Source organism: Phacochoerus africanus, chromosome 14 (genome assembly GCF_016906955.1).
Source record: "Phacochoerus africanus isolate WHEZ1 chromosome 14, ROS_Pafr_v1, whole genome shotgun sequence".
Classification (NCBI taxonomy): Eukaryota; Metazoa; Chordata; class Mammalia; order Artiodactyla; family Suidae; genus Phacochoerus; species Phacochoerus africanus.
This window is the reverse complement of record NC_062557.1, coordinates 22026805-22097323: the sequence shown is the minus strand read 5'-3', so window position 1 is coordinate 22097323 and position 70519 is coordinate 22026805. Positions and strand designations below refer to the sequence as shown.

Sequence of the window (70519 nt, the reverse complement as noted above, 5' to 3'; positions counted from 1 at the left end):
GGCTGTTATTCTCCCTTCCAGATGAGGAGACTGAGGAAAGTAAAGGGACTCACCTAGGGTAGCAGGTACAGAGGGAAGGGGCTGGGCAGAGGCTGGGCAGCCATCCCTGAGGGCTGTGTCCTTTCCACGTCACGTCCCTGGTCCCTGACTTGGTCCTCAGACGTGTTTCTTGGGGCGGACTCCCCCTCAACATCCTAGCATATTTGAGCTGGAATGGACCTGGTTCGAGTTGCCATTTCATAGATGGGGAAACTGAGGCCCAGGGAGGGAAAGCGACTTGTTCAGTCACCTATCAGACAGCAAATCTCTCCCCAGATGCTCACTGGCCATTTGGCCTGCGGGGATAGAGCCCCGTGCCCCGAAGCCAAGGCTGTCTGCAGTGCCCAGGGCGCCAGGACCTCCTTGCTCTGCCCAGGTTCAAAGCCTGTCTGTTAGTCTGACTCTGAGGGAGTGTGGATGGCTTGGTGCCTCCTGTCCTCCTATCATGACCTCAACTCCAGGTCCTGCTCACTTCAGCTCTGCTGGTGAAGGGGCTGCTGCTTCGTCTTTATTTATTTATTTATTTTTTGTCTTTTTGCTATTTATTTGGGCCGCTCCCACGGCATATGGAGGTTCCCAGGCTAGGATCTGCCTACGCCAGAGCCACAGCAACACGGGATCCGAGCCGTGTCTGCAACCTACACCACAGCTCACGGCAACGCTGGATCCTTAACCCACTGAGCAAGGGCAGGGATCGAACCCGCCACCTCATGGTTCCTAGTCGGATTTGTTAACCACCGCACCATGATGGGAACTCCTGCTGCTTCGTCCTAACAGGTATGTGTCACCTGTGTTGACACGAGGGTGGGAAAAAGTCCAGTTTCCCATTTCAGCTCTGCCTCTGTCCAGCAATATTACCTGAGCCTGGTCACTTCAGTGGTTCGCCAACACATTATTTTTATTTATTTGTTTGTTTGTTTTTGGCCACACCCATGGCACGTAGAGGTTCCCGGGCCACGGGTCAAACCTGTGCCACAGCAGCAACCTGAACCCCAGCAGTGACAACCCCAGATCATTAACCCACTAGGCCACCGGGGAACTCCCTGGTTGGCCAATATTTATGGAGGGTTTTCTGGGAGCAGTCTGCCTGCTAGGTGCTGGGGAAAACAAAGATCAAATAATGCCCTGACCCTAAGGAGCTCCTGGGGGAAGCGGATTGGCAGTGAAATAATGGCTGTTTCACTATTTGATATCCTTGCTCTGAAGGTAGGCGTAGAAGGTACAGTGCGAGTATGGGGGAAACCAAGGTGGGCTTTCCAGAGGAGGCGGAGTTGCATTGAGGTCAAAAGGATTATTTGCCAGATGGACAAAGCAGAGGATACTGAGTTTAGAGAGTGGGTTTAGCAAATGCAAAGGAATGGATATGTGTAAGGAGAATTAAGAATGATTTCGAATAGTTGGAGCCCATGAGATGGGATGGGAGTAATGATGGCGTGTGGGGGGTCAGGTTGGCTAGGAGCTGATGCCAGAAGGGAAAGGTGTTTTCACCACAGAGGTGTCGACTTCATTCATTCATTTGATGGGGGAGGCATCAAGGATTTTGATCAGGGGACCCGACCACATTTTTTTTTCCCCTGCACCTGTGATTTGTAAACATTCCAGGCCAGGAAGCAAACCCTCCCCACAGCAGTGAGGCCTGATCCTTAACCTGGTAGGCTCCTGGGGAACTCCTAGATCTATGTTTTGGAAGGTTCATCTGGGCTGCTGCTGGGGTGGCCTGATGGGGATGGGAGGGTGGCCAGGGCACCAATGTGGCCCTTCTGTGTGAAGGGGCGAGGCACCCACAGGCTGGGAGGGATGGAGAGGACCAAGGGGTGATGGGATTGAGGGACTTGGGGTGGGCAGTGGGGAGAGGGAGCTGATTTCTGGCTCGGGTGACTGGGTAGTTGGGATCCCATCCAATAGGAAGACTGGAGGTGCAGGTGTGATGGTGGGGGATGGGGAGTCACATGAGTTACGCTGAGGACCTGGGGATCTGAGGCACTCGGGGGACCGCCAAAGGGACAGGTCCGGGGGATGGTTGGTTGACATAAGGATCTGGAGGCCAGAGGAGAAGTTAAAACTGGAGTTAGAGATTTTGAGGTCATTGCCCTAAATCAAATGCAGATGAAGTGGGGGACCACAGAATGCTCTGGAAAGCAGTACAGGTTGATATTGGCAGAAACAGTCTGTGCCTTGTCCATATTCCCTTGGCACTGCCGCCCTGCGGCTCTTCCAGATGGCTTTCTCTGCAGCAGGAAGAGGGGACAGGCCTCCCCCTGTGCGAGGGACAGGCCAGGAGTGTCCCTGGGAGCAGCCCCAGCCAGGGGCAGACGAGACCCGGATGATGAAAACCACAGCTGTCTCCCTTAGGTGTGGTTCGCCAGTGGGCGGGGCTCTGTGGGCTCCTCCCCTTCTCTGTGTCACTTTCCCCTCTTCCTACCAGTCTTCCGGGGATCACACACTCCCCGCCAAGTGACTGACACCCACACCCTTGTTGTAGGGTCTGCTCCTGAGGGCACCCCGCCCAAGATACCAATTTGCTCAATTGGGATGAGGGTCTGCCTTGACCACTTCCTGCAGGTCTTGATGCCCAGCTGGCCCGGAAGTGGCTTCCAGGTGTGGTACCTTTGTGTCGCCAGCACCGGGACAGCCAGGTCGAGGGGATAACAGAGGAATGAATAAATCCATCGGTGGCTTCCTGTGGCCTTGTGGATTGAGGCCAGGCTCTTCACCAAGGCTGCTTCCTACCTCTCTGTCCTGTATCACACCTCCCACCCCTTGGCTCTCAGAACTTCGGGCCCCTTCTCTCCTTCCTCCCACGTGGTTCTGCCAGTCTCTCCTCTCAAGATAGGCCCATTTAACAGCTCCTCCTCCTCCTCCTCTTCCCTCCAGAAGGTTTCTCTGACCGTCCCTCTCCAGCCTGGACCGGATGCGGTTGTTCTGTCCTGTTCTCCATAAGCACTCTGTCCCTGCGTGCTTCCTATGGGCTGATGGAATTATTCACATGATGTTTATTTGACTTCTATTTTATTTTTATGGCTGCATCCGTGGCATATGAAAGCTCCCCAGCCAGGGATTGAATTCGAGCCCCAGCTGCAGCCCACGCCAGATCCTTTAACCCACTGTGCTGGGCTGGAGAAGGAACCCCAGCCTCTGCAGCCACCTCAGTTGGATTCTTTTTTTCTTTTCTTTTCTTTTTTTTTTAGGGACGCCTGTGCGGCACATGCAAGGTCCCAGGCTAGGGGTCAAATCAGAGCTACAGCTACTGCCAGCCTATGCCTCAGCAACAGCAACACGGGATCCAAGCCACGTCTGCGACCTCCACCACATCTCACAGCAATGTGGGATCCTTAATCCACTGAGCGAGGCTGGCGATCGAACCTCGTCCCCATGGATACGAGTTGGGTTCATTACCACTGAGCCACTACAGGAACTCCTCGAGTCGGATTCTTAACCCATTGCACCACAGGGAAAACTCCCTAAATTATGCTTTTTTCTTTCTTTCTTTTTTTGGCCACCTGCATGGCTTGGGGAACTTCCTGGGCCAGGGATCAAATTCTAGCCACAAGCTGCAACCTACGCCATAGCTGTGGTAATACTGAATCCTTAACCCACTGCTCTGGGCTGGGGATCGAACCAGCTCCTCCAGAGACAAGCCGGATCATTAACCCACTGCGGCACAGCGGGAACGCCCATGTTAATTTTAGACTGGTATTTCTCAAACCTTTTTGATTGGACCCCCTAGTAAGAAATACAGTTTTATGCTGGCAGCCAGTTCATATAACACATAATATACAATTGAAACAGTGCTTTTCCAGTAAGGTGGGGTACAGTGATATTTCCCATTCCATTCCATCCCATCCCATTCCATTCTGTATGTTATTTTATTTATTTATTTATTTATTTATTTATTTATTTATTTATTTATTTATTTTTTTGTCTTTTTGCCTTTTCAAGGGCTGCTCCTGTGGCATATGGAAGTTCCCAGGCTAGGGGTCCAATCGGAGGCGTAGCCGCTGGCCTACGCCACAGCCACAGCAACTCAGGATGTGAGCCATGTCTGCGACCTACACCACAGCTCACGGCAATGCCAGATCCTTAACCCACTGAGCAAGGCCAGGGATTGAACCTGCACCCTCGTGGATGCTAGTAAGCTTCGTTTCCACTGAGCCACGACAGGAACTCCTGCATTTTATTTTTAAAAATGCTGGCTATGATTCACTAAATGGGCTGCAAGCTGGTAGTTTGAAAACTGGTCTGGACACTAAGCAAGACACCTGTACCTTCAGGAGAACAGGGGTCGGATCCACTTTCATTCATCACTGCAGCCCCAGGACATTGCACGGTGCCTGGTGCCGAGAAAGGTGCTCCATCGATATTTGTTGAATGACCTAAGATAATACGTGAATACTCGAGTATGTATGAATAAGTGAATGAATTGCCTACCCCACCCAGACAGGAAAGTGTGGCTTTGATCTGATTCTTCCGTTACTGAAAAAACCAGCCCACTTCCTGTGGCTTTGATCTGCAACCTTCATTCTAAACTGCTCTGCCTCAAGCCAACAGCACTCCCCCCACACCTCCCCAGCTCATTTCCTGCTTTTTGGCCACCTTATCTCCCTCTCTAAATATTCCCCAGCTTTCCCTTTCGGATTAAGTATGTTAGCCTCGCCCCCACCCGCCCAGCCCTCCAGTTCCTCCTCCCCGCACCTTTGGCACAGGGTGCGGCTGACCTCTTGGGTCAAGTACTTCCCAAATCTCACCCCCCTGGGGTGTAGACCATTTCTAAGTCAAGTGTGTCCCCCAGTGGGGGCTGGGCAGCGGTCTACATCCTGCTGATGGACTTTGGGGCAGGAGGGGGATAGACATTGATGAAATAACCATGCGTAGGGGTTCCCATCCTGGCTCAGGGGAAACAAATCTAATATCTGTGAGGATGCAGGTTCAATGCCCTGGCTTCACGCAGTGGGTTAAGGATCCAGCGTGGCTGTGAGCTGTGTTGTAGGTCGCAGACACGGCTCAGATCTGTCACTGATGTGGCTGTGGCAGCTTAGGCCGGTGGCTACAGCTCCGATTGGACCCCTAGCCTGGGAACTTCCATATGCCACGGGTGCAGCCTCAAAAAGACAAAAAAAAAAAGGAAAGAAAAAGAAATAACCATGCATATGCATAATTGCAAAGCTGTGAAAGCTGGTATGGAGGAAAGGCTGCGGTTGCTTTGGGACTATGTAATGGGGCACCCATCTTTGGGAGATCGGAGAGGGCTTCTCGAAGGAGGAGGCAATTAATCTGATACCCCAAAACAGTAGGAATTAGGCAGGCAAAGACAGTGGAGGCCGAGAGGAAGAGCTAGTTAGGTGGAGGAAACTAAATGCAAAGGTCCTGACGTGGGAGCTATAGCAGCGCTCTGGATGGGAAAGAAAATCAGTGCAGCTGCTACTCAAAGAATGCGGGGTAGCCAGGGGCCAGCCCTTGCCGACTGGCTTAGAGATTTTAGATTTACCGCAAGCCCTGGGAAGCAACAGTGTATGAAGAAGCATTGCATGGAGTTCCCGTTGTGGCGCAGTGGAAAAGAATCTGACTAGGCACCATGAGGTTGTGGGTTCGATCCCTGGCCTCGCTCAGTGGGTTCAGGATCCCGCGTTGCTGTGAACTGTGGTGTGGGTCAAAGTCTCGGTTCGGATCCTGAGTTGCCGTGGCTGTGGCGTAGGCTGGCAGCTGTAGCTCCAATTGGACCCCTAATCTGGGAACCTCCATATGCTGTGGGTGTGGCCTTAAAAAGCAGCAAAAAAGAGAAGCATTTCATGATGACACTATTTTGAAAGATCCTTTGGCTGTGGTAGTGTTTCTGAAACTCGGCTTCTGTCCACCGTGGCTGCATAGAAACTCTGAAACAAGAGTTTTGGGTGAAGGAGAAAAAGATAGCTTTATTGCTTTGCCAGGCAAAGACTGGGGGGCACAGTAGGCTAATGCCTAGAGTCCCCCCCCTTTGGAAGGGATTAGGAGGTGGTTCTATAGTTTGGGGAGTGGAAATTAGGGCGGCAGATGAGGATGAAGGTAGAGGCAAGCTTGCACTGTCTTTCAAAGTTGGTGTTCAGTGGCCCCCAGGACTGGTTCTGGTGGTCCTCCTTCTTCCTGGAATGAATAAGGACTGCTTTAGCAAGTAGTTCTTCCCTTGGGTGGGAGTTTTAATTCTGCAGAAAGGCTCAAAAACATTGTTAGCATATATTCCTTGAGGAGGGACCAGGACTGTGCCCCCAGGGCTGCACTACTGTCTCTGGACTGCTCCTCCCTGCTCTCTGCATCCCCTCCCTTCCCTGATTAGCGACTGCCCTTTGGAACTCAGGGAAGGTCTTGGAGGCTGAGGCTTATTCCCTAAAAACAAGAAATGGAGGATGAGTGCCTAGGAGCCCCACAGGGCTCGCTTACAGTATGGCTGAAGGATGGGAGGCGTGGACAAGTGAGGAAGGAGGTGGAAGACCTAGGCTGTGGCAAGTCTGAGACGGTACAGGCTTTAGGGTGGTGGAGATGAGGGCTGGGGGCTGGCCTTAAGAAATATTGTACCTAGTAGGTCATTTGTTCCTTCAATGCTTTCGAACACCTGCCGGGAGTCTGCTCTGGGCAAAGTGCCCTGGGAGCTGGAGCCAGACTGGGCTGTGCCTTCAGGCAGCTCACTGTCTGGGAGGACAGGCTGGAGGCAGACCAGCCAGGTTGAAGTGCAAGGTGCTCTGGGAGAGTCAGCTGGCAGGTGGCCAAGGCGCATGCGCAGAGGGCAACGTGGCGCCTGCCGCGAGGGCGCTGCTGCTGTTTGAGCTCTGAGCTCCAGGGGAGGAATTCATTACCGGCTCCTCCGGACCCCGCCAACATTTACCGGACTCTAGGCTCGAGGAAGCCTCCCTGTGCCCCACGGGGACCTCTGTCCTCCGCAAAGGCCCTTTACTGGGAGCAGCGGAGCCGGGGGGGTGGGGGAAGGCACGGGGGTTACCGGCAGGTGCCCGGGCCGCTGAGCGCACTAGGCCAGGTGGGGGTTTCTCCTTCTGCTCTTCCTGCTTCTGAGTCACTTTCTTTGGATTGCGGTCCTCGGCAACCCTGCTTAGTCATGATCTCCACCCTCCGCAGCCTGGCTCTGCCCTGGGGGAGTCGAGGAGGAGACCCTGGGTGTCTCAGGGAGCAGGAGCGAGCCTGACCCCATCCCCATCCAAGTGAGGCCTGGGTCCTCCCTTTGGAGTGGGAGCTTCTTGAGGGCAGGGCTATTTCTTGAAATAGTCTTGAAACTGGGGCAAGGTCTGGAGGAGGCTCTGAGGGGCCCCGCTGCAGTGTGGGATGGTGAGCGGTGGAGGGGCTTTTGCAGCTGCTGCTGAGGATTGTCCGTAGTTGCAGCGGGTTCAGCCCTGTGCTGGGGGCGGGGTGGTCGCCAGGCTTCGAGGTGCTTCTTCGCGCCACCCATTCATCCATACAGCCCCAGGGCCCACTCCCCCAGGGGGTTGGGGTCTGGATTTTGGGGGATGCTGGGGACACGTGGAGTGTAATCCTCTGAGGTCAGACTGGTTTTCCCACTGCTTCCTTGGCCTCCTCCTGGCCCTACGGGTCTGCTTTACAGACCAGTCAACAGACTTGCCTAAAGGGGGCAAGAACATCCTTTCGGAAGGGAAGGTCGGAGGGAAAAGAGACTCTGCTCACCAGCATCTGGAGCTCTGGGGGCAGCCCCACCCTTGATCCTTGGGACCGCGGACCCAAAGGATCCCATCCAGCCCCTGCCTTCATGCTGGGGAAGGATTCTCCAGTGTGAGCCGTGAAGGGGGAAGCCTCCCATCTTACTACCTTTGGGTGTTCACCCAAACCCCTCAGATGGGGGGAGGGTGCCTTTGGGGATGAGGACCTGCCTCCCCCAGCACTCTTGGTTTCTGGATGAAGTATCATGGAGCTGGAGGACTTCAAAAAAGGCAGTGGGGAGTTCTCATTGTGGCTCGGTGGGTTGAGAAGCCAACATAGTGCCCATGAGAATGCAGGTTCCATCCCTGGCCTCACTAGTGTGTTAAGGATCCTAAGTTGCCTCCAGCTGTGGAGTAGGTCGCAGGTGTGTCTCAGAGCCATGGTGTCGTGGCTGTGGCCTCAGCTGCAGCTCCGATTCAACCCCTAGCCCAGGAACATCCATATGCTGCAAGTGTGGCCCTAAAAAGAAAACAAAAAAGTAAGAAAGAAAATAGGGCAGAACCCTCTGCCACACCAGCCTCGTCTTGTTGAAGACAGAAACCTCCCTTTCTGTAGTAAGATGCCCAGGAGTGAACTGTGCTCCCAGCCTGGCCCCCAGGAGCGCCCTGGCCCACTCTGCCCCCCATTGAGAGTCCCTGCCTGTCCCCCTCAGTGTCGGAGGCATCCTCACCGTCCTCCCTGGACCTCCCGGGGCTGAGTGGCTCCGTGTGGAATGTCATCCCACACTGGGAGCTGTGGGCAGTGGGCTGTGGCTCAGAGGAACTCCCTGTGGTCGCCTCACCGACTCCCCAGACGCACACAGACACAAACGTATCCTGAGGTATGGAAGAAAAATTCGCCACACCCTGGAGACGACGTTCCAGAAAGCAGTCCCTCAAAGCCATGAGTCAGCCGACTACTCCTTCGCTCTGGGCGCCCCGCTAACTGCTATTTGTCCTCTCAGTGACCATATCTCCCCAAGCACAGGAGCTGGAAGCCGTGGCTTCAAGTCCCCCTGCTCGCACTGGGCGGTAGCATGCCGCTGGCCACGTGTTACTTGCTAAACTCCCTTTTCTCAGCTGTAGCGCAGGGACAATAGGGTGAACCTTTTCTGTAGGACGGGACGGATGTCATTGGTGCCTGTTGGAGAAAATTCTGCTTGGCTTACTCGTGTCTTTGCCTCCCTTGGCTCTAAGGAGGGTGCTGATTTGTCGACTAACCCCTAGGCAAGTGTGGGGTAGGGTTGGGAGGGTAGCGAGAAGGAGGGGCAGGGTCAAGACTAAGGGAGGAGGGCACTCTGAGGGCAGCCGCAGCGTGTGAAGGAGGACGGTGCGTGGGAGCGAGACGATTGAAGAAGCATCGCTGTGATCTCTGAAATTCAAGATTCAGAAATTCAAGGCAGCCCACTGAGTTGTTTTGCAATTACCGTGCTTGGGTTTCACCATCTTGGATGCTAACACAGCTTGGAGACGGGACCATTCGGGTGACGATCCATCAAACGCTTGGCACACAGGAGGGACATAGAAGGCGCCGGGACCGGGGCTGTATCTGCTCAATGATGTTTGTGTGCACATGTGCTGTCCCTCACACTGGACCGGGTGGTTCCTGAGTGTGGGTGTGACCGCATCGCCCCAGGAGCGAGTCAAGGGCTGGGGCTGTACTCTGTCTCCCTATCCCACCCGCCATTAAGCCGGGGGCTCCTTGAGGACAGAGACTGCGTGTTTCAGGACACTGGTGACCCCCAATACGGGGGGAGGGGTGTCTGCGTGAGGCCCCAGAACAGGGTCCTGCCCCCATGTTGTGTCATATCTATCTTTTGCTTGATTACTGCCCCGATCCTGCCTGCCTAATGGGAGGAAGAAGGGAGAGGTCAAGACCTAAGATGTTTTCTTGGGTCAGGTGCTGCCCTAGAAGGCGAAGAATCACAGCGAAATCATCCTGCCCCAGCCCAGCCCCAGAGCTAAACATGTCATTCTTGAGAAGGAAAAAATCTTGTCCCCACCCCGTGGGTTCCCATAAATCCAGGTGAGAGCTGCCTGGTCCTCCTGACTCTGTCTCATGGGGTGGAGATAGGGCTGAGCCAAACCAAAGTTCCGTCTCCCCGGAGTTAAATGTGTTTACTTGTGTTTGGCCAAGTGGCAGGACTGGGAGCGGAGGTCATTATGACAACAGCTCAGAAACTCCTGCGAGAAAGGAACAAGGTGTTTGCGTTGTGGACAAGTTAGAATCTGTCTGTCTGGACCATGGCTCGGTGTTTGAATCTCAGCCTGGCAGTTGTTTCAGGTGTTCCACGATTCAGTTTAGTTTGTGGCAATTTAATGAGATGCCAACATTTCTTTCTTTTTTTTTTTTTTCTTTTTAGCTTTTTAGGACCACACCCACAACACATGGAAGTTCCCAGGCTAGGAGTCGAATCGGAGCTAAAGCTGCTGGCCTACACCAGAGCTCACGGCAATGCCAGATGTTTCACCTGCTGAGCAAGGACAGGGATCAAACCCGCGTCCTCATGGATACTAGTCGGGTTCGTTTCTGCGGCACACAACAGGAACTCCCAGATTCCAACATTTTTGTGGTGCCTACTATGGGCCAGTTGCTGTAGCGGGGGCCAGGGGAATCTGAGAAAGAAGATCAGGATGCTGCCTTTCGGGAGTTTCCTGGTGGCTCAGCTGGTTAAGAATCCTGTGCTGTCACTGTGGTGGTGCCAGTTCGATCCCTGGCCTGGGAACTTCCCTGTGCCCTGGGCATGGCAAAAAAAAAAAAAAAAAAAGACGATGCCTTTAGGGAGTCCTTCTTCACTGGAGGAACAGATGTGTACAGAGCTCTCTCTGTTGCAGAGGGACTACAACTGAAGCATGAACAAGTGTGGGAAAAGGGGGGGTCACAGAAGACAGGTCACCTTGGAGGGTGAGAGAAGACTTAGTAAATGTGGGCCTGTCTGAGCTGAACATCAAAGACTGTTCAAAGAGGTGGAGAAGGAGGACGGTGGAGGAGTTCCTGTCGTGGCTCAGCAGAAACAAGTCTGACTAGCATCCAAGAGGACGCAGGTTCGATCCCTGGCCTCGCCTCAGTGGGTTCAGGATCTGGTGTTGCGGTGAGCTGTGGTGTAGTCCAGTAGCTGCAGCTCCGGTTGGATCCCTAGTCTGGGAACCTTCATATGCTTTGGGTGCAGCACTAAAAAGACCAAAAAAAAAAAAAAAAGTGGGAGGTGGAAATGGCGTGATCAAAAGTGTAGCATGGTGAGAGCTCTGCATGGAATGGGGAAGAGGGATAGTCCCCAGCATTTATTGAGCACTTACTGATCACTAGGTTCTGCCAGGTGCTTTGCAGGTATAGTGTCTCATTTAATGCTCCCAGGAATCTAAGGGGGTAGGTACTGATGAGGGCAGAAATATTTGGGGAGAACCAATAATTGAGCTAGGATCTGAATCAGGTTTGTTTGGCTCCAGATTCCATGCTCTCTTTCCCAAGGCCAGTGGTTTCTTGAGTATATTTTATGAAATGTTTAGGATTCTGAGGAGGTGCTTCAGGGACATGTCTGACTTTAGTTTCATATTTAAAGTATATTTTAATCAACACACACTGAAACGTGTTATGTAACAAGAAAAGTATTCCTTCCATCTCTGTGCATATTTTTGAATTTCTTGTGAGTGTGTCATTGATTAGAAAGACTTCAGACTCTGCTTGGGTCTATCTTGTAAAATTGTAAAAATTTAAGTTTGTGAAAGAGAGCATAGTCTCGTACCATCACCCACAGCCCTCCATAGCAAGGCAGGTGGACTGTTGGTGGGAATGTAAGTGGGCACAGCCACTAAGGAAAATATCACAGAGGTTCCTTTAAAAACTAAAATTAGGAGTTCCCAAGGTGGCGCAGGGGAAATGAATCCGCTAGGAACCATGAGGTTGTGGGTTCGATCCCTGACCTCACTCAGTGGGTTAAGGATCCACTCAGTGGGTTGCCATGAGCTGTGGTGTGTCAAAGACATGGCTTGGATCTGGCATTGCTGTGGCTCTGGTGTAGGCTGGTGGCTGCAGCTCTGATTAGACCCCTAGCCTGGGAACTTCCGTATGCTGTGGGTGCCTTAAAAAGCCAAAAAAATAAAAATAAAAAATAAAAATAGAGTTACCATATGATCCAGAAATCCCACTCCTGGGCATATATCCAGAGAAAACTCTAATTCATAAAATACATGCACCCCAGTGGTCATAGCAGCACTATTTACAATAGCCAAAATATGAAAGCAATTTCAATGTCCATCGCCAGAAGAATGGATAAAGAAGATGTGGGGTGTGTGTGTGTGTGTGTGTATAAAGAAGATGTGGGGTGTGTGTGTGTGTGTGTGTGTATGTGTATAAAGAAGATGTGGGGGGTGTGTGTGCATATATATAAAGATGTGTTATGTATATAAAGAAGATGTGGAATATATAATTCATTATATATAATATATTTATTCCATATATACAATGGAATACTACTTAACCTATAAAAAAGGCTGAATCATTCCATTTCCAGCAACATGGATGGACCTAGACATTAGCATGCTGAGTGAAATAAGTCAGACAGAGAAAGACAAATGCCATACATTATCACTTATATGTGGAATCTAAACATGATACAAATGAACTTATTTACAAAACAGAAACAGACTCAGAGACATAGAAAACAAGCTTATGGTAACCAAAGGGAAAAGGCAGTTGGAGAAGGATAAATTGGGAGTTTGGGATTAGTGGCTACAAACTACTATATATAAAATAGATAGGAGTTCCCATCATGGCTCAGTGGTTAACGAATCTGACTAGGAACCATGAGGTTGCAGATTCGATCCCTGGCCCTGCTCAGTGGGTAAAGGATCTGGTGTTGCCATGAGCTGTGGCGTAGGTCGAAGACGAGGCTCAGGTTCCGAATTGCTGTGGCTGTGGCGTAGGTCGACAGCTACAGCTCCAGTTAGACCCCTAGCCTGGAATCTCCATATGCCATGAGTATGGCCCTAGAAAAGACCAAAAAATAAATAAATAAAAATAGGTAAACAACAATGTCCTACTGTATAGCACAGGGAACTAGATCCAAAATCTTGTAACAAATCATAATAGAAAAGAAATATATATATATAAATAAATATATATATACCTAGATATGCTGGGTGCAATGGGGGGGGGTGTGTGTGTGGAATATGTGGCTGAAAATAGGGCCTAATTGAAAATCTATAAGAGGAACAGTAAACTTTTCTGGTTTTTGTTTTTTGTTTTGTCTTTTCTAGGGCCCCACCTGCAGCACATGGAGGTTCCCAGGCTCGGGGTCTAATCAGAGCTGTAGCCACTGGCCTACACCAGAGCCACAGCAACGCAGGATCTGAGCCTCGTCTGGGACCTACACCACAGCTCATGGCAACACTGTGTCCTTAACCCACTGATCGAGGCCAGGGATCAAACCTGCACCCTCACGGTTCCTAGTCAAATTCGTTAACCACTGAGCCACGAGGGGAACGCCCAGTAAACTTTTCTGCATTGTATGCAGAGTACTCAGCTCTGCCTCACTCCTCCCCACTAACACGGAGGGCCTTCTTCAAAGAAATGAAACTGGGGTTCCCGTCATGGCTCAGTGGAAATGAATCTGACTAGTACCCATGAGGATGCAGGTTTGATCCCTGGCCTCGATTAGTGGGTCGGAGATCAGGCGTTGCTGTGAGCTGTGATGTAGTTTGCAGATGTGGCTCGGGTCCCAAGTTGCTGTGGCTGTGGTGTAGGCAGGCAGCTGTAGCTCCCATTCACCCCTAGCCTGGGAACTTCCATATGCCACAAGTGCGGCCCTAAAAAAGAAAAAAGAAAGAAAGAAAGAAAAAAGAAATGAAACTGTCTGAGGAAGACTAGGAGAACCGATTTGAAAGTAGTATCCTAGGAAATTCCCTTGTGGCATAGTGGGTTAAAGATCTGGCATTGCTGCAGCTGTTCACAGGTTGCAACTCTGGTGTGGGTTCGATCCCTGGCCTGGGAACTTCCACATGCTGAGGGTGCAGCAGCAAAAAAAAAAAAAAAAAAAAAAAAAAAGTGGTATCCTGGCATAAAGCACTCTGCAGGCTGACATTTAAAATCCCAAGACATAAAGAGCAGCTTACTCTGAAACAAAGTCTGCCATTCATCTCCTCTTATCTGAACACAGAAAACTTCCAGGAAACTTTTCTTGAATGGGCAACTATAAGCCAGAAGCTATTTGAGGAAACCTGAAATGTGAACTAGAAAAACAAAGAAAAACAAACTGAAAAAGAGACCTCTGAGGAAACAGAAACAATTCGTAGGTAGAAGAGAACTTAAAAAGAGAATTCAAGAAACACTACAACACATGAGTAGTGTAATGAAAAAGGAACAATTAGAGAACAAGAGCCCTTGAATGTAAAAAATATAACTAAAACTCAGCGGAAAGATGGACCTTAAGGTCAAATAAAGAAAATAAAGCAAAATGGTAAAGAAACAGAATTGTACTAGAGGAAAGTTAAGAGACAAAAGAATGCAGAAGGTCCAGGTTTTCTTTTTTCTTTTCTTCTTTTTGGGCTGCCCAGTGGCATATGGACTCTCTGAGCCAGGGGTCAGATGTGAGCCTCAGTTGTGACCGATGCCACAACTGCAGCAATGCCGGCTCCTTTAACCCACTGTGCTGGGCTGGGGATCGAACCTGTGTCCAAGCACTCCAGAGACCCTGCCAGTCCCACTGCACCACAGTGGAAACTCTGGTCCAGGTTTGATTAATAAGTATTTTAGGTAAAAGAGAGGCAGCAGGAGATAATATTCAAATAAATAATTGAACAGACATCCCAGATGAAAAAGACCCAAGTCTTCAGACTTACAGAGCTCATTAAGTCCCCAGCATAAAGAATGCACAAGATTTTGACATTTCAGAATACCCAGGAACATAAGATGTCTCTTGAAAGTTTCCAGAGAGAGAAAAAAAAAATCACCTATAAAGGAATGAAAACTAGAAATTCCCCAGATTTCTCACCAGCAGTTCTGGATGCCAAAACACAGTGGAACCAAGTCAGCTACACTCCAATAAAATTTATATTAAAAAGGATAAAAGTTTAGAAAAAGACAATGGAGCATTAACTTCTGAGAGAAATTCTGAGGGAAAATGACTTTCAATTTAAAATTCATCACCCAGCTAAACTATCCATTTTGAACCAGGGCAGATCAAACACATTTGTAGACACAGAAAGATTAAGAGAGTTTCCTTCCCACATATTCTTTCTTAGGAAGTCATTTGAGGATGTGCTTCATTAAAACAAGGGAGAGGAGTTCCCATCCTGGCACAGTGGTTAATGAATTCGACTAGGAATTATGAGGTTGTGGGCTTGATCCCGGGCCTTGCTCAGTGGGTTAAGGATCCAGCATTGCCGTGAGCTGTGGTGTGGGTCACAGACGTGGCTTGGATCTGGCGTTGCTATGGCTCTGGCGTAGGCCGGCGGCTACAGCTCTGATTTGATCCCTAGCCTGGGAACCTCCATATGCTGAGGGAGCAGCCCAAGATATGGCAAAAAGACCCCCCCCCCCAAAAAAAAAATAAAAATAAAAAATAAAAAGCAAGGGAGAAATCAAGAGAGAGGGGGAACATGGAATTTTTGTCAGCTTGTAATTTAGCTTGGTGTGTAACCACGTAAGTAAGTTTAATCAGCCAGTTCATTTGTCTTATTAGTATGTGTTTTCTTTGCTAGGTTTAGGAGTCAGAGTTATGTAAGATGAACTACGTTTTCTGTCTTTTTTTTTTTTTTTTCTTTTTTGGCTACCCCACGACACAAGGAATTCCCAGGCCAGGGATCAGATATGAGCCAAAGTTGGGACCTACACTGCAGCTGCAGCAGTGCCAGATCCTTAACCCACTGTGCCATGCCAGGGATCACACCTGCGTCCCTGAGCTCCAGAGAAGGTGCTGATCCTGTTGTGCCACAGCGGGAACTCCTGTTTTCTGTCTTTTTATGCTCTGAAAGTATTTGCACAGGGAATAATCTTTTTCTTGAATGTTTGCCAAAAAATAAAAATAAAACACACACACACACACACACACACACACACACACCCCGACCTAATTCATTTAGTCTCTTTTTAAAAAAACAATTCTTTGACAATATTTTCTATGCTTTCATCACTGTTTCATGACCTTCACGGCAGGTCATTCTGTCATCCAAGATTTATTCTTATTCTTCCTTTATTTGAAAGAATGGAATTTTGCTGTGTTAGAAATTCAATTAATAGGCCCCCTTGCAGAGAGGTGGAGCAAGTGACACAGTTCTGGCCAGTGAGATGAAAACATACATGCCCTGAATGGAGTTGCCAGAAAAGCTATTATTTTCCTGATAAAAGGGACAGACTTAGCTGTCCCTTTCCCCTTAAGCTTTCCTCCCACCTGGAATGGAAATGGAACGCCTAGAAGTAGAGAGGAAATTTGGTTAGCACGAGGGCAAAATCCACTTGGTAAAGATGGTGCAGGAAAAAGACAGAAGGAGGAGGTCCTCCTACGGCACAGCGGGATTGGTGACATCTTTACAGCATCTGGATGCAGGTTCCATCTGCGGCCTGGCACAGTGGCTAAAGATCCGGCATTGCCACAGCTGCAGCGTAGGTCACAACTTCGGCTTGGATCTGACCCAGGCCAGGAAACGCCATAGGATGCAGGGCAGCCAAAAAAAAAAAAAAAAAAAAGAGGAAGAGCCCTGATCCTGGGTAGCATCTTGGAGCTTCTCACAGACCCAGGACTGCCTGTCTCTGCATTTCCTGTTAAGATAAATGTATCTCTTACCGGTTTAAATTACCAATTGCATAATTTCCTGTTTTGTTTATTTTGTTTTTCAGCCCAAATTCACCTTCGGTGACGCAACCTTTAACTTCAGAGCTGCTTCTTGGAACACAGAGGTATGTATGTATGTATTTTTACAAACCCAAAATGTTAAGGTTTTCTTTTTTTCTTTGTCTTTTGTTGTCTTTTTAGGGCTACACTTGCGGCATATGGAGATTCCCAGTCTAAGGGTCAAATCGGAGCTGTAGCGGCCGGCCTACACCTCAGCCCCAGCAACACCAGATCCGAGCCGCATCTGTGACCTACACCACAGCTCATGGCAACGCCGGATCCTGAACCCATGGAGCGAGGCCAGGGATCGAACCCGAGTCCTCATGGATCCTAGCTGGCTTTGTTACTGCTGAGCCACGACGGGAACGCCAAGACTTTTTAGATTCTAGGAAAAGGTATTGAATGACTCGAAGGCTGCCCCTTGGGGGACAGTTTTCTCCCCTCCCCATTCTCCCATAAAACAGGCATTTACACCCTCTCGGAAGAAACGTTCTGACTCTCTTGGTCCCCTGTTCCTGGTTCCTCACCGTGAGAAGAGGCGGAACCTCTGAGCTTGGCGGGGTTGAGAAAAGGTGTCAGGTGTGCTTTGCTCAGCCTGTTCTTGGCTCTCTCTTTGGGACTGATCGAACTACAAGCAACATGTGCCTCCTCCCCTGCTCGGAAGGCCTTCAATAGTCCAGCTGCTCTGTGGTGAGTGGGTGGGTAAGGTCAAATCAGGAGAGAAGGAAAGGAAGCCCATTTGGGCCTTGGGTCGCAGCCACATCCTCCAACCCATCTGGACCAGCAAAAAAGATGACATGTTAATCCCTCCGTGTCTCCTGTGACTCTTTCTCAATTAGATCAGATTTTGGAGAAGAGAGGGGTATGATTAACTAGCACCCACAAACCCCAACATCTGTTGAAGTCTTAGCCCCAGTGGGAAAAGGCACAGTTAGATGAAAACGATGGCTTAAGTTTGTGATTATTATTAGCCAGCACTTCTCTGTGCTTCACTGGTTACATGTCTTTTCATCGCGTTACGAAACATGCATCGCGGAATTATTGCTTTTTTAAGGTACGAGTCTGGATGGGAATTGATAAGGCTCTTCTGGGCTTGGCTGCCCCTAACTTGCTCTATGGCTTGACTTTCCTGGGCTTTGGTTTTATCAATTATGAAATGAGTGGATTAGACTAGATGATGGAAAGGAGCCAACCCAAGGTTTGATGTTCTTGCATTCATTCAACACACGTTTATTATTGCGTATCTAGAATGTGTTGGCTACCGTGCTGGGGGCTGGTTATATAATGCCGTGCAAAACAAACACGGCCCCATCATCTTGGAGTTCAGAGTCTAGGAGGAGAGAGAGAGAGATATCAAATAAACATCTTTATAAATGCACAATGACAAGTTCAATAAAATGTTAATCTATGAGCAATTGGATTGTATAGAACATTCCTACTAGTTCTTACTGCTATGCCTTGCTGTTTGTTCCAACAGCCACAGGCACATGGCGGTCCCGCCACCAGTGCAGCTGTGTCAGAATTACTGTGCTGCTCACGAAGAAGCTTCCAAAGGGCTAGGCTTTAGGATTCAAAAAAGGTTAATCAGGGAGTTCCTGTTGTCACTCAGCAGTAACGAATCCAACTAGTATCCATGAGGATGCGGGTTTGATCTCCGGCCCTGCTCAGTGGGTTGAGGATCTAGCATTGCTGTGGCATCGGTCAGCAGCTGTAGCTCCTGTGGTGCAGTGGGATTGGTGGCATCTCTGGAGTGCTGGGATGCAGGTTCAATCCCACTGCCTGGCACAGTGGGTTAAGAAGGACCCGGTGTTGCCACAGCTGTGGTGTAGGCCACAACTGAGGCTTGGGTCTGATCCCTCACCCCAGGAATTCCATATGCTGAGAGGCAGCAAAAAAAAAAAAAAAAAAAGATGCTATAAATGGTTACGTGTGTGGTGGGCATACCCCATGTCCTGAATGATCCCCCCACCCTCTTGAGTGTGGGCTGGACTCAGGGGCTTGCTATTAACGACTAGAACATGGCCAGAGAGAGAGGATGCCACGCTTGAGGTTGGGCCACTGAAGACTCTGACTTCCGTCTTGCTCTCGCTCACTCTCCATGATCTCCTCTCACGCGTGCTGACCAAGCCGGCTACCATGTTGGCACTGCCCAACGGAGAGGGCCGTGTGCCAAGGAACTGAGGATGCCTTCCAGCCAGCACGTGGCAAGGAAGTCGAGGCCTTTAGCCCAACAACCCATGAGGAGCTGGCTCCCACCAATGGCCACGTGGGTGAGTTTGGAAGCGGACCCCGCCCCCCCAGGGGAGACTTGAGATGACAGCAGCCCAGATAACAGCCTGATTACAGCCTGGGAGGGAACGGAGGACTCGGCTAAGCCACAGCTGGATTCACGACCTTCATGCAGCACTTCAAGCATTAGGATAATTTGTAGCAAGAGGGAACGTATGCTAAGTTTCTTTTGGAAGAGGCCAACCATACCTGTTACCATCCTAATATAGATATAGTCACATGGGTTGATATCGAGGTGGGCGAGCTCCTTTGGCAGTTTTCTTTTTTTCTTATCCAAGTGGGGAAGGTAGTGTAACCAGGGGCCATGGACTTGTGTATGTGTCCATCAGGGTTTGGTCAGAAAACAAAAACCACATCAGTTATCCTTACAGAATTTAGTATGAAGAATTGCAGCACAGGGCAGCGTGAAAGGCCAAAGCCATCAGTAACCAATCATGAAAATCGCTCTCAGAAAACCCTGTGCAGGAGTTCCCATTGTGGCTCCGTGGGTTAAGAACCTGACTAGTATCCTCGAGGATGTGGGTTTGATCCCTGACCTCACTCAGTGGGTTAAGGATCCGGCTATGGTCTAGGTTGCAGATGTGGCTCAGATCTGTCGTGGCTGCGGCTGTGGCATCAGTCAGCAATTGCAGCTCTAATTCGACCCCTGAGCCTGGGAACTTCCATATGCTAAAGGTGTGGTCCTGAAAAGAAAAAAGAAAGAAAGCAAACCCTGTACATTGTTGGGACCTGGAGACTTGGCAACTGGAAAGCCAAGGGTTGTTTTGTTTGCTGTTGGTTTTGTTGTTGCATTTTGGCTTCTCTTCCACTTCTTTGGGGGCAGGCGAAGAATCTGTTTCAAACAAGAACCCAGATTTCTTCCTTTCTCCTCTCTGATAAGCATGCCTGGTTGAAGTAGCCGGTCAGGGGGGAGTAGGATGGTGACGCATCGCAGAGTAGAAGCATTTTCCCTGTTCCCGACACCGTCATCCAGCTGTGGTTTTCCAGACCTGATTGCCCATTGTCTGGATGTCCCAGTTTACTAAACCACTTCCCCAGTCCGGTTCCCAGTTTTTGACCTTTAAAGAAAGACCCCAGAGCACGTATTTCTGCAGATAACACTTAGCTTCCGTCTGAATTATTTCCTTGGAATAAATTCCCAGGAATGAGATTATTGGGTCCAAGGCAGAAGAACAGCTTTTATGAGTATTGCTAGGAATTGCTTTATTGCTTTCCAAGGAGTTATGCCAAGCCGACATCAACAGTCTAAACCGTATGAGGGGGTAGCTTCAGGGTAACAAGTTACTCACTCCTGCGAAATCAGCTTCCCGGCCCTTCAGAAACTACCAGAAAGGGCTCAAAGGAAGAAGTCCAGGGAGGAATCCTGGGCGAGAAGTAGGAGGGCTGAAGTTTCAAGGGCACAGAGTGAGCAGTCAGCAGCATCAACTACACAGCGGGTCCTGAGTTCAAACTCTGTGTTACTTGATCTGAGTCATTTGTTTTGTCATCTATAAAACAGGGGTCATGGGAATACTGAACCTTGCAGAGGTGAGAGGGGATGAAAGGAGTTGTTACATATTAAACGATTAGACCTGCACGTGGGGACAGCGGGTGGTAAACACTGAATAAGTATCAAGAGAAATCTTTTATTTTCTTTTTCTTTTTTCTTTTTTGCTTTTTAGGGCCACACCCTGTGGCACATGGACGTTCTAAGGCTAGGGGTTGAATTGGAGCTGCGGCTGCACGCCTACACCACACAGCCCCAGCAACACAGGATCCGAGCCTCATCTGTGACCTGCACCACAGCTCACAGCAATGCTGGATCCTTACCCCACTGAGCGAGGCCAGGGATCGAACCTGTGTCCTCATGGATGCTAGTCAGATTCGTTTCTGCCGAGCCAAGACGGGAACTCCAAAGAGCAATAATTATTACTGTTTCTATTATTTAGTGATGGAGTCTCTGTCTCCATCTCTCTGTCCTGTTACTCCAGTTGACCATCTCTTCCTCTGGGCTTCTGAACGAGACCCCAGCCAGGCTCCTCTGTGTCTTCCGCAGATCTCTGAGGCTAATAACCTTGGCTCTGAAACCTTGAGTCCATGGTCTCTGGACGCCCCCTTGTGGACAGATGGCTTTCTTTTTCTCTGCCCAGCTAAAGGGTAAAACTGGCCCTACACTTGGAAAGGACCAGATTGTAGAGTGTGTGTGTGTGTGTGTGTGTGTGCGCGCGCGCTGGGGTCAGGGAGGCCTCTATCTCTGCAGATAAAACAGGACATGGCAAGTCATGGCACCCGCCTCGCTAGCTAAGCAGTGGATGAGTCTACGTGTCTCTATCTACTTACAGGAGTACACGGGTGGGAGCTGGGAGCTGCATGTGCCAGTTTACGTGCATACACTCGATGGCTGTTGAGACTATACGGTTTGAGAAATGAAAGCACGGGACAGACGTGAGGCCATTTTTTTTTTTTTTGGTACTTTTTGTCTTTTTAAGGCCGCATCCTCGGCATATCGAGGTTCCCAGGCTAAGGGTCCAATTAGAACTTTCGCCACCAGCCTACTCCACAGCCAGGAAGGCTGCCCAGAGGAGGCGACCCCTGAACTGACCCTGTAACTGTGGGTGCTCCTCCCTGCTTTGGGGCAGAGGGGATGTTGCAAAGAACATTGGTGGGTTTTTTGTTTTTTTTTTCTTTTTTTGGCCGTGCATCTCCATATGGAAATTCCCAAGCCAGGGATCAAACCCGTGCCTGGGCAGCAATGACAGGGCAGCGACCTGAGCCACTGCAGTGACAACTCCGGATCCTAAGGAGTGGCTGCACCACAAAGGAACAAGAAATTCAGGTTTTAACCCCAACTCAGTGAGCAAGTTCCTCTCCTGTTGAAGGCAGCGGGTTGGCCATGATACCTACAGTTTCTACCTACTTGGAGACTTGGAGGTTTTCTGATTTTTTTTTTTTTTTTTAGGACCACACCCATATCCCAGGCTAGGGGTCAAATGGGAGCTGTAGCTGCCAGCCAAGGCCACAGCCACAGCTACACGGGATCTGAGCCTCATCTGCGACCTATACCACAGCTCATGGCAATGTTGGATCCTTTTTTTTTTTTTTTAATGAATTTTATTACATTTACAGTTGTACAACTATCATCACAAAAAGCTGGATCCTTAACCCACTGAGCAAGGACAAGGATCGAACCCTCATCCTCATGGACACTAGTTGGGTTCATTACTGCGGAGCCTCAGTGGGAACTTCTGTTTTCTGATCTTTTATTCCCTGCGCATGAAGAATTCGCTTTCCTTTCCCTCTTCTGTCATACTCCACCCCCTTCCCAGAAGATAGGAAAACCAGACTGAGAGATGGAAAGCGGGGGAACACTGACGCACGCAGGACATGCGCACCCGCGCCTCCGACTTCAGCCTGTCCCGCTGGAAACCCCGCCCCTTCCCCCCCCCCCCCGCCCCGCCCTGTCCCGCCGCTTCCTCCTGGGTCAGAAGGGCCCTGACGAGGCGGAGGGGTGGGGGTGCAGGTGAGGGCTCCACAGACCTCGCTCCTTCCACACTTGACCTCTTGGGCAGGTGCCTTAGCTTCCCAGAGCCTGTTTCCAGATCAGCAAAACACCCCCCCGCAGGGCTTCTGTGATGCTCATAGGGACGTATGTGGTGTGCCCTCCACTCTGTGTAGGACCTAGCAGGTTCAGAAAATGGGAGCTATATCAGACACAACTTAGAATAGATTTACAAGGAGATCCTGCTGAATAGCATTGAGAACTTTGTCTAGATACTCATGTTGCAACAGAAGAAAGGCTGGGGGAAAAATGTAATTGTAATGTATACATGTAAGGATAACCTGACCCCCTTGCTGTACAGTGGGAAAAAAAAAAAAGAAAATGGGAGCTAAAAAGCAATCACATTTATAAATAGCTAGTGTGGGTCGGACCCTCGGGCTTCCCCGGTGACATAATCTGGGACAGGATATCAGATGGGTACTAAACTCACTATCCAGGGCTCTGCCCTCTGGTTCCAGTTAGAATGTAGCTTATTAACTGGGTAAGTTTGTTCTTGTTTTTTCATGTATTATTATTAATTAATTTAAATTTTTTCTTTTTTAGGGCTGCTCTTGCAGCATATGGAAGTTCCTGGGTTAGGGGTCAAATTGGAGCTGCAGCTGCAGGCCTATGCCAGAGCCACAGCAAGGTGGGATCCGAGCTGCATCTGTGACCTGTGCCATAGCTTGCAGCAACGCTGGATCCTTAACCCAGTGAGGAGACCAGGGATTGAACCTGTATCCTCATGGAGACTATCTCACGTACTTAACCCACTGAGCCACAATGGAAACTCATTTCTTAAACATGTACTGAAGGGAGTTCCCATTGTGGCACAGCAAAATGGAGGTTAAGGATCCAGCATTGCTGAGAGCTCAGTGGGTTAAGGATCCTGTGTTGCCATGAGCTGTGGGGTAGGTCGAAGACGCAGCTCAGATCTGGCATTGCTGTGGCTGTGGTGTAGGTCTGTAGCTGTAGCTCTGATTCGACCCCCTAGCCTCGGAACTTCCGTATGCTGAGGGTGAAGCCCTAAAAATAAATAAATAAATAAATAAAATAAATAAAATCGTATTGAAGGATGGTTGATTTACCATGTGTTTAACTGGGTAACTTTGGCCAAGTTACTTAAGCTTTCTAAGCCTCAGTTTTCTTATCTATGAAATAGGGACTTAACTGTAGCCCCCCCCATGAAAGCCCTGGGAGGGTTAAGTGAGATAACGAACGTAAACACACTTAATATATTTCCTGCATAGAGTAAGTGCTCAGTAAATTGGCAACTGCTTGTATTGGTCAGGGTAGGCTAACTGGTGTAACAAGCCCGGAATATATCATGAGACCATAGAAAATCGTTTCTTGATCCTGTCATGGTCTCAGGAAATAGCAGGTTATTAGTTGGCCTCATCCAGACACCAGGCTGCTGACAGCTCTGCCATCTTTAATATGTGGCTTTCAAGATCATTTTGGCCATTGGCGTCCAGGCAGCGGAAGGGGAAGAGAAAGTGGAGAAGGCACATCAACTTCTTTTTTTATTTTTGTTTTTGGAGGTTCCTAGGCTAGGGGTCCAGTTGGAGCTACAGCTGCCGGCTTATGCCACAGGCACAGCAATGCAGGATCTGAGATGCGTCTGTGACCTACACCATAGCTCATGGCAACATCAGAGCCTTAACCTACCGAGTGAGGCCAGGGATCGAACCCACAACCACATGGTTCCTAGTCAGATTCGTTTCTGCTGCGCCACCATGGGAACTCCTGCATCAGCTTCTTAACTGTCTCTTCCACTGCCATTCTGTTGGTAAGAACTCATTGCATGGCCCCCTCTTAATGCCAGGGGTGCCGGGGACTCCATCCCCCCAGGGGGTGGGGTACTTCCCGGTCAACTCTCCGCTATGGAAGGGAAGAGGACTGGGTAAAAAAAAAAGATTTCTATCACTAGGATGGTAAGAGTAGTATTTCTATCCAGGGCAGAGAGTAGTTAGCGGGTGTGTATGGGGGTGGGGTGTGTGTGTGTGTGTGTGTGAAAACAGTGGGAGCCCAGGAAAGGGCATGATGTATTCTGACCTGGGGGTCAGGCAGTGGAGTCTGGGGATCAGGCAGTGGAGTCTGGGGGGACCCTGGAGGAGAGGCAGGACTTGCACTTGGGTGAGATGGAGAGAGCAGGGTGGGAAAGTCATTGTGGGCGGAGGGAATCCCAGGGCCTGGAGGCGAGAGGTGGGAAAGCTCAGGATGAGGTGGGGGGGGTCGGAGGCGGGAAGGGGTGGGGAGGTGTTGGCAACCCGCAAGGAAGGCCTGGAATGGCAAGATAAGGGGTGGAAGTTCAGAGTCCTGCATGGTCTTTCTGCAGTGGGGTCCAGGGGACTGGCGGCCGTGGAGACAAAGGCGTGAGAGACGGGGGATGGGAGGGAAGGAGAGAGGGAGGGGGTGGAGGACAAAAGTCTGGGGTTCACAGAGGAGAGGGCTGGAAGGGGGAGAGGAGAAGGAGGGAAGAGGGCCCCCCGATTGTGCCCTGGCAGCCCCCTTTCCTGGAGGTCCTCCCACCTGGAGCCCAGCTCCCCACCCCCTCCCTGCAGGGGGAGGTTGGATCTCCTCTTTTTCCTTTCTTCTCCTTCCAGGAAGGAAATGGCTCCAGATGCTGTGGGTGGGACATTCCTTGGCTTTGCTTGCTGTTCCCAGAGTTCTCCTGATTCCTGGTGTTAGAGCTGGCACCTGGCAGGAGCCTGGGAAAGGGGGCAGAGCCTCGCTCAAGAAAACCCCACACCCCAGGAGATCCGATTCTTGTTTTGAGCCACCCCAGCCCTCTAGGGGCAAGACCTGCTTCCGAGAGATGCTGTGACAGTTCGATTCCACGGGGCCCACTAGGCACTTACTGGGAGTGGACACCCCAAAAGATACACAGGGGAACAAGGCAGGACCCTGCATTCAGGAGCTCAGGAGAGATTAAGAGAAGAAATGTTCTTGAGAAAACTCGAGCTTCCCATTGTGGCGCAGCAAAAATGAATCTGACTAGGAACCATGAGGTTGTGGGTTCGATCCCTGGCCTGGTTCAGTGGGTTAAGGATCCGGCGTTGCCGTGAGCTGTGGTGTAGGTCGCAGACGTGGCTCCAATCTGGCGTTGCTGTGGCTGTGGCTGCAGCTGTAGCTCCCATTCGACCCCTAGCCTGGGAACCTCCAGAACCTCCATGTGCCACAGGTGCGGCCCTTAAAAAAAGGGGAGAAAAAAAAGAAAGTTATCAACTCTGTGAAGGAGACAAGTTCACATTAAAAGGGTACACGGAGGAAGTGGCATCTGTAATGAGTCACACAGGAGGCATGGGATTCTGACAGGTGATGGTGGCTGGGAGGGGGCTGCGGGGGGGGGGCGGGGGCGGAAATAGAGCCCGTGCAAAGCTGCCTCCCTGGGGGAACCCAGACTGCTCCAGTTTGGCTGAGACCAGAGGAGGGGCGGGAAGTCACAGAGACGCGGAGCCTGGGGAGGTAGGTGAGGGTCGAGGGAGGAGGGCCCGGAAGGGAAGTGTGGGATCATTGAGCAGGCAGTGGGCAGCCTTGAGAGGTTTTTGAGCAGAGGAAGGATAACAAGGGAGCTGGCAGCCCATTCTTCATGTGGGACATAGCTTCCCAGCTGTCCTCGCCTTGCCGTGAGACCCTCCAGCCTTGAGGGGGTGCAGGAGTCAGGCCTGGAGCACCACTGATCACTGTCAAGGGGACAGAGGACTTGGGAGCACAGAGACTCTGCTTCTGGCCCCCAGAAGCAAGTCAGGCTCACTTTTTATTTATTTAATTTATTTATTTACTTATTTATTTATTTAGGGCGACACCTGTGGCATATGACGGCTAGGAGTTGGAATCAGAGCTGCAACTGTCAGCCTGCGCCGCAGCCACAGCAACGTGGGATCTGAGCTGCATCCTTGACCTACACTGCAGCTGTGGCAACGCCAGATCCTTAACCCCCTGACGAGGCCAGGGATCGAATCCTCATCCTCATGGATACTAGTCATGTCCTTAACCTGCTGAACGACGACAGGATCTCCAGGTTCTTTTAAAGGACTGTGGTCCTGGAGTTCCCTCTGTGGCTCAGCAGAAATGAACCCAACTAATATCCATGAGGACGAGGGTTCAATCCCTGGCCTCGCTCAGTGGGTCGGGGATCCGGCATTGCCCTGAGCTGTGGTGTAGGTCACAAATGTAGTTTGGATCTGGTGTTGCTGTGGCTGTGGCGTAGACCAGCAGCTGTAGCTCCGATTCAATCCCTAGCCTGGGAACCTCTTAATGCCATGGGTCTGGTCCTAAAAAGCAAAAAAATAAAATGAAATGAAATAAAATGAAACAAAATAAAATAAAATAAAATAAAATAATAAAGGCTTGCGGTCCTGGAGGCAGTTTCAGTCCACAGGGAGGGTTTACCCAAGCGGCCCGGATTGCCTCTCAGCTTCAGTTCCCATCGGCTGTGGGACTCAGCATGTGGGTAGAGCCCTCTGGGCCTTGTTTTCCTCCAAATGACATGAGATAACAGCACCTGCCGCTCATGGCAAAAGGTGATAACCACATATACAATAAATATTAGCTTCCTAAATATGGGGCTTGCACCGGGTGGGGGAGGGGAGAAGATCGGACGCTGGATGCTGCCGACCCAGCTCAGCCTTGGAGAGGCCACCCCTGTTCCTTCTCATCCTCTGCCCGCCCTGGCTGGCGGGGAGCGTTGGCCCCTTCCCCAGCCGGGCTCCTCCAGCTGCCCCGCGGTCTGTGCCATTCTGGCTGGTGTTATGTCAGGCCCCCCAGAGCTCTGCAGCACCAGCGGCATGTGGGCTCCTAGGAGTGACAGTTTCTAAGGGAGTGGCAGTCTGAGAATGAGAATGCAGTGGGGCCCCCTGAATCCCTGGGGCCCCCTGAGAATCCTTGGGCTCCAGGCCCATGCTGCCACAGCCACGGGGTCCAGAAGAGGGGCAGGAATCCAGGTCACCAGCTGGTGCTACACAGGCTGGTTTGCCTTCTCTCTTTCCTTTTGTCAGCTTTCTCCAGGAGGCGAGAGAGTAGGCGGGAGCCTTCGGGAGGAAGGCTCATTTTGCCAGTTTTCATCCAGAGTTGGCGACGAGGCATGCGTTAGAGCCACCTACCTCCTCCAGCCGGTCTCCGAGTGAGAGCAAGCGGCCCCACGGCCTCGCCTCTCCAGACCTGCCAGGTGGTGGGAGAGACGGACAGATCTTGGGTCTCATTCTGACTCTGCTGCTTATTAGCTGGGTGACCTTGTGCATGTGATTGACCTCTTCTAGCCTCAGTTTCCTTGACCGTAAAATGGGAAGAATAACAATCCCAACTCACAGTGTTGAGGGAACCGAATGCGCTAATGGTTATTTAGCACATGACTGACACAGAGTGAGCCCCTTAAATTCAATTTTCTTCCTCCCCCCCCCACCCCGCTTCCTCCATCCTTCCCTCCGTCCTGCCTCCCTGCCTTCCTTCCTGGGGAAGATGATGGCTACCTTAAAAGCAGAGCTCTGAGATGGGAGACCCCTAGGTAAGTGGACCCCTGCCCCCCATCCCCGAATCCCAAGCCAGGAGAATGGAGAAGACAGGAAGCCGGGAAGTCCTGCCCAGGCGTAGGCGCCTGGGATGTGAGGCTCCTCCTGCACCCCTTGCCCTAAGAGCAGGGAGCTGAGACAAGCAGGAGAGGCCCCCTGAAGTAGGGCGGGAGGGGCGGAAATCAACTGGACCCATGCTTTCTCCTTCCTGCGGCCAGCTTCCCCTCTCAAGAGTAGACAGTCCAGATGTCCCATCCCACCCTCTGCCAGCCAGTGGAACCAGAGCCAGCAGCTAATTCGCACTGAGATGTTAACAACAAAAAAATGAATCAATGATATTCACACCCTGGGGTGTTGATAGCTGTTAATGGCTTTCCGGTTCAGCCAAACTGCCTTCTCACCAACCCAGCCCTCCTCCCTGAAGCCGGCTGGAGCTCAGCTGGAGTTCTGGTGGCCCGCAGGCAGCGGAGGTCCGAGAGTTTGGGCTCTAGTCTGGGGTCTGGGACAGGGCTAACCAGGCACACAAGCCAAGCTGCGGGGGCAGGCAGAACTGGAGCACTGGGTCACTTGCGTGATCTCAGCTTCTAGAGAGCAGGTGAGCCAGAAGGCTCAAAAAGTTTGAGCCAGACTGCATGAGACCTGTGTGTGGCTTTAAACAGGGAAGAGTCTGGAAGGTGGAAGGAGGTGGGGGTGAGAGGAAGGAGGGGGCCCGAAGCTTCTCCACATCCAGGAGGGGCTGTTGTATCCTGCCCACCTTCCACGTTACAAACATTCAACCTCATCTGATTTTTTTTTTTTTTTGGTCTTTTTAGGGCCACTCCCACAGCATATGGAAGTTCCCAGGCTAGGGGTCCAATCGGAGCTGCAACTGTTGGCTTAAACCACAGCCACAGCAACGCTGGATCCTTAACCTACCGAGTGAGGCCAGGGATGGAACCTACAATCTCATGGATACTAGTCAGGTTCTTAACCTGCTAAGCTACAAGGGGAACTCCTTCTGCGTTTCTAATAAGCTCCCAGGTGCTGTTGGTTCAGGGTTCTACTTTTAGGTGTGGCCCTAAAAAGACAAAAACAAAGAAAAACAACAACAAAAAAAACCCTTTATAAATGGCAGAATCTGGGCCCCAAGTATTTCTGAGGCCAGTGGGACTCTGGGTTTAGAGAAAGTACAGGGATGAGAGATTTATTTTTTTTTATTTTTTTGTACTTTTGCTTTTTTAGGGCCAAACTTGCTGCATGGGGAGGTTCCCAGGCTAGAGGTCCAGCTGGAGCTGCAGCTGCCAGCCTACACCACAGCTACAGCAACTCTGGATCCAAGCCATGTCTGTGACCTACACCATAGCTCACGGCAACACCAGATCCTTAACCCACTGAGCGAGGCCAGGGATCGAACCTGCACCCTCATGGATGCTAGTCAGATTCTCAACCTGCTGAGCCACAACGGGAACTCGGGGAAATGTTTACTTATTTATTTATTTATTTATTTTTGTCTTTTTGTTGTTGTTATTGTTGTTGTTGCTGTTGTTGCTATTTCTTGGGCCGCTCCCGCGGCATATGGAGGTTCCCAGGCTAGGGGTCGAATCGGAGCTGTAGCTGCCGGCCTACACCAGAGCCACAGCAACGCGGGATCCGAGCTGTGTCTGCAACCTACACCACAGCTCACGGCAACGCCGGATCGTTAACCCACTGAGCAAGGGCAGGGACCGAACCCGCAACCTCATGGTTCCTAGTCGGATTCGTTAACCACTGCGCCAAGACGGGATCTCCGGGAAATGTTTATTTAGCAAACATTTCCATCCAGGACCTCTCAGGTCCTTTGCGGGGCGGGATTGAAGCTCTTAGGGATCTGCAGGGGCCCGGCCCACAGCCTCACCCTTTGCCTCTGTGGACAAGCAGAGGCCCCCCAGAGACTCAGATCAGTTAGAGCTTCTGTCCCCCGGCAGGGGAGGGATGTCAGAGCAGCCGGGCCCACGCAGGAGCCCGCCCACCGCAGGTAAACACAGAGCTTTGAACCCCAGGAAGCTCCTGGCACAGAAGCTTCAGCCTCTCCCTTTCTCTCTCAGGGCTGGGTTCCTGTCAAGGAGACAGAGAAAGTTTCCACTGCGGGTGTGTGTGTGTGTGTGTGTACGCCACCCACATGGAAGTGCCCTATTATCTTTTCCCTTTTGCAGAAAATCAGGTCAGTGGTTTGATGGCTGTCACCAACCACATGGTGCAGTGAGGTGGCCCGAGCTGGCCTGGCCTCCGAAAGTGCTGACGGCCAAGGGTAGGAGGGTGAGGGGCTGGAGTCTGGGGCCGCCAGGTCCCTGCTGCTTGGCTCCCCAGGCCATGGGGTCCCCAGAAAGCAGCTGCCCACCTGGGAAAAGGCCATGGCCGGCCTCCCCTTGTCTCGATCTCAGCATTCCTCTCGCCTTCCTGCGGGCTGAGGCCTCCCTCCCAGGCGGAGTAATCGGGGAAACTCGACCCCCTGGCCTGTGGCAGGAGGGGGTGGGAAGCAAGGAGCCTGGGGTTAAACCGGGTGGGGGGTGGGAGTCTCTGCACTGGTAATAACGACGACAACAACAACAAGGGCAAGGACAAGGGCTCTGGCCCCCCCTCCTCCCAGCACTTTCACACCAGTTTCTTCACCTCGCCCACAACACAGCCTTGGAAGGGGAGCGAGTGGGAGGTATTGTTATGCCCTGGTGTTGCTGACGAGGGTGCTCGGAGTGAGAGTGAGGTCAAAAGCCTAGTTCAAAGGCGTGTAGACTCCAGCCTGGCTCGGCTCACCTTCTGCCGCCCCGCCCCCACCCGCCAGCACCTGGGCCCAGCTACCCCGGCAGAGGGGGGGGGCACAGGGACAGGGGCAGATGGGGCAGAAGAGCGAACTTTCCCTGTTGCCCTAGCAGGTGGCAGGAGGCCCAGCCCCAGCCGTCAGGAGGGCCAGGCTCAGCTGGATCGTCTCTCAAAGGGAGGCTGCCTGGCTGCCCTCATCACAGGACTCGACCGGGGAAGGACCTGCCTTCCCAGGTCCTAAGCCTGAATGGGATGGGGGACAGAGGGCCAAGCCTCTTCCAGGAAGGGCAGCCCCTCCATCCTCATCTCATCCGGTCCTTTAAGCCCACCACTGCCTTGTCCACCAGCCCCCCCACCCCCTGCCAGCTCCCCAAATCCTCTTCTCCCCAAATCCTTGTCTCTGTTCTGCTCTGGCTCCTGTGACTGTTTCCTCAGAGGCTCAAACAATAGAGGCTGATGATCCAACTGCTGAGAGCACACCCCCCCCCCCCCCCGCCATGGCCCGCCCGCCCCATGGCCAGAAATCATCTGTTACCCATCGCTGGGGCCCAGGCTGCCAGACTGAGACCTTTTTTTTTTCCTCCTACTTCTTACTGGAAATGAGCACCCCCCCCCCAAACGCCCCACCTCCCTCGGGAAGGTTCAAGGACTCATCTCTGGCTTTGCCTGCTCTGTGGGGCCCCTCTGCAGTGGGGAGGTGGGCAGGGGCTGGTGCCTGTGGCCACTCGGAGGTCCTTCTTGTGGGGTTGTCAGGGGGGAGCCTTGGTGTGACCTCGCCGGGGCAGCTCAGCCTCCCTGCCCTGGATGCAAACTCGCAGGAGTGGCTCGCTCTCCTCGAGGGTACGATGCTGACGTGGCACAGACCGTGCTGGAAATGACAGAGTGCCTTAGAGGGAAAAACAAACGGGGGTTTCAGTTCCCATGGAAACAGCATCTATTTGCAGTGGAGCCCGCGTCAGAGCTAGACGGCTCTGACCGGGTGCTCCGGTGGGGCGGAGGTGGACGTTGGAGGGCAGGGTCGTCTGTTTACTGCCTGGGACTCTCCCAGGACAGCAAGTCTGAAAGGGCGCCCTTACCTCTGGCTTTGACCAGCCCTCTTTCCGCAGCGGGGCTATGGGTCTGGGCATAGCTCGGCAATGCAGGGGGTTTTGGGCAGATTTCAGACTTATGAGTCAAAAGCGTGGGCAGACCCCCAAATTAGCCATTCATACATTGATTCCACAAATGTTTTTTGACCTATTCTATGCCAGGCACTGGGCTAGGCCAGCCAATCAGGAGTTGATCTGTACACGCTAAGTCTGGTGGTTGAAGCCGCCTTTCCTGGAAGGAACTGTGGTCAGAAGAGGGTACAGCTGGGACCTGTTGGGGACCACATGATATCAAAGCACACGGGGTAGCAATGCCACTCCCCTCACTCTGTGGCCAAAGCAAGTGATTTCTGTTCTCTTTTGTCCAGAGGAGCGACCTCCTTCCTCTCTGGGGGAAAGCTACCCTTAAAAGGTCAAGGCACGGGAGTTTTCTTGTGGCGAATTCTTTGGTTGCCTCAGAAGTTGGCCTTTCTATTTGGCACCAGCAGATAGAGGCCATGTTTTGGCAACACCCCCAATGGTAAGTCAACCCAGCTAACGGGCTGCAGGTGTCTGAGCTGGGTCATGTGTGTGCCCTAGTGAGTGGGCCCTAGTGAATGCCCATGAAGATGGGGGGGCATGTATGGGTGTGCAGGGTATGTCCTCTCCAACATAAATATTTGTGTGCTTCTTTTTTTTTTTTTTGGTCTTTTTAGGGTGACCCCCATGGCATATGGGGGTTACCAGGCTAGGGGTCAAATCGGAGCTATAGCTGCCGACATACACCACAGCTTGTGGCAACATTGGATCCTTAACCCACTGCCAGGGATCAAACCTGCATCCTCATGGATACAAGTAGGGTTCTTAACCTGCTGAGCCACAACAGGAACTCCAATATTTGCGTGCTCCAGTCACAGCAACTAGGGATCGGAGCTGAGTCTGCAACCTACACCACATTTCCTGACAACGCTGGATCCTTAACCCACCAAGCAAGGCCAGGGATCGAACCTGCATCCTCATGGATGCTAGTCAGAGTCTTTAACCACTGAGCCACGACAGGAACTCTTAAACACCTTGTGCTTCCTAAACATCTTGTAAATGCATGTACTGTGAATGCCTACCTAGCTGCAGGACCAGCTACAGTGCTTGCAGGGCCCAGCCCCAAAGGAAAATGCTGGGTCTCTTGTTCAAAAATTATTAAGAATTTTCAAATGAAGACAGCTGAGCTTCATATCAGGTGTGGGCCCTTCTGAGCACAGGCCCCGTGTGACTGCTCGGGGTGTGTATATGTGTGACTATGCTGTGTGTGTGTGTGTGTGTGTGTGTGTGTGAGTGGGTGTGGGTGTGGTGGGTGGTGGTGGAGGGGGGCTGGGCATGAAATCTGAGCTCTCTCCTCACCACCCCCAGGCCAGGCCCCAGGCAGCTGCTGGGGTCTATCAAAGGAAAGGTGTGTTTTATTTTTGGCGCCTTGGCTGCCTCCTTCCACAGTGCCCCAGGGAGGCTTTTGTTTTACTGCCTGGGTGACAAGCACTTCCCTTCACCTGCTGCCACGGTGGCCCCACCAGAAACCACAGCTGGAGGTGGGGCAGCTTCCTCAGCCCCTCACCCACTCACTCTGGGCCTCTTCCAGGCCGCAACGACGCCGACGACGTGCCCAGAGCCCCGTCTGGCTGACCCCACCCAGACAAGGTACCTGGCAGCCCTTGGGAGCTGGAAGGGATGGTGGAGATTATAGAATCCAGTGCCCTCATCTCACGGCTAAGGAGGCCGAGGCCCAGAGAGAGGAGCTGACCTGCCCGTGTTGCCCACTCGGCCTGTGGCAGAGCCGGGACAATCAGCTCCCAAGCATAAAACCCCGCAGGGCGGGCCTGTGCGGGAAGCCTGTGGGGAGAGCAGGGCCCAAGGAGAGAAGGGGAGACCAGTGCTCAGGGAGCAGCCAAGACCTGGCTGCTGCCTAGTGTGGGGTCACATCCCCCTGGGCCAGCGAGGCTCTGTCTTTGTTATTTGCTTTTCCTTCTTCCTAAGTCAGAGCTCGGCGTCCAGGGGGTTTGGGAACAGTGGCTGTACCTAGCACAATGGCTGGCACAAAGGAGGGGCTCCATACATATTTGGCCATGAATAAAGAGTTATTTCTTTGGCCCCGTAAAGGAGTGTCCAGAGCATGGGCTTTGAAAGCCAGCTGGAACTGCCTGAAATCAGGGTAGCAGTGTGACTTCGACAAACTTCCTTAATCCCTCTGAGTCTCAATTGCCTATTTTCTATTTTTCTTCCTTTCTTCCTTTCTTTTTTTTTTCTGTCTTTTTAGAGCTGCATCCGCAGCACATGGAGGTTCCCAGGCTAGGGGTCGAATCGGACCTACAGCTGCTGGCCTACGCCACAGCCACAGCCACAGCCACAGCCACACCAAATCCGAGCCATGTCTTCAACCTACACCACAGCTCACAGCAACGCCGGATCCTTAACCTACTGAGTGAGGCCAGGGATCGAACCCGCAACCACATGTTTCCTAGGCAGATTTTTTTCCATGGTGCCACGATGGGAACTCCATCAACTGCCTATTTTCTAAATGGGACTCTAGGAGTTTCCACTGTGGTACAGTGGGTTAAGAATCTGGCTGCAGTGGCTCCGGTGGCTGCAAAGCACAGGTTCAATCCCTGGCCCGGAACAGTAGGTTAGAGGATCCGGTGTTACCTCAGCGGCAGTGTAAGTCACAGTTGTGGCTCGGATTTAACCCCTGGCCTGGGAACCTCTGTATGCTCCGGGTGCAGCCATTAAAAAAATAATAATAATAAAAATAAAATAAAATAGGATTCTAGTAGGGATATTGTGAGAATTAAATGGCATAAGATACGATGCTTAGTACAGTGTGTAGCACATGATAACATCCTAAGGAAGCTGTAGTTATTCTTGCTAGCTGTGTTACCGTAGGTGAGTTACACAAGCTCTCTGAACCTCAGTTTCCTCACCTGCTGTCACAGAATTCAGCAGGAGGTGGTGTATCTAGCACAGTCCTGGCACATCATAGGCACTGGGTACCCGTAAGCCCGTCCCCACTTCGAACTTAATACAGCCCCTCCCCCCGCCCCGCCTTCTTTGAGGTTCTGTTCTCTGAGGCTCTGTTTTCTGCATCCCTTCCATCACTCTCCACTCCTCGCCCCCACCCCCCCCACCCCCGCGCTCCCCTGCTATCACTCAGCTCTGTCTGACTCTCCCAGCAGTGAAAGCTCACAAGCTCCAAGTAGCCCAGGGTCTCCCCAAGGCTATGCGGGCCTGGGTGGGGTGGGGCCCGAACAGGTGTAGTTCTTGGATGAAAGTCCCAAGTTCTGCCTTTGACGAGATTGGAGGATCCCCAGGGGGGAGGGTCCAGGTCTGTGTCTTGTTCTGGGAGGGGCCGGCCGAGGGACGTATCCATCCGCCCAGAGCCTTCCATCCTTCTCCCACTCCCTTTTCCCTGGACTCCCGAGCTTGCCCACTGGGCAGGTGAGCATCTCTGAAGTGGAGGTGAGCTGAGCAGGTGTGCAGTGGAAAGAGGGGTCGGTGCGGGTGAGCCGGCGGTGTCCAGGGAGTAGGCTGCTGGGGAGGAGGGGTTGGAGGCAGAGTTGGTGCCCCTGTGGGTGGCTTCTGGTGCCTGGCTTGACCACTGGTCTTTGGTTATGTCCCCCAAGTCCCCCTAGTCCGGGAAGAAAAACGCACCCCTTGGGCTTTGCATGTGATCAGGTTGAGGCTCGGCACCGAGTGCCGTTTGCGTAAACCATACAAGATAAATGTGCCCGCGTTCCCAGGCCTCTTTTTAAACATTGGGAAAGACGTTGGGGACATTTCATCTGCAGCATCTGCAGAACTTCACAGTGTCAGGTATTTACTCAGAACAATGATCAACTCTTCTGTCCCGAGCAAGCACTGACCTTGGCACAGGAGGATCCTGGGACCAGTCCTGTTTCCTCTCCTGCCCTCTTGCCCTCCTACTGTCTGACCTTGAGACCTACTACTGCCTGAGAGGGAATGGGGCCGGCAGCCCCAGGCTGAGCCCGCGGGCACTCTGCCCTGCAGGGAAATGTTTATTTATTCAACGATGAGAACCTGGAGTTCACGCTGTGTAGTGGTCATTGTGACGCATAGAGCAGCCCAGCCAGTGGATTCCCCGGGGATGGGTGAACTACAGACAAAAACAAGGTTATGTTGAGGTCCCTGTTGTGGCTCAGCGGGTTAAGACCCTGACATAGTGTGTCCCTGAGGATGCAGGTTCAATCCCTCTCATCCTTAGACCACCCTGGCCCTCCTTCCTCCGCCTTCTTCTCATCACTCAGAATTCCTTCCCTCTCCCCATCTCATCTGCCTTAGCCCCCACCGCAGAGGCCAGCTTCCTCTCCCTCCAACAGTTCCCTCTCAATATAGAAATGCAACTGCGACCCCAACTCCCAGAGAAAGCCCTTTCTTGCTTTTTTTTTTTTGCATTTTTAGAATTAAAGTATAGTTGATTTACAATGTTGTGCAAATTATTTGCTGTACAGCAAAGCCATCCAGTCACATATATATATATATATATATATATATATATACACACACACACATTCCTTTTCTCTCTCTCTCTCTTTTTTTTTTTTTTTTTAAGGCTGCACCGTGGCATATGGAAATTCCCAGGCTAGAGGTCTAATCAGAGCTACAGCTGCTGGCCACAGCCACAGCAACCCAGACCCAAGCCACGTCTGCCACCTACATACACCACAGCTCATGGCAATGCCGGATCCTTAACCCACTGAGCAAGGCCAGGGATTGAACCCACGTCCTCATGGATACTAGTCAGATTTGTTTCTGATGAGCCATGACGGGAACGCCTATATATTCTTTTCTTTTCCTTAAAATTTTTTTTGATTTATATTTTTTAAATTACTCAATGAATTTTATTACATCTATAGTTGTACAACATTCCTCTTCTTCTGTCTTCCGTCATGGTCTATCCCAAGAGAATGGATGTAGTTCCCTGTGGAGAAGGTCCTTTCTTCGAAAGAACAGTTGCCTGATTTCTTTTGGACTTGCTGCCGTATGTCTTTTGCACTTTGTTCTCCCTGACCTTGTGGCAAAGGTGGGCACTACTGGAGGGGAGAGGAGACCTGGCCACAGGACAAGAGGGATGGGACCTGCCAGAGAAGAGCTAGGCAGTCTGGGAGGAGGCTGGTGTGTGCCAGGGTGGATGTGTAGGGATGTGTGAGTGACAATAGGAGGGTGGGGGGAAGAGCTCTGGGGCTTGGGAACCCAGCTTCGAGTTTCGAGTTTCGCAGTGCCAAGAGCTCGTGAGAGACCTCAGGCAAGTCCTTTCCCTCTCAGGGCCTCAGTTGACTCATCTGCATAATGGGTGGGCAGGGGAGACTAATCTCAAAGCTGCTCCAGCCCGATTTATAAAAATGTATGGGGAAGGAAATGAATTTGGTTTCCTTGTAGTTAGTGGCTTTTTTTTTTTTTTAAGCTATCATTTATTAAAAGTCTTTTTTTTTTTTTTTTTTGCTTTTTAGGGCCGCACCCGCAGCATATGGAAGTTCCCAGGCTAGGGAGTGAATCAGAGCTGCAGCTTCCGGCCTACACCACAGCCACAGCCATAGCAACTCAGGATCCGAGCTGCGTCGTCTGTGACCTACACCACAGCTCACGGCAACGCCGGATCCTTGACCCACTGAGCAAGGCCAGGGATCAAACCCTCTTGCTCATGGATACTAGTCAGGTTTGTTTCTGCTGCACCACCTTCTTATTAAAAGTCTTAATAATTACCAAGAACACTTTTTTTTTTTGGCATGCCCACAGCAAATGGAAATTCCTGCGCCAGGGATCAAACCTGAGCCACAGCAGTGACCTGAGCCACAGCAGTGTCCTAAGCCTCTGCAGTGACAGTGCTGGATCCTTAACCTACTGTGCCACAAAGAAACTCCCACCATCAACACTTTTGTACAGATTTCTAAGCATTGCATGTACATATGAATTCACTTACCCCTCACGACAACCCTTGGAGGTAGGTACGGTGATCAACCCCATTGTACAGATTAGGCAATCGAGGCACAGAGAGTGCAGCTGAGATTCAAACCACGCAATCTGGCTGCCCAGTCCTTGCTCCTCACACCGCACTCAACATTCCAGGCGCAGTGCTACATGTTTGCCAAATGCTGTCCATTCTGCAGTTGGGAAATCTGAGACTCAGAGGCGTTGAGCAACAGCTGAAGGTCACACAGCTGGGAAGCAGCAGAGATGAGATTCACCGCTGGCCGGGCTCCAGAGACTCTGCTCTCCCCCGCCTGCCTCCTGTAGTCCTGCCAGATCCTCAGGCCCCCAAAGCGAGTTTATCTACTATCCCTGGGTTGTACTATCATCCCTTAAAGCAAGTTAGTTCCTCCTTCTGGACCTCAGTTTTCCCAACTAGAGAATAACTGGGGTTGGACCAGTCGATTTTTGAGGTCCCTTGGAGTTCTGCAAGTCTGTGACTTGAGAGGTTGGGGCTTCTGGCTAATATGGCAGATCTGTAGCCTGGGGTTGTTACCAGGGAGGATGGGGGGGTGGGTTGCAGACGAGGGGCTGGAGGTGGAAAGAAGTGGGGGAACTGCAAGAGAGACAGCGGGGCCGTGGGGACTGTGAACCTGGGGAGATGGGGCAGGGCTATGAAGAAGATGGCAGAAAGAGAGAGAAAGAGAGGCCGGGGGAGGAGGAGTGAGGGCCTTCCTTCTTCCCAGCACCCCCACCGCCCACACCAAGTTCAGGCCAGGCATGTGAGAGAACCGGGTGAGGGAGCGGGGAGCAGGTCAGCAAACGGTCAAGGTCAGAGCTTCCGAGATACAGCAGTTTGGGGACTGAACACTGCTGGGAGTTTTGTAACTGCTTGGAGATGTCCAATTATTTTAGAAAAATGTATCGAAGCCGAGGTGGCGTGTTTGTGCGGTTGGCCTGGCTTCCTGTTCATGATTGCTCTGTTACATTCCTCTCCTTCAGGAACCCAGGATCATTTTCCCATCTGGAACCTCACTAGCATGTGCACGTCAGCGGCCCCCACACCCCCACATCCCAGTCCTGGTCGCCTCGGGGGGGCCCCCGGTGGCCCTGGGGTCACCCCTCCCGCCCCATGGCTCTCGCACCCTCGAAGCTGCACCTGTTAATATTTAACGCGGCTGCTGGTGCCACGGCTCCACGCTGCTGTGCCTGTGCCAGCGTTATCCTTCTCAGGGCATGGGTGCCCGTCTCGGAGGCCAGCTGACAAGTGGGGCCCAGGGCATCCCGAGGAGGGAGGTCATGTGATGTGCTTATGAGATGAGAGAAGGGGCAGCCTCCGTTTCCAACCAGGCTCTTTTCACTTTGGAAAATTGATGGCATCACCTTTTGCATGAGGGCCTCAGCTCCCCCCACCTCCAGACCGAGCCCCTGTAGCACCGTGCCCTTCGGACACTTCCTCATACGTCACAGTTCGGACTAACCTTTCTGGCTTGGGGAAGTCGGGGTCTGGGCTGCCATCAGGGCACCCAGTGACATGGATACTGGACCTGTGGTGGGGACAGTGGCAGTTCCTCCATCCTTGCCCCTCCACGGCGGGTACCCACACCACAGAAGGCCCGTTGCTGCGACGATGCTGTTGGCAGGGAAGGTCATGGGCGGACCTGGCTCTTGAGCATCCTGCAAAGGGTGCAGCCCATCACAGGGTCCCATCCCAAGCCCAGGATCCAGGATATTGTGGTAGGTGGAGGCCAGGGAGAGGCCCTCCCTCTGAACAGCAATTTTGAGAGCCGGAGGGGACCCATCAAAGGTCCGGGGCCCTAGGTCCAGACTGAGCTGGAACAGAGCAGCAGGATGGTGTGTAAAGGTGACCAAAGCTCCGGGACAGTTCCCAGCCATAGAGGTGACAGGGATAACTGGGTTCTTTTCAAAGCTCAGCTCAGACCAGCATCTCTGGGCCACTGCTGACCGCGCAAGCTTGGGTCCCATCCCATGAGCGCCTCGGGCCCCCCTTGCCCTTCTCTGCCTCTCTGGCCTGTGCCCTTGGAAGGGCCCAGAGCAAAGCTCAGCAGACCTCGTGGCTCTGAGCCCCTCCGAGCAGCGAGGCCTGGGGGAGAAGAGGGATGGGGGGGGGGACGTCAGGCGGGGTGTGGGGCTTGCAAAACAAGAACACTCTCATTTGCTATTTACCAAAAAATATTTTTTTCCCTTTCTTTTAAAGCTGTTGTTTCCTCAAAGGAAAACTTTTATTTGTGTACGAGTAAAACGTGCTCTCTTCATGACTTGAAAGCAGAACAGGATGAGAGATTTTTTTTTTTTGTCCCCGTCTAGCAAAGAACAAAGCAGCAGCTCTTTGGCCTGCAGCGGCCGGCACTGTCACCCACCCCTGGCCCCCTGACCTTCCTCCTGGCGCTCTCCTCCCACCCTAGCAGAGCTGAGACCTGAGACGGGCCAGCCCCAAGTCCTCTGTGCCCCAGAGCCCTGGCCTGTGGGAAAACACCACATCCCTTTGGCCTGGAGAGTCTGGGAGGCAGCAGCCTGAGGAGAGGCGGCAGGCGAGGGCGCTCGGGATGCTTGGAGCTTGTTTCTTGCTGGCTTGGATGACAGCAGAAAAAGAGAGATGGAGGGAGGGATTCCGAGAGTTGGTTGGACCCCTTCGCGTCCCCCTCCCCCTGCCCAGGCAAGAAGTTGCCCCCCTGTCTCTGGTCGCCTTGCTTTCTGGAAGAGGCTGCCTCCACCCTTGCATCGCGGGGAGGGCTTCTTTCGAGGCCAGAGGAAGAAGGTGCCAGGTCCCCTCCACCAGCCTAGCTCCCACCAACGCCTGCCCCTTCCCCCCGGAGGGTGTGAACTTGTCTTGGACCCTTGGTTTTGGGTGTGGGGACGGTGGCCTTGCTCTTGGAGTGTGGCAGGAGCTGGGGTGGCTCCTCTGCCACCCGTTTCTTGGCAGCCTGGGTTGAGGTAGCTAGGGTTGGGCTTCCTCTGTCTTCCGTGGCCTTGGGCTTTTCATCACGCGAGAAACCAGAATGGCCAGAACCGCCTTTCCTGCAGCGGCCGTCGGGTTCGGAGTCCCACCATCGCCCCCTCGACCCTGGGGTGGGGGTATCCCCGGGAGAGGAGCCTCTGGTCCAGGCGGAGGAGCCTCCTAGGGGGAGAAGGTGGTGGTGGTCTCGGCCTCGGCGCTCATGGAGGACCGCCGGGTGTGCCGGCACGAGGACCACTGGCGCAGCCGCTCCTGGCTGAGGCAGCCCAGGTCCTTGAAGAGCTTGAAGAGGTCGCTGCGGAACTTGACGCCGATGAAGGCGTACAAGAAGGGGTTGACGCAGCAGCGGACGCATGCCAGGCTGTAGGTGACGTCGTAGGCGATGTTGAGCTGCTTGCTGAGCTCGCAGCTGGTGCCGCTGGTGATGTTGAAATTGGCCACCGTCTGGGCCAGGACCACGCCGTTGTAGGGCAGCTGGAAGGCCACGAAGACCACGACCACGGCGATGATCACCTTGATGGCCTTGTTGCGCTCGAAGTTGCGCGCCTGGAGCAGGGTGCGGATGATGACGAGGTAGCAGAAGCTCATGGCCACCAGGGGGATCAGAAAGCCCACCACCATCTGGGCCACCTGGATGGTGATCAGGGCCTCCACGTGCTCGGTGATGAGCGAGCACCGGAGCGCCTGCTCGCTGCTGCTCTTCTGGGTGCCGCTGTACAGCAGCTCCGGCGTGGACAGCACCATGGCCAGCATCCAGATGCCCACGCAGGAGAGCTTGCTGATGAGAAGCACGCGGGCGCGGTGGCGGTGCGCCGACACGGCCTGCACGATGGCCACGTAGCGGTCGATGCTGATGCAGAGAAGCAGAAGCATGCCGCTGAAGAAGCTTATCTTGTAGATGCCGAAGATGAGTTTGCAGACGTGGACCCCGAAGACCCAGGACTTGGCCGCGCTGTATGCCCAGAAGGGAAGGGTCAGGAGGAAGAGGATGTCCGCCACGGCCAGGTTGAGCAGGTACGTGTCGGTCATGGTCTTGAGCCTCTTGAAATAGATGTAGGTCAGCATGACCAGCCCGTTGCCCAGCAGGCCCACGAAGCAGATGATGGAGTACATGGCCGGGAGGAACCAGGCCTTAAAGGTCCGCACGTCCTTCTTGAAGCACACGGACTCGTACAGCGTGTAGTCCACCGTGGTGTTGTCGCCGATGTAGTCGTCCGTGACCTCATCCTGGCACAGGCACACCTGCGGGGAAGCACCCAGGGGACACGCCGTCCCGCTTCGCTAAGCGGATCTAGCCCCCACTGCCCTGGGATTGTCCAGAGCCCCGGGTTCAAACTCTGCTCAGCATCACCTGCACATTCTCAGATACCCACCAAATCAAGACTCTCAGGGGCTGGGGGCCCAGGAATCGCCTTTTCTAAACTTCCCAGGGGATTCTGTGGTTTGACCTTGTGTTTCCTGCATTTCGACATGCAGGAGGTCCCGTCGTGGCTCAGCAGAAATGAATCTGACTAGCATCCATGAGGACGCAGGTTTGATCCCTGGCCTCACTCGGTGGGTTAAGGATCCGGCATTGCCTTGAGCTGTGGTGTAGGCTTGGATCCTGAGGTGCTGTGGCTGGTGGCATAGGCCGGCGGCTACAGCTCTGATTGGACCCCTAGCCTGGGAACCTCCACATGCTGTGGGTGCGGCCCTAAAAAGACAAAAAGACCCCCCCCCCAAAAAAAATTTCAACATGCATATGACCTAGGGGATCTTGTCCAGATGATTTCAGAGGCCTGGTGCAGTTCTGATAAGTAGCCAGGGTCTGATTTTTCGAGCTCAGAGAGACTTGACCTGACACGTGCAGACAGTGAACCGGAAGGAGTCTGGGCTTTGGGGTCTCGTGAGCCTGGAGCTGGTTAAACACACTTCAGCTCTCCAAGCCTCAGCTTTCTCGTCTGTGAAATGGAGATAGGTGCCTCTCCATGTAGTTGCTGCGAGCTTCCTCACCCAGGTTCTGGCACCATTGTGTCTCCATGGAGGTTTTATTTGGCCCACAGGAAGCTCCAGGAGAGTGGGGTTGTGTGTCTTTCTTTCTGAGCCTCTTTTGGAACCTCGTAGAAAGAACTTCCTGGCGGAGGAGGCCCTACAAAAACACCCCAACTTTTGAGGGCAAATGCCCCGTGGGCTAATTTGAGGGGGGGCCTTGAGTGAGAAGAGAGGAAGGCAAAGCCCCATTAAGAGGCCACAAAGCCCTGGTCTGGGGCAAGCTGCTGAGATCCTAGGTGGTGAGCGACTTGAAGACTTACGGATCCCCAGGGCCCGAGGCACACAGCACCCCACATGCAGCGGGAGCTCCGGCGATGTGGGCCCAAGCACTGACCTCCACGGCTCTCTCAGGAGCGGATGGTGGGGCCGCAGCCGCAGCTGTGACAGAGTCTTCTCGGGCCCAGGAAGGAATCGCAGTCCTGTCTCCACCCTCCCTGTGTGCTGCCATCCCCCCCACCCGCTTGCTGTCTCTTCTGGCAGATCCCAATCTGCCGGGCTCAGCTGCTCTGGGCTTTTTTTAGCCTAACTGCAGGGCTGGGTGAAGGTTCAGGCAGCCTGCTGTGATTTTATCAATGAAGGAGAGGGGACAGCCTTAGCTGAGCTGTCCGGGCTGGGGGCTGGGCTGGAGGGGAGCTTCAGGAAGCTCCTGGCCCTTCCTCTGAGAATTGGGCCTTGGGCAGCTCCATGGGATAGACTGTCATAAATTGTGGAATTGGAGGGGCTCTAGAGATGAGAAAGGGGGGCTCTGGGAGAAGCGATGGAGCCGCTCAAGGTTACTCAGCCAGCAGGGGACCCCAATTTCCTGGCTTCCCTGCATCCTGTCTCTTTCTCACGTCCACATTCCAGACGCTGCCTGGGGACAGGCTGAGGACCAGATCATGTCCAGGAGGCTTTTCTGGGGAGCATGGCTATTTCGAGAAGAAATGTCGGTGGCAACCCCTTTTCCCTTTTCTGGGTGCAATCACCACCTGGGAGTCCTGGAAGAGGCTGGCTGCCCTTGATCACTCGGGGTAAGGCCCCAAGGCCTCAGTCTGGGGTCCCAGGACATGATGGGGTTCTGGGCTTCGGAGAGCTGTACACCTGGCCTCTACCAAACCTACTTCCCACCGCCCCATCCTGCCTCCTCTTTCCTTCTTTATATCCACCCCCTCACCAGGGGCCACCAGGTTTGACGTCTCTGCAGCCCACAGCCCCACCACATCCTGCCCCTTTGAGCCACTCCCACATCCCTGCCCCCCAAAGAGAAGGATGAGCCCAGCTGTCCCTCGTCCCTTCCCCAACCTTCCAGGCTCCACTGGTAGCGCTCCAGCCCCTCCGGAGCCCTGGAAACCGGGGAGGAAGGGGAGGGAGTGGTGATGGGCAGGGGGCCAGGCTGTGGGCTGCCGCCCAAGCTCCAGGGGGCCTCTGGGATGGGGTTTTGGGAACAGTGCCCAGCCTGGGGCCTGCCTCTGGCCGGAGCTCCTGGAAAGCTGCCTCTCTGGCCTGCAGAGCCTGGGAAAGAGCCAGAATCCGAGGCACAGCCTCTCCAGCTCTGGCCTCAGCCGCCCCCTCCCCCTCCAAGTGAGCTCCCCCACCACCAACAAATGGGGAAGCAGCGACTCCCTGAGTTAGTTTCTTCTAACTCTGGTACTTGGTGGGGGCAGATTTTCTGTCTCCAGTTCTGGGGTTAAGAAGCTGAAACCTGTAAACTGGGGGCGGGGGTGGGGGTGGTGCTTTGCTCCCACAGAGCTCAGGGCTCTGAGAAAGGATGTGCTCCAGGCCCCCCATCCCCTGCCCCCCACTGCCACCATAGAGGCTCAGGGCTCGGAACAGTTTCTTTGTTTCACAAAGGGGACTGGGCCTTCAAGGGGAGCCTCTGGCTGGAGGCTGGGGGAGGGAGGCCTCTCGGGTGATAAGATAAAAACCAGCTCACATAGGAAGATTAACAGGCGTGGGTGTGGTTGCAAAACCCAGGAACCTCACCGCTTTTGCTTTTGGCAGCTCTTCTCTCTCCAAGAACTCAAAGAACTCAGGTGGAGCCCACGTTTCTGTCTCCAGGATGGGGTGCGGGAAAGTGGGCTGGGGAGGGGAGGTAACTTGCTTCCCCCCACGTTTTCATGTAAACGGAGTAAAGGAGGTGCAGGGAACCCCTGTGGCTTTCTAGGGTCCCTCAGCAGATAGAGAGGGGCAGCCATCAGCTTCATGAACGGCAAATGGGTGTCTGGGTCTGTTTCTTTCCAGTAAACGCCCGGTGGTTCCACCAGAACCCCAGGGCTGGGGTCGGGGGAGGGCTGGGCTCAGGGAAGAGGGCGTGGGGGCCGGGAGGGAGTGTCCTTGACGGCGACCTCACCTGGAAAATGACAAGGAGAGCCACCACCAGCAGGCTCTTCTTCATCGGCTTCCCTGCAGGGGACAAGGTGAGAGTTAGTGCTTGGCCGGGATGGCTCTCGGTGATGAAAAAGGGCCATGGAGACGGGAGCCTGTGGGGAACTCAGCACACACTCCAGGTGCCATGTTTGCCCGGAACCCGGCCGTGCCTTGGAGCCCCGGGCCCAGGCTCCCTGCCCTCGCCTCCTTTCCCGCTCCACTCCCCAAGGTCCTGCAAAGGAGCTGGATCCGAGGCAGGCCACCCTGCCCCTGGCTCTGGGCCTCTCCTGGAGCGGGGAAGCCCACTCGGGCTTAGACCACCCTTCAAGGCTGAGCTTCACTTGACCTTGACTCCCGGGTCAGAGAGGCTCCCTCATGCTCCAGGTTATACAGAAAACAAAGCCCCAAAGTGGAGGTGGTGGAAATGGTGTGTGTGTGGTGTGTGTGTGTGTGTGTGGTGTGGTGTGTGTGTGTGTGTGTGTGGTGTGGTGTGTGTGTGTGTGTGGTGTGTGTGTGTGTGATGTGTGGTGTGGTGTGTGTGTGGCACATGTGTGTGTGGTGTGGTGTGGTGTGTGTGGTGTGATGTGGTGTGTGGTGTGGTGTGTGCGTGGTGTGTGTGTGTTGCACACTGCTGGGGTGCCAGGAGCCAGTGGGGAGCATTTCTCCTGAACCCAGGTGAGTGGGCAGCCACATGTGAAGCCCTGAGAGTTTTCTGAGGGAGGCCGGATGAGGAAGAATTTCGCAGAGCCTGATGGCGGACTGCTCCTTCCTGGCCTCTCAAGGACAGATAGGAAGGTTCCTGGGGGACCCACGAGGCTTTGCCGCAGCCCGTCATCCAGCTGACATCCATCCAGCGCTGACTGGCTGTCCACCTGGCCCACCCACGCCGACAGCCTGCCTTTGGGGCCGGGACCTCGTCCCTTCTACCCAGTGCAGACCCAGCACTGAGGGGGTTCCCAGGGAACTGTGTGCTGCTGAGTGAATGAATGAATGAATGAATGTCCGCTTGCCCTTCTTCCAAGGTGCCCTGAGGGGACCCTGCCCTGTGGCCCTGTGGGTAAAATGGAGACTATTCCCTGTGGTAGCTACCCCCCCCCACTTTTTTAGGGCCAAACCCTCAGCATATGGAGGTTCCCAGGCTAGGGGTTGAAGGAGCTGCAACTGCCAGCCTACACCACAGCCACAGCAACGCCAGATCCGAGCCTTGTCTTCCACCTACACCACAGCTCACAGCAATGCTGGATCCTTAACCCACTGATCGAGGCCAGGGATCGAACCTGCATCCTCCTGGATACTAGTCTGATTTGTTTCCACTGCGCCACAACAGGAACTCCCTCCCTTTTTTTTTTTTTTTGACTGAAGTGTGTAGATACATTTTCTCTTCTTTAACTTTTTTCATGGGAGACGGTGAGAGGGAAGCACGCTGGCTGTGGGAAGGGCCCTTGCCTAACTTGCCCAGAGCAGGGTCAGAGCCTCAGCACTTTCTGGAAGCTAGGAGGCTCTCCTTGGGTCTGAAGAGCAGGTTGGGACCCCAGGTTCTCCCAAGGCCTCTTGTGGGACCTGGTGGCTCAGTCTTGCTTTGTGGCTGAGCTGAATCCTGGACCCAGAACTTATCTCCTCCGAGGTCTGAGCAGGGCGCACAGTTCATCAGGTAATTTATATGGAAGCTGCGTCTTTCTTAACAGCCTGGGAGCCATGCCCTCCTCACCTTTGTAGCTCCCTTCCTATAACTGGACTGGCCCACAGGAGAGACTCTAACCGTGATGCCAGGAATGAGTACAGGGCAGGACTAGCCCAGCCCACTGCACCTCCAGTTTCAGAAGGGTCAATAGAGAAATGCTTGGGACCCTTCTTCTGGCCCCTTCTGAGGACTTGGGGGGCCCGGGTTCTAGCAAGCAAGAGGTTCTGCTTCCCAAGAAGCAGCGCAGCACAGTCTCACGGATTCTGTGTCCTTGACCACAGCGCCACCTGCTGGAAATATCGTGACACGACACCCAAGTTGCAGTATCGCTCGAGAGAGCGTGCCTAACGCCGCCGGATTCTGGGCTTGGGGGATTCTGGGAAAAGGGGCGAGGACATGGAGCCACATAAATAAACAAGTACTTCTCCCGAGTTATGCTGCATGCTACTGCGAGACACGCCTTCCTAAAGCGCATCTCTGAAGTCAACCCCCATCGCGCCCTCCTCCCAAATCCTTAGGACCTCTCTACCCAGCCGTAAGCGTGATGCTCAGATACCAAGCGTGGCAGTCAAGCCCGCCTCTGTCTACTTGGACCTGCCTTGGTAGCTGTGTCTTCTATTTCTGGGGACGGGCACCCACTGTCCCATCATCCCTAGCTTGCACTTGAGTATTTGCAGGCCTGGGGGCGGGGGGCAGGAATGGATCCCGTGCAACATCGCAGCTCCTTTCCCTCGTCGCCTGTTCTGGCCGAAATACCCCGCGAGCTCTTGAACCTGAGTCCCCCTCTCTACCTCTAAGCACACTCTCTTCAGGGTCCAACGCGCTGCCCGTCCTCCACTGACTCATCTTGGTGTGAAGCGCTCGAGGTTTCTTTGAACACGTACACGTCTTTCGGTTACTCTAGAGAAAGCCCGCTCTGACTGTCAGTGAGAACTGAGAAACCTCAAAGTTTTGATGTCACAACGGGTGAAATACGAGGAGCAAGAGTTGTGTTTCTATTTTACTCCATCAATCCCCTCTCTTGGGCCCTGGCCCAGTTCTTCACCTCAGTCTGGGGGAGGGGAGGGGAGGAGGGGGGGGTTGGGGTGTGGGTATAGATGGGGTCTCATTCCAGGTGTGTTGGAGGTGGTAGATGGGCTGGGATCTTACAGGACCAGAATAGGCTGTTTTCAAGACAGGTGACCAAATTGGAACTTATGGAAACTCTGGTGTGGGTGGCAGAGGGGGGGCCTGGTCAACGGCCTTGACTCAAATTATTTCTGTCTGTTACAAAGTCATAAAGCAACCGACCTTGGGCAGCAGCCTGGGTAGAACCAGAGAAGCTGGACATCTCCGGGGGTTGAGGAGTGGTTGACTTATGTGTTGGGTGTTTTCTGAGTTCTTGAGTTTCTAGTAATGATCACAATGAGAAGGAAATTCCCTAGAACTCCAACCTTAGCTCCCAGCTAGAGAAACTAGAGATTAGTAACTTTCCCAGAGTCATACAACTGGCCATTGGTGGGGCTGGGCTTTGAATCCATCTAACTTCAGAAATCACACCCCTAACTTCTCTTCCCTGCTGTCGCTCTGGCTTCATGTACCTCTTCTTCCTAACATCCTGTGAGTTACCTCTTGGGAGTCCCATTCTATATTCCAGAAAAGAGAGACCCAGAGAGGTTAAGCCACTTGTCTGTGATCACACAGCTGCTAAGCAATGGATCTGAAAACTGAATGGCCCTCTTGCTCCTTCCTTTCTGATGAGCCTGCTGTGTTTAGGGGCCTGTGTGGAGCATAAAGGGAGGCCTCACTCTTCTCCATCCCCCTGGCCACCCAGTTCTGTTGCTTCTCTCCCCAAATATCTCAGAGCTGGCCCCTGACAGAAGGCTTTGCGCTCCGGAGTTCCTCTGAAACACAAGTCATGTCCTTTAACTCCCCTAGTTGAAATAGAAAACTCTTCACTGGCTCCTCATTGCTTTCAGGAAAAAGCAGTAATGTTTTAGCAATGCCGCACGGAATCTTAAAGATCAGCCCACCTGTCCTTCCTTCTGACTCTCTTCCTTCCCTCCTCCTTGGCATGGCCGGTTCTTTCTACCCTCCTCAGCTTGCTTCTTTCTTGTCTCCACTAGCTTTGGCCAGAGCTGACCAGCTGGGAGCCTGCAGTCTGAGTCCCCAGGATCTTCTGCTTGGCTACTTGGAGTTTGCAAAAGCAAACAAACAAAATGGATCTGGATGCCTTTATGTGGGGCTTATCCCCTCCGCGAATCAATTCCCTCCCCTCCCCTCCATTTACTACATCTTATGCCCATTCCCTCAATGACATTATCGGTCTCTGATGGTGATCAAGTTTGCTCCCCCTGCCGCATCCTGGACCCCTTGCTCCTCCTTGTCTGGTGTGATAACTCCTGCACGTCCTTCAAAACCCAACCTAAATGCTCCCCTGACGCATATTCACTGTTCTCTTCTTGGAGTTTCATAATCAACCTGCTCTTACCCCACTTGCACTGTCTCTTCCCCTGGCTTGCAGTGGTTTATTGACATCATGTGTCTCTTCCCCAACACACGAGACCGATCGTGTCTGAATTCCTCCACCGTGGCAGTTGCCTGAAAGTACCGAGCAAAGAGGAGCCGCCAGGCTCCCTGCAGCCAGGCTCCCCGAAGGCCGGGAGGGATTGGCCCTGAATTCCTTCAGCATCCCCTCTACTGCCATCCCTGCAGGAGATGAGTTTCTCACAGCTCGTTTTTCTCTTCTCTGCTTTCTAACCGAGGAAGATTCTAACGGAGGCCTTAGGCCCCATTTCTTGAAGATGGGGAAGGCGCCTCAGGGTTGCTCATTCAAATCATGAAAAAGACCAGCTCAGCCTTGTTGGGTGTTTTCATTTTGTGTAACAGAAACTTGGCCGACAAAGAGAGAGAAACAGATCCTTCGTGGTCCACCCGCCGTACCAACGGCTGGAGCCCCAGAGACTGATCTGAGCAAAGCACCTCAGTGGTGTCCCCTCCTACCAGTATTTGGGGCTCGGCCCGCCAGCCGTTGGGGCTCTCTCGAATTGAGTGAAGCAGCGGAAACATCCCTTTCTCCTGGACCAGAGGTCTCCTGCCCTAAAGGAACCTTCTTCCTCGAATTAATGCCCGTGAATCTGGCATCACCCCACCTAGTCTTGGAAGAGATCCCTCCATGCTGCCCCGGGCCTGCTCTCACGGCTCGTTGAGTCTGCCGTGGGCATCTCTCCGACTCTGTGCTCAGTCATTTCATGGCTTGACATTGACTGAAGCTTAAGATCAGCTATGGCGGGAAAATTTACACCGTGGAAATTGGCATGCACTACAATTCAGGGGAGCCGGTTTTGCAGCCTTTACCAGCACACCACGGGGACCTGCTTGCCTTCCTTTGTGGAGGTCAAACCCAGAGGCAGGAGTGGGGTCTCTAAGGGATGACATCTGCATTCTGGGACTGCGGTCAGTATGGGTGGGCGTCTGGGGAGTGGGATTAGAGGGCAGGCTGCTGGGAGGAGGGGACGTTGGAAGAGGTTTTTAAAAAACTAAAATGAGATGTTCCTGCTGTGGCACAATGAGATCAGTGGTGTCTTGGGAGCACTGGGCCACGGGTTTGATCCCGCACGGTGGGTGCTGCAGCTTCAGGTTAGTTTGCAACTCCAGCTCGGATCTGATCCCTGGCCTGGGAACGCCATATGCCTCAGGGTGGCCAATAACACCCCCCCATCAGAGTTTTTGATGCCATTCATTCATTCACTCCACAGACATTTTCTGCTCATGTCCCCAAAACACCTGGGGATCAGAGGTGCGAGAATCAGACCTTGCCAGCTCAATGGGACAGCCACTTTAGCCCTTCAACGGCTGTTCACCAGGCCCACCCAGGGTTCTGGGTGGGAGAGAAAAGCAGGCATGAAGGCAAGAGGCTGTGGTGTGGTGGGGAGGGGTGAGGACAGCACAGGGAACCTTCACTTTTTAAAGCCAACCCCTTGTGGCTTTGAGGCTGCCGTGGTGCTTTGCTTGCTGGCGAGAATGAGCTGCCCAAGAACCTGGCCTTTGTAGCCTCAGCCGAGATTTATAAGTGGGGGCCTCCAGAGCTGGATGAACGCCCCCAGGACCCCCTTAGGGCATCCCTTGGATTCCCTCTGGTTAAGAGGTTAGAAGAGAGGTCGGGCTTTTTCAAGGAAAGAGTCAGCTCCCCAGGTAGAAAAAGTGAGTGGGGCTGGGGGTTGTGCTGGAGGCCCTGGCTTCCCCTCAGCGTCTCATTTCAGGCTGCCCACCCAGCCTTTGACTTGCAAGAGGCTCGCCCGTGGCAGCAGAGAGAAAACACACTCCGCTTGCGGGGTGTTGCCTGGCTCCCTCTGCACAACGCCCTCACCTTTAATCTGCTCTTCCTCGTAACCCCAAGAGAGCAGAGAGTCTAGTCTCTATTTCGCAGGGGAGAAAGGTGGGGATCGGAGGGGGAATGGAGGGTCCGGGGCCCTCCAGGGAGAATTTCCTCGGTTGAAATAGGTCCCAGAGAGCCTCACCCATCAGCCTGGTCTGAGACTGCTTGAGTGCTGTCCAGATCTCCAGCAACTCCAGCCCGGCCGCCTTTTGCAATCCCTACTGCTCCGGAACGATACGACCTCCTTGACTTTCCTGGGGCCAGTGGCTACTCCCTGCCCCAGGCCTGAAAGGCGCACCCTTGGTGCCTGGGAGAACAAAGTGGTATTCCGGGAGCAGCCACTGATCCCCACCAAAGCCACTTGATTCCTCTGGGAGGCTCCCCCAGGTCTTCCACCCCATCCTCCACCCGCCCCCCCTCATTCCACAAGATCGGTCTGGGTGATGAAAGGCCCCCAGTTGCTGTTCTTTCTCACCCTGGGGGGAGGCTCACTCACCCAGGTCCATGTCACTCTTGGCTGCTGAAACCACACAGGAAGGTTGTGCCGGGCCTCTGTCTGGGGAGGAAGTGGTAGGAGCCCCTTTTAAGCTTGTGAGAGGAGCCACCCTCTTCCCTGCCCCTCCCACCCCGCTCCTCCCTCCAGTCCTGCCTCACTTGGGGTCTGGACTCAGGTGCCTCCTGGGACCAAGGCGTGTGAGGTGTAGGAGAAAGTGACAGAGAGTGACGGTCCCACTCACTCATCATAGGATCATGAATCATCAGGTTATTTACATTCAAAAAGCCCCCAGGGCAGGCCATCTGGTCCCAGACAGGGGCCCAGCCCAAAGCAGGGGAGGGGGGGGCCATGTATTGATTGGACACCTGTTTCTAGCCTGAGTACCACGTGCCCGGGGGAAGTGAGAGATCCATCCCTGTCCTTCCCTTGCCCGATCAGCTTCACGGACTACGCTTCCCAAACTTCTTTGCCCCCTGGCTTTTGGGCTGGTTTGGCCAATGGGAGACACTGACAGATGGTGGAAGCCAAAAGGGTAGGGATGTGGCAGGGTGTTTCTTTTTTTCCCTTTTTCCTTTTTCTTTTTGCTTTTTAGGGCCACACCTGCAGCATGTGGAGGTTCCCAGGTTAGGGGTCTAATCGGAGCTGGAGCTGCTGGCCTCCACCAGAGCCACGGCAATGCAGGATCCGAGCCGAGTCTGCGACGTACACCACTGCTCACGGCAACGCCAGATCCTTAACCCACTGAGGGAGGCCAGAGATCGAACCTGCAACCTCATGGTTCCTAGTTGGATTTGTTTCCACCATGACGGGAACTCCTTTTCTTTTCTTCTTTCTGTTTCCTTTTCTTGCCTTCTTTCTTTTCTTCTTCTTTTTTCTTTTTCTTTGGAGACATGTGGAATCAAACCTGCACCAGAGCAGTGACCTGAGCCATAGCCGTGACAACACCGATCCTTAACCCGCTTTTGTGGTCCGATGTATGGATCTACTCCATGTTGTTTATAAATAATGCTGCTAGGTACAGTCATATATAAGTTTTCGTGTGGACATAAGCTTTTATTTCTCTAAAGTCCATATCTAGGGGTGAAATTGCTGGGTCACATGGTAACTCCATGTTTAATATTTTGAGGAATTGTCCACCTTCTCCCAAAGTGGCATCACCATTTTATTTCAAAATATTTATTTATTTATTTATTTAAACTGATGCACGCCATATGGAGCTCCTGGACCAAGGGATCAGATCCCAGCTGGTGTTGCCACCTAAGCCACAGCTGAGACAACCTCAGATCCTTAACCCACTGTCCGGGGCCAGGGACTGAACCCGCATCCCAGCGCTCACAAGACCCTACAGTTCCCATTGCACCACAGCGAGATCTCCTTATTTATTTATTTTTTAGAGCTGCACCTGCGGCATATGGAAGCTCCCGGGCTAGGCGTCCAATCGGAACCAGGGCGACCAGCCTAAGCCACAGCCACAGCAACATGGGATCCGAGCCGTGTCTGTGACCTACACCACAGCTCACTGCTGGTTCCCTGACCCACTGAGTGAGTCCAGGGATCCAACCCGCATCCTCACGGATATAGTCAGATTCATTTCTGCTGTGCCACCAGGGGAACTCTGATTGTCCATCTTTATGATTCTAGCCATCCTATTTAGTGGGCCTGAAATGGTTTTGATTTGTATTTTCCTAACGACTAAAGATATTGAGCACCTTTTAATGCTTATTGACCATTTGTAAGTTTTCTTTGGAGAAATGTCTATTTATATCCTTTGCTGTAGTTCCCGCTGTAGTGCAACAGAATTGGTGGCATCTCTGCAGCACCAGGACACAGGTTTGATCTCTTGCCTTGCACAGCGTGTTAAAGCATCCGGCGTTGCCTCAGCTGCTGTGTGGGTCACATCCCTAGCCTTGCAACTCCATATACCTTGGGGCAGCCAGAAAAGAAAAAAAATTTTTTCCTGTTTTTATTTTTTTAATCATTTTTAAAATTAAAAAATTTTTTTTGGCTGCACCCATGGCATGTGGAAATTCCTGGGCCAGGGATCAAACCCAAGACACAGCAGTAACCTGATCCTAAAGCTGGATATTTAACCTGCCGAGCCACCAGGGAACTCCCAATCCTTTGCCCATTTAAAAATTGGATTATTTGCTTTTTATTGTTGAGTTGTAAGTGTTCTTTACATATTCTGGATATAAACTCTCTCTCAGATATATAACTTGTAAATATTTTCTCCCAGTCTGCGGATTTCTTTCACTTTCTTGATGGTGTCTTTTGAAGCATAAAACTTTTAAATTTTGAGGTCAAATTCTTTTTGTCACTTGTGCTTTTTGTGTCATATCTAAGAAACCACTGCCTAATTCAAGTTCACGAACATTAATTTTTATGTTTTCTTCAAAGAATTTTATAGTTTTAGTTGACATTTAGCGCTGATTCATTTTGAGTTAATTTTTGCTTATCATGCATATTCCCTTCTACTCCTTTTTTTTTTTTTTTTTGTCTTTTTGCCATTTCTAGGGCCGCTCCCGCAGCCTATGGAGGTTCCCAGGCTAGGGGTTGAATCAGAGCTATAGCCGCCGACCTATGCCAGAGCCATAGCAACGCAGGATCTGAGCCGTATCTGCAACCTACACCACAGCTCATAGCAACGCCGGATAGTTAACCCACTGAGCAAGGGCAGGGTTCGAACCCGCAACCTCATGGTTCCTAGTCAGGTTCATTAACCACTGAGCCACGATGGGAACTCCCCTATTCCTATTTTGTTGGCTTTTGCTAAATGCCTTTTTTGTGTCCATTGAGATGATCTTTTTTTTTTTTTTTTGTCCTTTCATCTATTAAATATTACAGAGGTTGATTTTTGTATGTTGAACCTATCTTGAATTCCTGGGATAAACCTCTTAGTCATGCTGTATAATCTTTTTCTATATGTTGCTGGATTTACTGAAAATTTTTGCGTCTGTGTTTATAGAGGATGTTGGACTATAGTTTTATATTCTTGTGATGTATTTTTGTGGCTTTGGTATCAGGGTAAGTCTAGCTGAAGTTTTGCTAATTTTGGCGATCTTTTCAGCATGCTAACTTTTAACTTACTGATTTTTCTCTGTTTCTCCTATTCTCTATTTCCTTTATTTCCATTCTAGTCCTTGTTATTTCGTCTTTTCTGCTTGATTTAGGTTTAGTTTGCTCTTCTTGTTCTGATTTCCTAAGGTAAAGTGTTAGGTTCTTTACTTGATATCTTTCTCCTTTTTTTTCTAACATAGGCATTTACAGCTGTAGATTTCCCTCTAAGCACTGCTTTAGCTGTATCGCATACATTTTGATATTTTATGTTTTGATTTTCATTCATCTTTAAGTATTTTCCAATTTCCCTTCTGAATTCTTTTTAGACCCATTGATTATTTAGGGGTGTGTTGCTTAATTTTCACTTATTTGTGAATTCTTCAAATTTCCTTCTCTTATTAACTGTGATCAGAGAATGTATTTTGTATGCTCTCATAATTTTAGATTTATTGAGATTTGTTTTACATCCTAACGTATGGTCTATCCTGGAGAGTTCCCTGTGCCCTTGAGAAAAATGTGTGTTTTTCTTTTGTTGGGTAAAGTATTCTATATATGTCTGACCGATGCAGTTCATTCATAATATTTTTTGCAAATTCTATTTCCTTATTCATCTACTGCCTCATTGTTGTATCTGGTGTTGAAAGTAAGGTATTGAGGTCTCTGTGATTGTTGAATTGTGTATTTCTCCTGTTTCTCCCTTCAGGGCTGTCAGTGTATTTTTGGCTTCTGTTGTTTAGGTGCATACATGTTTATTTGCTATGTCTTCTGGAAGGATTGACCCTTTTATCATTATAACATATCCTTTGTCTCTATAAACAAGTTTTGGAGTTCCCGTTGTGGCTCAGCAGAAACGAACCTGACTAGTATCCATGAGGTCATGAGTTTGATCCCTGGCCTCGCTCAGTGGGTTAAGGATCTGCCATTACCATGGGCTGTGGTGTGGGTCACAGATGTGGCTTGGATCCTCCATTGCTGTGGCTGTGGTGTAGGCCAGCAGCTGCAGTTCACATTCGACTCCTAGCCTGGGAACTTCCGTATGCCTTTGGTGTGACCCTAAGAAAAAAAAGTTATAAACAATTTTTATCTTAAAATCTATTTTATCTGGTATTAGTATATATCACCTTTCCAATTTTTGGATGGGAGTACTGGTTGTAAATTTTTCACCACCAGGATATTTCTTTTCTTTTTTCTTCCTTTTTAGGGTTACACCCACAGCGTATAGAAGTTCCCAGGCTAGGGGTCAAATTGGAGCTGCAGCTGCTGCAATGCCAGATCTGAGCTGCATCTTGTTCAGCTTGTGGCAATGCCAGATCCTTATCACACTGAGCGAGGATAGGGATTGAACCTGCACCCTCATGGATACTAGTCAGGTTCTTAACCCACTGAGCCACAACAGGAACTCTCATCATTAGAATATTTCTTTCCTCTCTCTGCTTCCAGTGGCATCTTCTGCCATAGCTACATGTTTTTAATCCTAGAGTCTATCAGCCAGCCCTTACTTCTATGGTGCCAGCACTTGATGAATAATCCCCACCTTGGCTCCAGCTCCTGCCCTAGTTTCTGAGGTCTGGTAGCACTATCTTCTTCCTATGTGTCTCCAGCTCTAGGGTTGATGGCATCTTCCTGCTGTTACTAATCTCTGGTGGCCTCATCATCTCTTGTTTGATTTCTCAGCTCTTTTATCACCTGTATAATTGGCTCCCTAAGTTAAGTTTCTTTTGTCTGAAATACCTAGATTGGGTCTTTTTTTGCTTCTACTCTGACTGATGGAAGGTGATTTCTGTTCCCAAGGAATTTAAGGTAAAATAGTCACCCCTTATCCATAGTTTTGGTTACAGTATGCATGGTCAACCATGGTCTGAAGGTATTCAATAGAAATTTCCAGAAATAGGGCAGGGGAGATGTGGGGCCTGTAGTTTTTTCAAGTACGAAGTGAGGATATTGGATTTCCTAGGAGATACCTAAGCTTTGGCCTCTGAGGCCCTGAAGTGCAGAACTTTCTTGTGGCACCCTGCCCACTGCTGAACCTCTCTCTGTTATTCCAAATCCCCCAAAAGGAGGTATGAGAAGCCCTCCCAGAACTGGAAATTTCCTTACATTCTAAAGGTCTTTTTTTTTTTTTTTTGGTCTTTTTGCCATTTTCTTGGGCCACTCCCGCGGCATATAGAGATTCCCAAGCTAGGGGTTGAATCGGAGCTGTAGCCTCCGGCCTATGCCAGAGCCACAGCAATGCAGGATCTGAGCCGCATCTGCAACCTACACCACAGCTCACGGCAACGCCGGATCCTTTACCCACTAGCAAGGCCAGGGATCGAACCTGCAACCTCATGGCTCCCAGTTGGATTCGTCAACCACTGAGCCATGACGGGAACTCCCTTACATTCTAAAGGTTTTGGCTGCTCCCATCAGTGGCACTTGGAGTCCTCTTGCTTTTAGGGATGTGAGCAATCTCTTGAACCAGGCGGAAAAGACTCTCAGGGGTTATATCTGGGTAGGGTGTTGGTAAGGAAGGGCAGGGCAACTTCAGTTTGGAATTATTCCAGAAGCTTCCTCCTGAAGCCCTTTCCTATGTGCCAGACTCTTTGAAGAAAAACTGATCTTAGAGACAGAAGACCTGAGTTCCAGTCTTGCCTCTTCTCTAACTTACTATGAGACCTTAGTAAGGTCAATTCCTCTCTGATTCTTGGATGCTTGTCTGAAAGGTAATGGGATTGGACCTCAAAAGCTCCAGGCTCCCTTTTCAGGATAATGCTTGTTATCCTCAAGCATCTTCTTGGTTCTCCAGCTAGAGTAGGCCCCATGGAAAGTCCAGGATCAAGAGAGTCCACAATATCCAGGGCAGGACTGGAGAGCTTTGTAGTAGATGCATCATGTTCTCAGGGGATAAAAGGCTCTTTCTGATTCTGATCTCCTCTGATGCTAAGCAGTGGTGCCCACACCAGACCCTTTCCCTTCTCTCACTGTCCTTTCCAACTCTGGCTGTGTGGACATTGCACGCATGGGAGGCTGGGAGCTGCTAGTTTCAGTTTCTCAGCTGGTCTCTGAGCAAGGCAACGGGGATTCCCTAGTCTTTCTCGACACGGATTGGGAGTTTCCCCTCTGCCTGTTGGCATGACCTTCCACGGCCGCTCCACTCTCTATGAGAGGGACAGCATAGGAGGAGCCCAGGTGACTTTCCAAATTGCTTCCCATCCTTCGAGGCCCAGCAAGCTCCCCCTCACTGCCCTCCCTCTCTGAACTCTCACAGCACTTAACTTTGGGGACACTCCACTTGGCACAACCAGCAATGGCATGTTGCTGGTTCTAAGACAGACAGTGTGCTTCTTGGAAACCAGATTGTGCCATGTATTTGGGGAGTGGTCTGTATTGCTTCAAACAGTGCTTAGTTTTAAGAATATATTTTTAATGTCATTTGGTCTAGTTCAATAATGGGTCCCATGGGTGACCGTCTCTGTTTCATCCCACTTGTCAAGAGCCTGGGTTGCGTGCCCAGCAGGAGACTTGAAGCCAGACCCTTGAGACCGCCACTTTTTTTTTTTTTTTTTTTAACGGCAGCATATGGACGTTTCCAAGCCAGGGATTGAAGCTGAGCTGCAGTTGCAACCTACACTGCAGCTGAGGCAACACTCAATCATTAACCCGCTGCACTGGGCTGGGAGTTGAACACAAGCCTCTGCAGTAACCCGAGCCACTGCCAGCAGATGCTTAACCTACTCTGCCACAGTGGGAACTCCTCTCTGGAGAATCAGAAAAGTCAAAGAAGGCACTCTAGGAGTGAAACCCCTTATTCAGGGGCTGATTCTGTACAAAGGACCTGTCCATGAGAGAAGCAAATACATTGTGCTTGCTTATATCTGGGGCATCTTTTTTTTTTCCCTTTTTTTGCTTTTTAGGGCGGCACCCATGGCATATGGAGTTTCCCAGGCTAGGGGTCCAATTGGAGCTACAGCTGCTGGCCTACACCACAGCCACAGCAACACCAGATCCAAGCGGCGTCTGTGACCTACACCACAGCTCACGGCAACACTGGATCCTTAACCCGCTGAGCAAGGCCAGGGATCAAACCCAAAACCTCATGGTTCCTAGTCAGATTCATCAACCACTGCGCCACGACGGGAACTCCCTGGTATCTCTTCTTATAAGGACATTTATCTTATTGGGCTATGGCCCCACTCATGACTTTTATTTAACCTTATTTACTTCATTGGAGGCCCCATCTCCAAATACCACCCCACCAGGGATGCAAACATTCATTCCAAAAGAGTGAGGGAGATTGAAAAATAGAGAAGCAATTACCCATAAGCATTAAAAGTATTAAAAAAATACACGGACGTGTATGCACTATATTCAAGACGGGCAAGGGGAGTTCCCATCGTGGCGCAGTGGTTAACGAATCCAACTAGGAACCATGAGGTTGCGGGTTCGATCCCTGCCCTTGCTCAGTGGGTTAATGATCCGGCGTTGCCGTGAGCTGCAGTCTAAGTCTCAGACGCGGCTCGGATCCCGAGTTGCTGTGGCTCTGGCGTAGGCCGGTGGCTACAGCTCCGATTCGACCCCTAGCCTGGGAACCTCCATATGCCGCGGGAGCGGCCCAAGAAATGGCAAAAAAAAAAAAAAAAAAAAGACGGGCAGGGAAGGGGATGCCCATGGAGAGGGATTTCTAGGAGCTTAAACTTTGTTAGTGATGCTTTGTCTGTGGTAGATGAAGTTCTCATTGGATCTCTCTTCATACTTTTATGAATTAAATATTTCATAATATTTAAAAAATAATGGAAGACAAAATTATAGTATAATGTAGGAAGAGCCAACATGCCTTAGGAACCATAGAAGGGAATCAGAAAGGCTGTGGAAAAGATGGCATCTGTGTGAGTTCCCGTCATGGCTCAGCGGAAACGAACCTGACTAGTATCCATGAGGATGTGGGTTGGATCCCTGGCCTCACTCGGTGGGTTAAAGATCTGGTGTTGCTGTGGCTGTCCTGTAGGCTGGCAGGTGCAGCTCCAATTGGATCCTTAGCCCTGGAACTTCCATATGACCCAGGTGTGGCCCTTAAAAAAAAAAATTAGAGAAGGTGGCATCTGAGGGGAGCAGGGTGACCCAGGCAAAGGGAGGAAGGTAGTGATGGGAGGTCAGGAGCAAGTGCCAAGGCCTGAAGTCTTTTCTCTCTCTCTCTCTCTTTTTTTTTTTTTTTTTTTGCTTTTTAGGGCTACACCTGCTGCATATGGAGGTTCCCAGGCTAGGGGTCTAACTGGAGTTGTAGCCACCGGCCTACACCACAGCTGCAGCAACATGGCATCCAAGCCGCATCTGGGACCTACACCGCAGCTCACGGCAACACCGGATCCTTAACCCACTGAGCGGGGCCGGGGATCGAACCTGCGTCCTCATGGATACTAGTCCTGTTCATGGACGGGAACGCTAGGCCTGAAGTCTTACCTGGAAGACCTTGAACAGAATTTCTCAGAATCCCTCAATTTGGTGTTCGGGAAACAGGGAGAGCCTCACTTTTTAACTTGGCTTCCTTACAGGGGAGATGTGGCCTGTGGGCCAGATTTCTGGCCTTTGCTACTTGTACAATGATCTGGTTGTGTTTGGTACGTGAATCATTTTGCTGTGGCTGTGTCTTTGGAATCACCTTCTCCTTGCTGCTGTGAGCTGTGAGATGTGAAACAGATGGTATGCGGTGGTTTGTGTTGTTTTGTTTTGTTTTTTAAGTCCCACAGTTGACTGCTCCCCACTACTGTCCATTTGTCCATCTGTCCCCTCACTGGTCCGTCCAGTAGCCATTTATTGGATACCTACTCTGCTGGGTATTGGGCCAAGTGCTAGGACTTGAGAACCCGAGAATCCATGGTCAGCTCATAACCAAAGAACATTGTCAATTCATGGAAAATGATGTCTCCACATTTTTATGGGGCGTCCATATTTCCAAGCCTATTCTTACGTGCTTTTTCTTTTTACAGCCGCATCCGTGGCATATGGAAGCTCCTGGGTTAGGGGTCAAATTGGAGCTGCAGTGGCAGGCCTACGCCACAGTCACAGCAACGTGGGATCCGAGCTGCAGCTGCGACTTACGCTGCACGCTTGTGGCAACCCTGGAGTGAGGGAGGTGAGGATTTGAACCCACTGAGCGAGGCCAGGGATTGACCCTACATCCTTATGGACAGTAGTCAGGTTGGCTATCCCTGAGCCACAGCAGAAACTTCTCAAAGCACATTCTTATATCTTGTGCCATTTAACTCTCAGGTGTTCCCTGTTTGATAGGTTTCAATGTTCTGAGTAAGGAAACTGAGACTGTGAAGAGAAGAAATGCCTTGATCTTTAACTCCAAGCTCGGGGCTTTTCCCTCCGTGCCAGGCTGACGTGAGGCGTGACCTAAAGGGCTTGGGCCACGCCTGGAGAAGATCCCTCTGACCAGGCTTCCTGCAGGCTGCCCTGTTCTCTGACAGCGGGCACACTGCCTTTGGGGAAGTCCTGCCCTTGAGCAAAGGTTTCTGGGAAGGAGCAGGGAGCTGCACCTCGAAGAAATCTTCACATTCCGTCCCACCAGCCACTGACGCTCTGGGGACCTTGAGAATAAAGAAGAACTTAGCCTACCATAGCTCAGCCCCCTCTTCTTCTTCTTCTTCTTTTTTTTTTTAACTTTTTAGGGCTGCACCCGTGGCATATGGAGGTTCCCAGGCTAGAGGTTGAGTTGAGAGCAACGCCAGATCTGAGCCACGTCTGCGACCTACACCACAGCTCACGGCAACGCCGGATCCTTTAACCCACTGAACAAGGCCAGGGATCGAACCCACAACCTCATGGTTCCTAGTCGGATTTGTTTCTGCCGTGCCACGACCGGAACTCCTCAGCCCCCTCTTATCCTAAAAAGGAACAGGGTAAGGAAGAGCAGAGACCTTTTCTAGAAGGTCTGAGCTGGAGATACTCCGTAGAAGCAAGCAGATGCAGAGTGCCCTTGAGGGAGCATTGCTTTCAGGTCTTAGCTCAGCCAGCCCAGCTTCTAGGAGCCTCTCCTGGGGATGGAACCAGATGGCCTTGGGTATCAGCCTCCAGCAGCACAGTGGTGGAGTCCACCAATCATCTCTTGGAGGGGCTGTGGGGCTCAGAGACGCCCCAGTTGTGCACATTTAGGAGATCCTGGTAGAGCTTTGATTGGAAAGAAAAGACAGAGTCCTGGAGTCATCCTATTCCTTCCCACGCAGCTGGAGCCCTGGTCAAATTACCAGTTCCTCGGCTCTATGCAGTGTCCCATGGCTGCCAGTCTCCTGGGCTGGTAATTCAATGGGCCAGGTTCAAGATCACATTTCTTATGCTCCTGCCCCCATCTCCAATCCCTGTTTTGTTTTGTTTTTTTTTTTCTCTTGGAAACAACCTGTCCCCATGTGAAGCCAAGGAAATTGGGTCCCCTCCAGTGCTGGGTAATCCACAGGCTGATTTAGGGGAGATGTAGGGCCTTAGTCAGACAGGGACACTCCCAAATCTGAGACAGTTTCTGCTTTGAACATACCTAGAATTTTGTCATCAGAAAAATCTAAAAAAACTTAAAAACCTCTTGGAGTTCCTGCTGTGGCTCAGTGGCTTAAGAACCCGACTAGGATCCATGAGGATGTGGGTTTGCTCCCTGGCCTCGCTCAGTGGGTGAAGGATCTGGTGTTGCCCTGAGCTGTGGTGTAGGTTGCAGACGTGGCTCGGATCCCGCGTTGCTGTGGCTGTGGTGTAGGCTGGCAGCTGCAGCTCCATTTTCACCCCTGGCCCGGGAACATTCATCTCGTGCAGGTGTGGCCCTAAAAAGAAAAGAAAAATTAAAATAAGAACAAAAAAGCTCTTTTAATTTCAGCTTATGTATATACATTTTGTGCTGGTTGTTCAGCATCAGGAATTATATTTGGAGAGAGAGACGTTGGTCTTTTTCGGCTGGAGGGCTGCGCTGGTCTTGATCTGGCCTCAGGCCCCCAAGAAGGACAGGACCTGAAGGTGAGAGGTGAGGGGTTGTCAGGCTGCAGGAAGGAAGGAGACAGCTCTCGAGGAGGAAGAAAAAGGAGGGCTGTGGACAGGCTGGCGGGAAGCCTCAGGTTGCCCTGACACCTGTTGCCACGGCCCGGTGGTGGTTTCCTGTCACTTGTCAGGACACCGCCTGCACAGAGAACACAATGACAAGGAGATGCTTCCTGTTTTGCTGGGTGGTTCATTGTCAGACTTCGAGGGGCAGGGTTCATAGGTCTGTGTTTTTCATGTCGCCGAGTTCCCTGAGGGAAGGGGTGGGGGCAGGTAAGGACGGGGGTCTGGGGGCAGGTGAAGGGGAAGGCAGGCGGGGGCAGCCTCTTTGTCCCCGAATGGCTCGGCAAAACCTCATGCCAGTCTAGTTTTGGCCACTTTGAGAGAATGGGGCTGGCCACACTGTCCTCCTGTCCCCAGGAGCTCCAAGCTGGAGCCCCTGTGTGTGGCTGAGGGTGGCCCAGAATCCTCCGTGGTGCCTTTTGTCTCTCAATGAAACCCGGTGTTGACTTCTGCAGGGGCCTTGGTCTTGCCAGGTGGCAAGGGCCACCAGAAACTCAGACCGAAATAGCCTCTGTGGTGAAAGCAGGGGCAGGAAGTGATGTCTGGTCTCGTGACAAGCGATGAGTGAGAAATTCAGCCTGCCCGCTCCCCGCCCCGGACCCGGCCCCCCACGGGGCCAGCCCTGTGTGCTTCATTCACAGCGGAGCTGGTCCATCGTAGGTATTAGAAAGCCCAGGTGTCTTTATGCTTGTTTAGCTCAAGACTCTCTGTTTCGGAGCATGCGGGTCTGGTCTCAGTTCAGCCAGCCCAGCTTCCAGAAGCCTCTCCTCTCTTGCTTTCTCACCTGAGAACTGAACCAGAGGACCGTGGATGTCCTCTCTGGTGGCACACGGGGGGAGTCCATTGAGCATCCTCTGGAGGGGCCGTGGGGCTCAGAGTGGCCTAAGTTGTGCCCATTTAGGAGATCCTAGTAGAGCTTTGATTGGGAAGAAAGAAAAGATAGAGTCTTGGACCCATGCGCTTCCTCCCCAGTCAGTTGTCTACGGAGATGGCGTCTGCTTCATCCTCCTCCTGCGCCCTGTTCACAGCCTTCAAAGCCCTTCTCCACCAGCCCTTTCGCCATCTCCGGCCTCAGTCTCTGACTCCCCACCTGTACCCACTTTGTGTTCCCATCACTCTGGACCAGCTCTGAGTTCCCTCGAAGGCACCATGTACTTCAGTTCTTCTAGGCTTTTCTACACGCTCTTCTCTCAGGCTAAAATGCCTCTGGCTCCCTCTTCCCCTGCTAGGCTCTAACTCATCATTCAAGATCCTGCTTAAATAGCCCTTCCCTCCTGAAGAATTCTGACGCCTCAAGCCCACCCCTCAGTCCAATTTCTTCTTTCCGTCCTACCTTCCTTCTTTTTGCTTGCTCTTTCTTTCTTTCTTTCTTGCTTGCTTGCTTTCTTGCTTTCTTGTCTTTTTAGAGCTGTACCTGAAGTATTTGGAAGTTCCCAGCCTACAGGTCTAATCAGAGCTACAGCTGCTGGCCGATGCCACAGCCACAGCAACGCAGGATCCTAGCCACATTTGCAACCTACACCACAGCTCGTGGCAACGTGGGCTCCTTACCCACTAGGCAAGGCCAAGGATCAAACTTGCATCAACATCAATACTAGTCGGGTTCTTTACTGCTGAACCACAACGGGAACTCCCTCTTGGTCCATTTTCTATCATAAGCAAGTAAATATTTTCTCCCTCCATCAGGTTGTAAGTGGCACCTTATTTATTTCTTGGATAGTTAACACAGAACCTGGCATATTCTTTGTGCTCAACCAATAGACTGAAGCATTTTTGGAAATTGATTTGACCCCAAACAAGCTCCACTGAGAGCTCATGAAATAGTGGCCATTCCTTGATGTAGCCAGAAAGGAGCTGGCTGAGGAGAGATCCGTAATGGGCATGTATCTCTAACTACCTGCCCAGCTACCTGCTCCCACTCCTCAAAGGTTAGTGTCAGCTTTGGCTTCTGAGAAAAACTCCTGGGGTTCCAGCTCTGAGGGAGTTCGCAGGTTGTTAAGGCAGGTTACCAATTTCAAGGATCTCCCCTATTGTTTGAGGGAGGATAAGAGCTGATACTATTCAGCTACTGCGTGCCAGACCCTGAACCACCTCATTTAGTTTCACAACAGTTCTGCAAGGTACCCATTGTACAGATGAGGAAATAGAGACTCCGAGAAATCAAGGGCTTTCCCAAAGGAGAGTCAGAGCCAGTAGCCAAGAGCAAGGAATGGTGCTGCCCTGTCCATTCTCTTCTGCCTACACAATTTGAGCTTGTAATCAGGAACTCAGCTTCACAACTGGTGAAAGCCTCCAAATCGAATGCCTCTGCTGTGGCCACACCAGCAAAAATGGAAGCCCCTGGCAGCCCTGGTGTCAGCACACTCCTCACTACGAAGGCAAAATTTTCATGAATGCTTCTGATTGGTGGAGAGCAGGTCACATGCCCATGCCTAGCTGCAAGGGAGGCTGGGAGTTTGAGTTCTCGACTTCTACTTGGGGAGGCAGGACCATAACAAGGGAGTTTTCTCCAGAAAGAAAGGCTATTCATATAATGATGGGCAGCTACAAATGTGACTGATGTCCTCTCCTCTGACTCACCCTGCATATTGCACCAAAGGAAATTATTTTAGAATTTCCTTTTTCTTTTTAGGATCATACCTGTGGCATATGGAAGTACACAGGCTAATAGTCAAATCAGAGATGCAGCTGCTGGCCTACACCACAGCCACAGCAACACAGGAACCGAGCCACGTCTGCAACCCACACCACAGCTCACGGCAATGCCAGATCCTTAACCCCCTGAGCAAGGCCAGAGATTGAACCCACATCCTTATGAATAATAGTCGGTTTTGTTACCACTGTGCCATGATGGGAACTTCCCAAAGGAAATTATTTTAGATGACTGAATATACTCCTCTTTCAAATCTTGCTCTGTTTTTTTTTTTTTGGCTGTGCCCACGGTATGTGGAAGTTCCTAGGCTAGGAATCAAACCCACGCCCACGCCACAGCTGTAACCAGAGCCACTGCAATGATAACACCAGATCCTCAACCCACTGAACCACCAGGGAACTCCCATCTTCCTCCTTTCTTTAAATGTGGTTCAAAGAATTTTTATTGCATAAGTCTTCGATATATAATTTACATACAATAAGTCCACCTCTTTTAGTGTACAGTTCTAGGGATTTTTCCAAACACATACAGTTGTGTAACTAGTACCACAAGCAGGGAAGAGTGTATCACAGTTTCACTGCCCCCCTAAATTCTCTCATACCCCTTTGTAGTCAATCCCTTCCTTCACCCTCAGCTGCTGGCAATGACAGATCTAGTTTGCCTCTGTACTTTTTGGAGCAAAGACTTTCAAATCAAAGAACAAAAAGCGAACTAAGGAGATTCTATGTGTAAATATCAATCTATGCGTGCCAGAGTCTCCCCCGCCTTGGCCCCTGTCCCAGGGGTGGGGAAAGACAAAGATTCTTGGAAATTAATTGAAGTGGTCAAAAATACAATTTCCTTTCAAATTTCAGGCTTAGCGGTTTAAAAAAAATTTTTTTTTAAACTAGTGTATGGTTGATTTATAATGTTGTGCTGTCAGGCTTAGGGCTTAATGCAGGAAGAAGGATGAGGTAACTCTGGTGGCTCCAGCTCACTGCATGAATTCCCACTTAAAGTGACAGGCAACCAGTCCCTTGGACAGGGAGTTCCCGTTGTGGCTCAGGGGGTTAAGAACCTGACTAATATCCATGAGGATGTGGGTTTGATCTCTGGCCTCGCTCAGTGGATCAGGGATCTGGGGTTGCCGTGAGCTGTGGTGTAGGTCACAGATGCGTCTCAGATCCCACATTGCTGTGGCTGCGGCCATGGCAGGCACCTGTAGCTCTGATTTGATCTCTAGCCTGGGAACTTCCACATGCTGCAGGTGTGGCCCTAAAAAGCAAAAAAAAAAAAAGCAAAATGCAAAACCCCCTCCTAAACCCCAAAAAACAAACAAACAATAAAACAGCCCCTTGAACAAATGCAGACCTGTCCACACATCCTGATAGAGGGAGGCGCATCTCTCTGTCCTTCCGAATGCATGCCTCTCTGTCAGATGAAGTGGGGACAGGTCTGTGTGCCCCCTTCTTTGTCATGCTCCAGGTTCCAGGACCCAGAATCCCCTAGGCTCAAGAGGTGGCCGAAGGCTGGCTGCGTATGGGGGTGTGGTGCAGATGGGGATCAGATGGGAGAGAAGGGGAGCGAGCCGCAGGTCTGGGGCGGGGGGCTGGTGGGACACCCTCCAAGGAGTCTAAGAATTCTATACTTAAACATGGCTTTTTTAGGACATTATAACATAAATTTCACATTATAGAAACATACATTTTTGGGATTTCCTGTTGTGGCGCAGTGGTTAACGAATCCGACTAGGAACCATGAGGTTTCGGGTTTGATCTCTGGCCTGGCTCAATGGGTTAAGGATCCGGCGTTGCCGTGAGCTATGGTGTAGGTTGCAGACGCGGCTCGGATCCCGCGTTGCTGTGGTTCTGGCGTAGGCCGGAGGCTACAGCTCCGATTGGACCCCTAGCCTGGGAACATCCACATGCCGTGGGAGTGGCCCAAGAAATAGCAAAAAAAAAAAAAGAAAAGAAAAGAAGCATATATTTTGGGGGGTGGGGTGGTGGGGGCCACACCCATGGCATGCAGAAGTTCCCAGGCCAGGGATGGAACTTGCACCACAGCAGCGACCTGAGCCACAGGAGTGACAACACTAGATCCTTAACAGCTGTGCCACAAGGGAACTCCAGAGACATATATTTTTGAAATGGGTCGAACCTGTGTTACTTATCAGCTTACTAGCGTGATGTGTAATGTAAATAGTTGGGCCTGTGATGGAATTCTCCTTGTGGCAGAGCAGAAACGAATCCGACTAGGAACCATGAGGTTGTGGGTTCGATCCCTGGCCTTGCTCAGTGGGTTAAGGATCCAGCGTTGCCATGAGAGGACCTAAAAAGAAAAAAAAAAAAAGTTGGACCTGTGGCATGTAGGCTTCTCTTGTACCCATATGTCCCTCCCCTGCAAATGTTGGAGGCACAGGCCCGTATAAATCTATGGCACTTCCTCAGAGGTAGTTACCCAAGCTCCCTCCAGGCCAGGCTCCTGGTGGTAGCCCTGTGTCCCTCTCCAGAGGAGGTGAGAGAGGAGGAAAGAAGGAGTCAATTACTGGGTGCCAGCTATGTGCCTGAACCTGACCTGGCGCTTCCCCTCGCACGACCTCATCTGGGTCTCTCAACTACCCTGCCAGGTGGGTATATCCCTGCCAACCGGAGACGAGGAAGGGGAGGCTTGATGACATGGAAGCGCCTTCAGTGTCCAAGCTGGGATTCCAGCCCGGGTCTGTGTAGCCCAAATCCTGTTAGGGAGGGTCCGACTCACCTCTGCTCTTCTCCTGCCACGATTCGCAAGGGAGCAAGGAGTCCGTCGCTTACACGGTTGCAGGGAAGCCTGTGCCCTGGCTTTGGAGGCAGGGGAAAGGTTACATTTCCAGAAGCTTCTCTGGCTGACCCTATTTTGATTCCAAAGCAGAAAAGGGGGCAAGGCTCAGACAGCGAGAGCGGGGAGGGTGCGAACGCTCAGGTAAAGAAGGTTTTGGGAGCAAGAGAAAGAAAGGGAGAGGAGGAGGGTTTCAGCCCAAAGAACTCTGGCTTTTGAGTCAGTTCTGGTTTCAGATCTAGATCCCATTACTGACTAATTGGTTTTGACCAAGTCGCTCAACTACCCAGAACCTCAGTTTCAGTATCTGCCAAAATAGATCAATAATAAATAGATGGGTTTCTTCTGTGAGTCTCCGTGACAGTGAAATGAAGTGGAATCTGTACAACACCTGGTGGGGGGGCGGTGTGGGGGGCAGGTTTTCACAGCTCACCCCCCCCAACCCCGTCCTGTTGACTGAATCACCCCGAGCCCGTTTTGGCATTTTGTAGCCTTCTACAGCTGAGAAACCTAAAAATAAACTTGAATTATGGTGGGTTGAGCGCTGAGGTCTCTGGCGGGGACTTCTGTATAAATAGCAGAAGTGAAAAAAAAAAAAAGAAAAAAAAGCCATTTCATTTCTAGTATTTGAAATGGGAGTGAAAGAACCCCTATCGTGTGGGCGACTCATTGTGGAGGGGTGGGTGACGAGGGGGAAGGTTTGGTGTTTTTTTTCTCTGTTGTTTTGTTTTTGTTCTGTGATGATGTGGGGGACTCTCCAGAGCCGTGTGTCACAGAGCAGCGAGGGGCTGGGGGAGGTGAGGGCAGGCAGGTGGGAAATTTGATTCTGAGGTCATAGGGCAGAAGTGGGCAGGGGAAGGGGGTGTGTCAGTTCCTGGGTAGAAAAAGGGGACCCCACACTCAGAGATCCCGTGCCTGTCATGACCTTCGGACCACCAGCTCCGCATCACAGCTGGGCAAGTTCCTTAATTCATTTTTGCTGAACTTCTGAAGAAAAGTCAGCTCCGAGGATTTGACTTATTCCTGAAATGCAGCTACGTCAGAGACTTGGCTTAAAGGGTATATGTGTGCTTTTGTGGGAAAGAGACTCACGAACAGAAAAAGCCAGAGGATGGCTAACTGGACTGTGGTCCCTATTGAGGGGCGCGTCAGCTTCTTCTGATTCTTCCGATTGCTACTTTCAACACAATGCTTCCCCACTGCTCAAATCTAAGTTGTCAATCCTGCAACCCATGCTTTAGAGACACAGGGAGATGAAGAGAATTCCCCCACAAGTCCTAAGTGGGAAAGCCAGGGGTTGAATTGGCTGCCTCTTTGTTCTTTTATTTTTTTTAAATGTTGCTTTGATTTTTGTGTCACCTCTTTCTTTATACAAGGCTGGCATTGGCTATCCTAATAATGGTGAGCACGTTGGGCTCAGGACCCGAGGCTTGGGGTCCAAGTCTCTTGAAATAGGCTCTGTGACCTTGACTTTGGCAACTTTCTTTCTTTTCTTTTTTTTTTTCTTTCTTTTGCCATTTCTTGGGCTGCTCCCGCAGCATATGGAGATTCCCAGGCCAGCGGTTGAATTGGAGCTGTAGCTGCCGGCCTACACCAGAGCCACAGCAACGATGGATCTGAGCCACGTCTGCAACCTACACCACAGCTCACGGCAATGCCAGATCCTTAACCCACTGAGCGAGGCCAGGGATCGAACCCGAAACCTCATGGGTCCCAGTCAGATCCGCTAACCACTGAGCCACGACGAGAACTCCAACTTTCTTTTTTTTTTAAATGGACTTAATGACATCGTATGTCGTTCTCTTTTTGAAAAGGAGTGAATAATCCGAATGAAAACATACCATATGCCGACTGGTATTTGCATTGACCTTGAAGTCTCTGAAGGTGACTTTATGGAGAAGGCCACCAAGGTGTCCCTTGTTCCACCACACAAAATAACCAGAGGAAAGGGAGTTGAGTGGCAAGAAGAGGTTGTGGGATAGATCCAGGGGGGAGCTTTGTGACTGTCGGGGGTGGATAAATGCAGGAGCCTCTGGAAGATAGAAGTGACATCTTTCTGGTCCCCTGAGCCTCTAGCACCTTTTGGTGTGGGCCCAACCACCACATTTTAACGCTCAGTAGTGACTGTATTCATTCTTCTGGATCCAGTTCACATGCACCCCGCACCCTAGACTTCCCGGCATTGCCGTGAAGAATCATGGGCTTTTCTTCCCTCTGCAGCGTGACTCTGGGTACCTTTATTTAGCATCCCTGTTGCCCTCCCGGACTTACAGCCAAGCTCTTGAGTTCCTCCCTTCTCTGAGCTGCCAGAGGGCAGGGATGGGTTCTGTTCATCTTTGTCACCTGACCCAGAGCAGCACCTGGCACAGAGTCAGCCCTCCCTGAAGCTGTGCTGGACTTCA

The 70519-nt window shown here is 51.7% G+C and overlaps 1 protein-coding gene across 1 annotated transcript; it reads right to left on the bottom strand.

The window, feature by feature from the left end:
- Positions 1–39847: 39847 nt before the first annotated feature.
- On the bottom strand, positions 39848–51631 carry CCR7 (C-C motif chemokine receptor 7). Its single transcript, XM_047758004.1, has 3 exons — positions 51554–51631; positions 45003–45055; positions 39848–41884 (listed from the first exon to the last, which is right to left on the bottom strand). Exons 1-3 carry the CDS (start codon positions 51561–51563, stop codon positions 40805–40807), a joined length of 1143 nt encoding a protein of 380 aa, XP_047613960.1. The 5' UTR covers positions 51564–51631; the 3' UTR covers positions 39848–40804.
- Positions 51632–70519: the final 18888 nt, after the last annotated feature.

Coding starts and splice junctions, on each gene's coding strand:
- CCR7 (XM_047758004.1), bottom strand. Junction 41,885..45,002: donor CTCTCCTTGTCATTTTCCAG/GTGAGGTCGCCG, acceptor GCTTCCCCGCAG/GTGTGCCTGTGCCAGGATGA.